This window comes from Lactuca sativa, chromosome 6, assembly GCF_002870075.4.
Source record: "Lactuca sativa cultivar Salinas chromosome 6, Lsat_Salinas_v11, whole genome shotgun sequence".
NCBI lineage: Eukaryota > Viridiplantae > Streptophyta > Magnoliopsida > Asterales > Asteraceae > Lactuca > Lactuca sativa.
This window is the reverse complement of record NC_056628.2, coordinates 12,668,148-12,740,236: the sequence shown is the minus strand read 5'-3', so window position 1 is coordinate 12,740,236 and position 72,089 is coordinate 12,668,148. Positions and strand designations below refer to the sequence as shown.

The 72,089-nt window shown below is 36.2% G+C and overlaps 5 protein-coding genes across 6 annotated transcripts in view; 4 read left to right on the top strand and 1 right to left on the bottom strand.

The window, feature by feature from the left end:
* The first annotated feature begins 2,255 nt into the window (after positions 1-2,255).
* Positions 2,256-6,044, top strand: LOC111880884 (short-chain dehydrogenase TIC 32 B, chloroplastic). The gene is made up of 8 exons (XM_023877295.3): positions 2,256-2,613; positions 2,779-3,010; positions 3,098-3,177; positions 3,276-3,432; positions 3,917-3,998; positions 4,320-4,407; positions 4,531-4,577; positions 5,186-6,044. Exons 1-8 carry the CDS (start codon positions 2,490-2,492, stop codon positions 5,384-5,386), a joined length of 1,011 nt encoding a protein of 336 aa, XP_023733063.1. The 5' UTR covers positions 2,256-2,489; the 3' UTR covers positions 5,387-6,044.
* A 9,693-nt stretch (positions 6,045-15,737) lies between these two features.
* On the bottom strand, positions 15,738-18,049 carry LOC111880874 (uncharacterized). Its single transcript, XM_023877285.3, has 3 exons — positions 17,604-18,049; positions 16,679-16,827; positions 15,738-16,017 (listed from the first exon to the last, which is right to left on the bottom strand). Exons 1-3 carry the CDS (start codon positions 17,787-17,789, stop codon positions 15,879-15,881), a joined length of 474 nt encoding a protein of 157 aa, XP_023733053.1. The 5' UTR covers positions 17,790-18,049; the 3' UTR covers positions 15,738-15,878.
* A 22,878-nt stretch (positions 18,050-40,927) lies between these two features.
* On the top strand, positions 40,928-43,671 carry LOC111880876 (uncharacterized). Its single transcript, XM_023877286.1, has 6 exons — positions 40,928-41,210; positions 41,883-41,973; positions 42,068-42,140; positions 42,319-42,472; positions 42,559-42,609; positions 42,680-43,671. Exons 1-6 carry the CDS (start codon positions 40,943-40,945, stop codon positions 43,510-43,512), a joined length of 1,470 nt encoding a protein of 489 aa, XP_023733054.1. The 5' UTR covers positions 40,928-40,942; the 3' UTR covers positions 43,513-43,671.
* A 1,616-nt stretch (positions 43,672-45,287) lies between these two features.
* LOC111880868 (plant UBX domain-containing protein 10) lies at positions 45,288-47,658 on the top strand. Its single transcript, XM_023877277.3, has 4 exons — positions 45,288-46,255; positions 46,500-46,670; positions 46,751-46,954; positions 47,210-47,658. The coding sequence occupies exons 1-4, from the start codon at positions 45,464-45,466 to the stop codon at positions 47,438-47,440; spliced, it is 1,398 nt and encodes a 465-aa protein (XP_023733045.1). The 5' UTR covers positions 45,288-45,463; the 3' UTR covers positions 47,441-47,658.
* A 21,691-nt stretch (positions 47,659-69,349) lies between these two features.
* LOC111880869 (serine/threonine-protein kinase WNK8) overlaps positions 69,350-72,089 on the top strand; it is a 3,037-nt gene continuing 297 nt past the window's right edge. The window contains exons 1-7 of one of the 2 annotated variants that reach the window (XM_023877278.3): positions 69,350-69,996; positions 70,266-70,303; positions 70,459-70,686; positions 70,778-70,998; positions 71,071-71,228; positions 71,314-71,680; positions 71,767-72,089. The exon at positions 71,767-72,089 is cut by the window's right edge and continues 297 nt beyond it. In XM_023877278.3, the coding sequence (XP_023733046.1) occupies positions 69,871-69,996; positions 70,266-70,303; positions 70,459-70,686; positions 70,778-70,998; positions 71,071-71,228; positions 71,314-71,680; positions 71,767-72,089 (1,461 nt within the window). In that variant the 5' untranslated portion in view covers positions 69,350-69,870. The remainder of the gene's footprint in view (positions 69,997-70,265; positions 70,304-70,458; positions 70,687-70,777; positions 70,999-71,070; positions 71,229-71,313; positions 71,681-71,766) is intronic. The other variant, XM_023877279.3, reaches the window with a different exon arrangement.

The following is a 72,089-nucleotide window of genomic DNA, read 5'->3' as shown; positions in this document are numbered from 1 at the left end:
ACGAAAAAATAACACATGGATAGTCCGAACAAAAAAAATAACAAATGGATAGTCGAGACGAGAAAATAACACATAGATATTCCGAACGAATAAATAACATATAGATAGTCCGAACGAAAAAAAATAACTTAAAGATAGTCAGAACGAATAAAATAACATATGTATAGTCTGAATGAAAAAAGGTAACATAACGTTAGTCGGGACGTAATATAGGGCGTCTATAATAATAATGATCTATTTTAATAAATAAATATCTTTTTGCCGCATGTCACATTTATTCATTTTGTCATATATCATTTTGTGATTATTTTAAATTATTTTTTATTTCACATGTCATTATATTGTCTTTTTTGTTCTTCATTTTACAATGCTTAGAATTCCATATTTAAATTAACTTTTAAATAAACTCATTTAATACATGAGTTCATACCATTTGCATTTGATATGTTTGGTTTCTTTGCATCGGATGCGGTGAAACTTCTTAGTAAAGTACAACGGATCATGCATAACAATGTTATATCCCCTATATCCAGTGGCGAGTCTAGAATAGAAAACCACATAGTTCATTAATTTTTTTATGTAAATTCAAAAAAATTTATTAGTAAGGTAGGTCCTAAATATTTTTTAAGGTAAGTCCTTAAAAAATTTCTATAGAAATTTTAGATAAATTAAAAAAAAAAAAAGTGGGTCTAGGACCCACATTCCTTACACATAGCCTCCCTACTACCTATATTTATGGATGTAGTATTCAAAACATTTAGTTTACTATACAAAAGAACTTAGCGACGCAACTTGTTACTCGTTTGCCTTCTAATTCGTTGCTTGATAATAACTAAAATATTTTATTTAAAAAATTACATTTTATTTCTTAAAATTTTAATATAAAATACACTAATCTTATACCTAGTAAAAGAAAAGAAAATATTTTAATATGATTGATATTAAGGTAATTAAAAGGTAATTAGAGATTTTGGGGAGACATGGAATTAGTAATGGGGTACACCTTATTAAATTAATAGTGAATTTGTTAATTGAATGCATCGAGCAATTCGCCGGTTGGATTGGAAGGAAGGACGAATCTTTGACTTCCCTCGAAGTCAAAATCTACCTTCATATAATCAAAAATCAATTAATTGTTTATGTAATAACAATTAGAAAACAAAAGTAATAATGGAAAAAATAAATAGAGATACAATTAGCCAGAAAAATTGGAAGATATATATAAAATATACATCTCAAAGCTATCACAAAATTAAACAATGTCGTAATTTTATATCGTGGACAACACAATTGAACGTTTTTCTTACTATAAGTTATACTCGTAACTTTAAGAAAGAAAAAATTACAGATGATTAACAAATTATTTTATTTATTTATTTTAATCGTTCAATTTATTTTTGAGTATCTGTTAGATAATTAACGTTACAAAATATTCTCAATTTGGCACTTTTAAGTTTTAACTGACTATAGCATTTTATCTGGCTTATGTGGTGCTTTTTAAATGATTTATATTAAAACTTGATTAGAATAACCGAGCTATAGCCCTTATCTGAATTGTTACCCTCTACTTTTTAATCAAATCTAACCTAATTGAGTTAACAAACTAAAATGGCAAGTCATATGTGATATTATTTTAATCCAAATTCTTAAAAAAATATCACTTACACAGGTTAAGACTATATCTAGATAAAGAGACTAAAATGAAACCTAAAATTAGACAAATTAAAGTAAGTTGAATAACTAATAATAAACAGATAGAATAATTCGTTGATTATTTATAACAACTTTTCTTAAAAAATTAACCTGTATTATTTATGATACTTAGTTAAAATAAGTAAAAAGATACGATTTTAGAAAGTGTATTACATATTGACAAAAATTAATTCAACATGTAGAATGGACAAATGTGGTTACTTTCAACATTTTCTTTTTAAAATTTTGTAATTAAAATAAAGTATTCATATATGGATGATTTTTATATATAATAATCCGTTTTCTTGCAAGAGCTTATCGATCTTCTTTTTTAATTCTCATCATTTCCGTTAAAAATGTTAACATATTATGAAATTAGCAAGCACTCAACTATTATGACATCACCTTTTGTACAACGTAAAAACAAGTAAACATATCATGACAAAACCTTGGGCATTATATTGATTTCTATATTACTTTTTTAATCGGAAATTTTGAATTAAAGTCTATATTAAATAATATTAATCACAAGACAAATATGCAATTCTCTCTCTCTCTCTCTCTCTCTCTCTCTCTCTCTCTCTCTCTCTCTCTCTCTCTCTCAACAGCAGGACCATCTCATCTTCTTCTTCCGATTCCGATACCTTCTGCGATATTCACCGGCCCCCACCACCCCTATCTTCTCCTCTCTACCAAGCATCAAACCGCAAAATTTCAAATCATCTGTCTGTGGTGTGGTGTCTAGTCTATGCTATACAGCTGCAGCGCACTCTCAGTTCACAGTCGACAAATTAAAAATGATTGAGATGATTAAGTATCTGATCGGCTGCGCCGGAGCAAGCGGTTACGGTTCCAAATCCACCGCCGAGCAAGTCACCGATAACTGCCATCGTTTATGCTCTTACACCGCCATCATCACAGGTAATAATCATGACCTACAAATCTATAATCGTATTGATATTCATGCACATGCATAGTCATCATTGTCGTATTATCAGTGGAGAGATGCAAAATCATTTTCGTTTTTTTAATCTGATCTAATTTTTTGGTTTTGTTTATTTGAATTTGTCAATCTGATATAATCAGGTGCGACGTCCGGGATCGGAGCTGAGACGGCTCGCGTCCTGGCTAAGCGCGGTGCTCGTCTGATCATGCCTGCTCGGAATCTAAAGGCCGCCGAGGAGAATAAGGCTCGTATCTTGTCGGAGTTTCCTGATTCGGAGATTATCATTATGACTCTTGATCTTAGCTCGCTTCATTCCGTCAGGAGTTTTGTTTCTGATTTTGAAGCTCTTAATCTTCCGCTTAATCTCCTCATGTAATATGATCGACCATTAATTCCTTCAGTTTCAGTTATTAATTCCTCACACTGAGTCATGAATGAATATATTCTTAATTATCACAGTAACAACGCCGGAAAATTTTCTCAGAATCACTGTATATCGGAAGACGGGATGGAGATGACTTTTGCAACGAATTATCTAGGTTAGTTTTCTGCAAAATAACAATAATCAATTATCAGTATGCACAGTGAAAGTGTGATTATTTTATGTGTACATATTGATTGTTTTAATCTGAATTAGGTCATTTTTTGTTAACGGAACTGTTGATGAAGAATATGATAGAGACGGCAAACATAACCGGCGTACAAGGTCGTATCGTGAACGTATCTTCCGGCATCCATACCTGGTTTTCCGGCGACTTGATTCGTTCTCTTGGTCGAATCACTCGAGATAAAAGGTACTGATTCGGAAGTTATTTAAAAATCACACAAATCGACTCGAGCTCGGGGAAAATCGAGAAGAAAACGATTAACTCTAAACGGGATATTTATCTAATTAATGCCCAGATTTTGTCTACTTTTGTTTGATTGCAGACGATTCTCAAATATTCTTGGCAAATTCCACGCTTTAATTGCTGCGTTCCACATAAATTGTTGAGATTTCTTGGAGAAAAAAACAAAAAAGCATCTAGAAACAAAACGATCGATCTCACAAAGAAACAAAAAATACCTAATTGTGTTGACAATGATTCTCAAACTCAAAATCAATTGCTTTAATGTTATTAATTAGTTGGAAAGTATAATTCATATTCACGATCGTATAGATTCGAATGCAATTACCTTGTAATTGAATATTCAATTAATCAACCTGTTATGCATATGAGATTATATATAATATTGGTTTTGACTTGTTCTCTGCATATTTGTCTCTTGTGTATGCAGTCAGTACGATGCAACACGTGCATATGCAATCTCGAAGCTCGCTAACGTTTTGCATACCAAGGAACTTGCTCGGAGACTCAAGGTATCATTACATGATCATGATGATTATATATATATATATATATATATATATATATATATATATATATATTTCCAATTGAAGAATATAAAATTATTTTATTGATTAAAAGACGAAACTTGTTCTTTTCTATTTCTACTTCTTCTTCTTCCTGCTGGACATAAACATCACATCACGTGTGTTCCTATGTTTATATATGTTATCTTGTTCAAACCATCTCTCATCTTTTTCATATCTTTTCCATGTAAATCACATTAAAAATTTCTTGTTAAGATCTTTTATGAAGATTGTAAAATCTCATTTTTTATTTTACTTTTTAATTAGCAAATGGAGGCGAACGTGACTGTAAACTGTGTGCATCCTGGGATCGTGAGAACGGAGCTAACAAGAGATCACAAAGGCTTTGTAACAGGTAACTTATAAGATTAAAATAGCAAATAAAACAACAAAATAATTAATTCTGAAGTGGTGTAAAGTTTGATAAATCTTCTATTTTTGTTACTTTATAAATATATATGAATTCTTAAACATGCAGATCTCGTATTTTTTCTGGCTTCAAAGCTGTTAAAAACCATTCCTCAGGTAATATATATATCTCTGTCTCTTGCACATCCATCTAAAATTAATATAACTGCAACACGATCTATAATTATATACATGTGTGTACTGTATATATGTATAAAAAACTGTTTCACTTCGGTTTAAATACGTTTATTTTATAAAAAGAAAAATTAATGCAACCAGTTTCAGTTCGGTTTAATTAATTACATTTTTTTTTCTAAAAAGGAAAATCAACCTAACCAATTTTAGTTAAGTTTAAGTATGTTTTTTTTTTAAAAAAAAAAAAGAAAAAGAAAAATCAATCTTCTATAAGGAATAGAACATATTTTATGTAATCATTGGTAATTAGCATGACGATAGATTTATGAAAACCCCAACAAAATGTTAACTTTTATTTAGTACACACTTACAAACTATACAAACATAAGGTATTTTGCGTATTTTGATAAAAATGGTAATCCGTACGTATTGTCATTAATAGAAAACCTATTAATTACGCATTATTAAAAAGTTAGTTTATGATAACTGATTTCAGTCTAGTTAATTTGGATTAATTTATGGTTGATTTTACTTAATTAGTTTATAATGACTGATATGATATAGCATACATGAATAATTTTCTGAAATAGGCGGCGGCGACCACATGCTATGTTGCAACTGACCCAAGACTCAGAAATGTGAGTGGGAAATACTTTGTAGACTGCAACGAAGCATCAGCATCAAAACTAGCATGCGATCCAGAGGAAGGTGCTCGGCTATGGTCTTTCTCTATGATCATGGTCTCAAAGGAACCCAGATCAGATTTTTCCACTTTCCATGGATTATATTAATTAATTAATTAATTAAACACATATATACTACATATATATATATATATATATATATATATATATATATATATATATATATATATATATATATATATATATACTACATGTTATATATAATAGCATCAAGATTAAAACAAGATCTAGATACTCAATGGATTATATATACTATATTATATCTATCAAATTAAAAAAATATACAGATACTCTAGGAACATGTTATGGTTACAACATATACCCTAAAGAAATTATAACAAAGAGAAGAGCTGGCAGTTTTATAAATATATTACTAGTCATGTGAAACAGTTGATTGTGAAGGCATATATATATATATATATATATATATATATATATATATATATATATATATATATATATATATATATATATATATACACACACAGTTTTTAATTTGGAAAAATAATAGACGTGGTATTTTTCCAAGTTAAATACTATGTTATTTTTTTCAATATATAATGGTTGTTGAATATTAAACGAAAAATATGTGTAAACATAGGAAGTGTAGATGAAAAGATGGTGGTTTCTTTTTTATAATTTCCTGTAATGTAATTGATGTAATGTTTCACGTTTTGTGTTGATATTTGATGGTAATAGTTTCGGCCTTTTTTGAAATCTGGAATGAAGGTTCTTTTGTTGATTCTTTGTTTAACATGTTACATTATATGAGAAGAAAATCAATTAAGGGGACAACATTCAGTGCATTCAATTGGCCAGTAGAAAATATAAAATCTATGATTGAAATTGATTAGTTTTAAAATTTTGTTTGTATTATTTTTTTTAATGGTATTTTTACAATCTTTTTTTTTTCAGTTTTTTAGATTTAAAAAAAGAAAAATCAAAGTTAAAATTTTACATGATTATGAGTTTAAAATTTTTATTTTAAACAAAAAGTTAATTTGATTAGTTTTTTTTTATATAGTTTTTTGCTTTGTGTTTTATGTCATTTTATATTTTTCAACTATTTTTTACAAACATTAATTTTCCACAAATAAAACTTACATACAACTTTATGTTTTCAACTTCCAACTAGTTTACCAAATATACCCTAAAGTTTTCATTTTTAAACAAAAAAAATCCTAATTTACAAATGTATTTCTTTATATAATTAGTACCTTCAAATTGTTTCGTATACCCCCTTTGTGTAAAGTAATATATGTATCCCTATAATTTGACAATTTTTGTAAGTGAATGAGGTATGTATAATAGCACCTTTAAAAGCTATTCGAGTAATTTTTGATAACTTTTAGCTTTAAGGTTTTATCATTATTATAAGTTTATCCATTAAACATGACACTTGAAGGATTCCATTAAACTAAAATGTGTCAGTTTGACAACTAAACAAGCCATGAAATACAATCTTGAATTCTATTTATATTAGAATCCACAACCCAAACATGCCTTAATATTAAATTATAAGTTCAAATCCTACATGTCTTTTGGCTGGAAGACTTAATGTTAAACTAGTTAATGTGTAAAGGAACTATTTGCATGGATTTTATGACAAATTAATTCTCAAACAATTGGTTTCTATTACACAAGCATTGTCTTTAAGTAAGTTCTATATATTTGTATAAAAACTCTTGATAACTCAGTTTATATTGCTTTCGTTGTTCTTAATTTACATGTTTTTGGATTAAGTTTCCGTTTCTTGTAATATCAAGAAAATGTCATGGTTTTTAGGCTATAGAAATGTACCCTTAATTATGTAAATTTGCTAATAAATAATATATTTGTTTTGAGGTAACTAGAAAGAGAGAATGTAAGGGAAGACCCAACACATTTGAAAATGTAATTCCATGGTTCAAGCATTATTAGTTCATTGTTTTTGTGATGATTCTAAACCACATAAATGGTGTCAAATTAGAAAATGAAAAGGAAAAAAGATTGGCATTCGGCTCGTGATTCCATATTAGTGGATTGGGCCATGGCAATGAAAAGGATCTTACAAAAAAGGCCCCCAACAATAACTTGAATCATCACCTCAACTCCTCAACCTTCATAAATGATTTATTTTGTCCTTTTCAAATATTTATTATTGACATATCATTGTTATGATCGTTTTTTTTTTGTTTAGTTGCAATCAGGTTGTGTCAACAGTAACTAAAATAACCAACACACGTTCCATCAATCGTCCTAATTCCTATCGATCCGGTTTTGTGTTTGAATCTTCACTTAACCGAAATTTTAAAACTACAAAAAAAAAAAAAAAAAAAAAAAAATATGTATATGTAAAGATCAAAACATAATAACGAATCAAAGGAACACTGGATTTATAGTTGAAAAACTCGAAATTAGGAAAAAACCACTTCGAATGAACACTAGATTAATAATTAATCTTAATATTGAAAAAGGTTACAAAGCTATGTTGGTGTAGAACAGGAATGAAAAGGATATCTAGAAAAATACAATCTAATATATATATATATATATATATATATATATATATATATATATATATATATATATATATATATATATATATATATATATATATATATATATATATATATATATATATATATATATATAAACAAGGAACAATTTGTGAGCGTCGGAAATCATAATGATCAACGGCCAAAGAAATAGATGTACACTGGTATATTGGACGCACATATATCAGATTATACCAAAAAATTCACCTCCTTACATAAAAACTCATTTCTTTTTTCCGTTTAAAATTTTTTAGGCTACATTTTTCGTCCTCTTTCCATAGAGATCAATGTTGATATATAAAAAACGAACTTTTTTTTCGAAAAAAAAAAACTCACTTCATTTTGTTAGTTTTTGATATTTTTCTTAATGTAATTTCATATTTTCTATATAATGTAATAAAAACATATTTTTTTTGCTTTTGTAGTTCATGATCTTTCAACTTCCAGTATGAAAATTATTCATTCAAGTACTAGTAACTCTCATAATAATTTTGATTTTGAACATTCCAACATTGAGTCTTTTAGACTTGGTCGTTATGATAAGTTGATACAAAAAAGATATAATATAATGATGAGTAGTCTTAGATATTCTATATGTACTATATTTGGTTTCATAGATTCCTTCAAGAATGAAAATATAAATGAAAGCTTGTCAGATGTTAAAAAAGGGAGAACTGCTTCTAAGAATAATAGATGCCCTGCGATTTCAAAGTTCAAGAATCTTTGATGTTCTTTAAGGTTATATATTTATGTGTTTGTTGAAGATCACAACTATGAAGCTACAAATGGAAGCAAAATCCTTTTTTGATTACCCTCAGAAATAGTAAATGTTTAGAGTGATTTTGGAGAGAGATATTGATTTATTGATTTATAATATGATTAATAATAGTAATAAATGATTTATTACTATATTATGTGATTAATATATTAATTAGAAATAACATTATTTAATTAATAATTAATCAAAAATTAATTATTAATTATTAGAAATTAATTAGAAATAATGCTCCACGTCGTGGAGAACTCCTCACCACGTCATGGTGAACTCGTTTTTCCCAAAATCAACTTCAGCTTCAAAAAGTTATAACTTCTTAATTTCAACTCTGTTTTTAGTGATCTTTATATGCATGCGAAGGTATTGATAAGTCTCACACTTTTATCTACTTACTTTTGACTTAATGAATATCGAACCAAATCAATAAGTTCAAATATTTCTTTCCCATTCTACCATTTGGCTCCATAACACAATTCAAGAGCTTAACTCACTTTACCAATAATATATACGACCAATAAGGTCTAAACTTTAACCCCATGAAGCCCAAAACATTTACATGATCATACTGCGACCCGTTATCCTGAAATTAGAAATTTCCCAAAACTGGATGTTACATTATCAATGCACAACTACCATCCCCAAGCTAAGTACTCTTTTACCTATTAAAAACATGGATTAGAAATTTATACACATAATATTTTCTTGGAAATACAGAAAGAGTTATACAATTCTACATTTTTGCATTCAATATTTTGTAGTTATTGAAGATGTAAGTGAAGTTTATGTTTTGAGAGATAAGAAGAATATAAAAAAGTTGATTGATAAAAAAAGGAATGAGGATGAAGATTTTAATGATTTTTATTGAATGATATGAAATAGAGTTTCTTATTCAGATGTTCATTTGGTTATTAATGGTAATTTTTTAGGTTTTATTTAGTACAAAGGATGATACCATCTGTTGTAGTGCATGCTTTTGTCCAGGACGAAGTGTTATGTCGTCGTATATTTTTCATATTAAATATGGAAGAGTTTGATGAAATTCCATTAAATATGTCGTCATATATTTTTCATATTAAAATGATTGTTTGATTCAAGATGCATATGATACTATTTGTTTGTCATTTAACAAGATAATAAATAATGATGATGAGTTGAATAAATTTATAAAGCAGCTTCAGGAGAGTAATAATGATATTCTTTTATGTACTTCGTCAAGGGCATATTTGAATAGATCAGTTCACATTGAGAACACACTTAGAGCACCGATACATGATGTTATCAACATTCACAACCTAGTAGGGATTAGAAACAAAGGATGGGCCAGTGATAAAAGAATCAAGAGCATTAGAAAGAAAGCAAATGAGGCATTCAAATATGGTTCCAAGGTATGCAATTCACTGTGAATTTTTACAAACACTTTTAAATTCATAATGTGAATCAATATTACAACATAAAAATGTAATGTGAATCAATATTTTCAATGTGACTCTTTAAGAATTCAAAATACGAAGCACCGTTATAGAAATATGATCTTTGAGATACAGATTCACACTGTGAATTTGCATTTCATAACACAATAAATGTAAATTATACCATAATATGAATTCACAATGTAAATCGATATTTATAGTAATATGATCTATAATGTTGATTTACTCTTTAATAATTCACCATGTGAAGCACCATTATAAATATGATCTCTTAAATACATATTCACAATGTGAATTTTAAATTATACCACATTGTAAAGTTCTAATATTATCTCTTAAATACATATCCACAATGTAAATTTTAAATTATACCACATTGTAAAGTTCTAACGTGTTGTTTTATTCTCTATATCTTCATTTCTTTTCTACTTCTACTTGTTGGTTTAACATCTTTCACATTTTTCGACAATTTCATTATTTTTTATTATCTTTATTTTCCTTCTTCTTTTCTTGTTTTTATATTTTTGAATAACAAATTAAGTTAAATATGAATTGGATCATATGAAAATAGTCTGGTAAACAAAATATATAAAGGAATAAACATAAGTGATAAAAAAGTAGTTTCAAACTATTTTTTTCAAAATAATAATAATAATAAATAGGGTAAATTACACCATTCGTCCCTCGTACACGTCAGAAAGCGTGTTTAGTCTCTATTTTCAAAAAATAATTTGGACCGTCCCTTATTATTTTAGAGCCTACACACTTCATCCCTCATTAATTTAAATTTGTACATTGTATCCCTTTCCAACTATAAAATGACTATATTGCTCTTAATATTTTATTATTACATTAATCATAAATTATTTTATATTAAATAAAAAAGAAAAAGAAATTAAATACCCTAACCCAACCTCCCCGTTCCCTTTCCCCCTTTCCTTCCACATTTTTTCTACTTCCTTCGTTTCCAGGTTACTAAACCCCACCATCACTTCATCGGATTCATCTTTTGCGGAGGAACATCGCCTGAACGATTCCATCTCTTCCTGCGAGCATCAAGACACCCCCAAATGTAGAACCTTCGATCGCTTTCTATTTCTTCTCAAGTCTCAATCAAGAATTTTCAAACTCTTTCTTTCTTCTTTGTTCGAATCGGAGGCAGAGGTGGCCAGTATCTCCGGCGACATGGTTACAGAGGGAAGAAGGGTTGAAGACCATTTTAAATTTGTTCAAATCGGCACCAAGTACAAATCTTTCAGATATGATAAAATCTAAACGATAGTTTCTTTCTTTATTTTCTGTTTGTTTTATCAATTCCCAGACTTCAAACTCATAAAGATGCAAGGAGTGGTTTTCCATTTCTTTCTCTCATCATTGATTTCAATTTCGGAATTCATGGTGTGGAGCTCAGCACCAATTTTGATATGTATGCGTTTACTGGAGCTCTAGGGCTAGAACTCATGTGAAGCTACCATACCACCATATTAAACAAAGCTCTAGGTTCGAATCTAAGAGGGTTTCAAATAAAATTTAAGATATATTAATGGATTGTGGTCTAGAGGTGATTGGTGGTGTCGGAATAGGTATACGGTGGTATTGTCGGAATAGGTACAAGGTGGTGGTGACGGAATAAGAGAAGGGAAACAGAGGGTGAAAAGAAGGAGAGTATGTGAGGTGGTGGGACCCACTGAGATGGTGGGATGGTAGGTGGTGGTGCGGAGGTGCTGGCGGTGATAAGCGGTGGTGTTGGAGGTGCTGGCGTTAGGTGGTGATTCCGGAGGTGTTGGCGGTTATATGTGGTGGTTTATGGAAAATCTTGAGATGGGGAAATGAAAATAGATGGGTAGGGATATATATATATATATATATATATATATATATATATATATATATATATATATATATATATATATATATATATATATATATATATATATATATATATATATATATATAATTTAAAACTGATAAATAAACTAAATTAAATGAAAAATTAAATTATTAAGGGTAAAAAAGTCAATTCATGTCAATAGGGACTAAGCGTGTAAAGAAACACAAATAGAGGGACGGTCCAAGTTAATTTTTGAATATAAGGACTAAACACGCTTTTTGACATGTTTACGAAGGACGAACGGTATAATTTATCCTAATAAATAAATAAATAAATAAAAACTAATGTTTAGAATGAACATTTTCGATCTGGAAAACCAATTAGTATTCGTTTATAGAAATTATACATGTAACATTCGTACCATATTAACTAGGTGTGAGACTCATGTATTACATGAGTTTATTTAAAATAAAAACTAAATATAAAATTCTAAACATTTAAGAAGTTTGAATCTATAAGAAAAATGAAAAAAAAAATATTGAATTATAAAAATTCAAGTGTTTTTTTTTCTTTTCTAAATTTATAGAAATAATCTAGATAAATAATTAACAGAAATTAATAAAACTTTAACTTCGTAATTTTGAAATTAGAAGGAAAGTTTATAAATGAAATTGATATGCATTTATTATTACATTTAATATTATGTGGAATTTAATAAAATGGAAAAACAATAAAATGACATGTGAAATAAAAATTAATTTAAAATTACAACAAAATTACATGTGGCAAAATGAATGAGAATGTGACATATGGCAAAAGTATCTTTATTTATTTATTTACTAGGTGTGAAACCTGTGTATTACACGGGTTGATTTAAAAAAAAAATTAAACATTAAAGTGTAAACGAAAAATATTTTTTAATATATAACTTTAAATTAAGGAAGATACATATTTATTGCAATTTAATATATCATATATATCATATTTAATACTTTACATATATAAGTATATGACTTTAATTTTAAAAATTGGAACAAACCAAAAATTGACAAGTGGATAATATTTATTTCAAAAATACCACAAAATGACAAGTGTCAAAATTAATGAGAAATTGACATATGGCAAAAAAACCTTCATTTATTAAGGAGGATTTAATTATTATAATTATAATAGAAGTAGATTCACAACAAGCTATTGTTTATAGAAAACGATTTGAATTTTTTTAGATTAATTTTATTGAAATTATTCCTTCCATATTTGTTGTTATTTGATGATCCACGACTAATTTTATTCTTGCAATATGATTTAGATTCATATTTTTTTGGAAACGGCAAATAATTTATTAAAGAAAGGAACTCTCTCCTAGCAAGAAACTAGAAGAGAGACCAATGAAAAGACATACAAGTAAGAGCAGAATTATACATCATAAAATGGAGACATTCCCCAATCCTCCCACCTACACATACCATTTCTACTTCTATGTTTTACCCAAACGAATGTCATGGCCTTAATACACTCCACACCATTTTGGACTGAAGTACTCTCACAATGGAATAGCCTTTTGTTCATGAATCTCCATAAGTTCCAAATCATGCCATAACATATTACAACGAACCGTTTCCTTTCCTTCTTATTCCTCCCCCACTTGCTTGCAAAATCTATCAGTTCACAGATTGTTTGTATGGACTCATGATCGCCAGCAACTCCACACCATCTCCAGATGCAGCTTCTAATGTTGACCGCAAACGGACAATTGATCAGCACATGGTCTGCGCATTCAGAGTTCCCAATACATGAACTGCATATTTGCGAGTTGACCAAAATACCCCTGCATTCCAAGGCCATAGCAGTTGGTATACGTTGTTGTGCAGCTCTCCATACCAGACAAAGCACCTTAATGGAAACAATTTTGTTCCAAATAATCTTCGGAACAACTAGGTTGCCGGTTTTCAGCTTATCAACAAGTTGACGGATGACGGCCACAGAGAACTTGCCATCTGATGAAAGTTTGCATCTCCATTTATCCAGTCCCGAGTTTAATTGAATATTAGCGACTTCATTGCTTAGACGGAGAACTTCAGAATCCAACCCCCGAGCCGCAGGCTTGGATCTCCACTTCCAGTTTTGATTCCGATCACCAATCCTATCCGCAACAGTGCACCTTTTCTTTGATTCCAAATCGAATAGGTCAGGATATCTCGTTTTTAGGTTGCTAGAGCCAATCCTATGGTCATACCAAAACAGGGTATTATGCCCTGACATGATTTTAATGTTGAATAGATCATGTATTGCAATCCCAAGCCCCCCCAGGAACTTTCTAATGCTGGCAATATTATTCCAAACACCACCATATCTTTGTACGGATAGATACTCAATCGGTTTGTTCACTAAGTTGTGAATGCCGGTGATTACTTTAGCCCACAGCGAGTTAGGTTCATTGTTCAACCTCCACCACCATTTTACAAGCAAACCAATATTTAAGGCTTGAATGGATCCCACTCCAAGTCCTCCTTCTTCTTTGGCTGCGAGGACTTTGTCCCAGGAAACCCAATGAATTTTCCTTTTATCTTCGCCCCCTCCCCATAGGAAGGAACGTCTTATCTTTTCCAGTTCCTTTATAACACCTATAGGAGCACGAAATAAGGACAAGAAATAGATAGGCAGATTTCCTAGAACCGATTTAATTAGTGTGAGCCTTCCTCCAAACGATAATGATTTAGCCTTCCACAATGAGAGCTTAGACTGAAATTTCTTGATTTAGACTGAAATTTCTTGATTCATATTAACATATGAATTATTCCTTCAATTTGAATAATACAGATTCACATGAAATTAAGGTTTACAGAAATTTTGTCGAAATTCATAAAATAGTGAAGTTTCATCAACGATTAATACATTTATGGATAGAAATCTGTGTTCAATCGTTATTAATTTATTTAAATCTGTGAGAAAAAAAATGTCGGAATATCATTAAATGAGACGAAAGATGGTGAAAAGTTACATTCAATGTCTTACCTTCGGGATTCATGATTTTGATGAATTTCCAGCGATGATGACGATTGACTCAGGTGAATCGAGTCATCGTCGGTGCATGGACTGTCTTCTTTCGAGAAAAATGGCAGTGAATTCATTGATTCACTGTGTGTTCGTAAAATGTAATTTTGGGGCAAGAAGGATTGTTTTTGAAATCTTCTCCGTTACAACCGTTAACATTGTAAACGGAAACGAGAATTCTGCTTTTACTTAAATGTCCCTCAAACTTCCGTATTTTGTAATAACCAACTGCACACTATTGTTTTTTAGACTTTTGCAACTCAAATCTAAAGTTATTTTTTTTATCCAACCATTTTAATAGGCTCATTTGTTCCTTGATCCATATAAATAACTCGTTTGTGACTCACTAGTACTATTTTGGGGATACTATGGTCCAAATACTTCGTTCCTTGATCCTTTTTTCTTTTTTTCTTTTTTGTGACTCGCTAATACAAACTATGGTACTATTTTGGACATATGAAACTCACATCCGTGGTAAATAGAGAAGATAACACAAGGAAAGTCACTTGGAGAGTAATTAAATCATTCATGTGAATAGTAGACACTACTCTATTAGTTGTCTATAATACTGATTGATTTTTATCAGAATTTATTTAGCATTTTGCATTAATGTTGTAATTTGAGAAATATGGCACTTTCCACAACATTTTGAGAAAATATTTGTTCTTAAAATTGAGTAAACAATATTTCCAAACAACCCTACAAGAGATGTTACACTCAGCATTACACATCAACCACCAAAAGACACAAGAAAAGTACTTTTTTTTTCTAGTTTTTGGATCATCCACAAGACACAAAGAGAAAAAAAAAATATAACAAAAAAGTTAATATACCTTTTTTTTATCCAGTTCCAAACCTTTTTAATTGTCATGATATGTCAAAATTAAAGATGCACATATATATCCACGGATAGAACTGAACTAGTATCCTTTTTTTAAAAAGATAACATGATTCACTCTTCAGCATTGATTCCAAAAATCCTGACTTTATGCATATGTGGGAATTTGGCAATCACCAACACAAAAACTGCTATTGTGTTCAAGAACAGCATTGGGTTCTGATAATCGGTTGTGTGTGATGCTATCAAGTATCTGCACAATAAAAAAAAATGATCACATTTATTCACACAACAAATGATCTTAAAATAATTCAAGTGATTGTTTTTCTTGTTGAATTTATAGGCTTAATGGGTTAAGTTCTCAATTTGGACAGCTATACATGGTTGTTTCTTATTTACTTAATTCCTGATGGATATTGTGAAATTTGTTTTATGTAAAATGGTCTTATTTAGAAGGGTTATTCAGTCTAGAAAAGAAACAGATCATATGCACACATGACACAACACACTGGACAGTTTTCTTTTTGACTTGATGGACTTAATGGGACAGATATACAGAGGTGTTTCTTTTTTACTTAATACATACGGAAGGTCTTAATAGGTTGAGTCACATCCATTCAGAACTCCTTTTTACCTATTTACCCTTCACCCTCACTTCTTTTGATTTGATCCTAAACAGAAGGGTGAAATGGTCATCTACGCTCAATGAAGATTCATTCTGTCTTAAACAAGAAACAGTGTTTGTCCATTCAGCACTTAATACATAAAACACCTAATGTGGAAAAATTCAATAGAGCAGAGTCTGCACTCTAACAAAATTCAACATTCAATAATACCAAAACATAATCATGGTGATATGACTTATGAGCTTTAAGGCCCTGATTACAGGCTTAAAAGAAACTGAGAGAACTTACAGCACTACAGGCACAACAGTAAGAAACTTCCTGTTGCGGGTGAGCTGCTTGCCACTGTCAATTTGCTCCCACCATGTCAACCTGTTGTAGATACCTTGGTCATCAGCAAAAGGTGTTCCTTTCTTCCAGTGAAAGAAGTGATATGTAACCTAATAGAAAAACAAAGATTAGCACTTAAGTTTATCTAGATACAAACAAAATTCCATGCATATGCAAGCAACATATGATGGAGATTGGAGCATGATGACTAGGTTGGTTGGTCTTAAGAAAATGTAGCTTTTTTGGTGACAAATACACCTATTGAGAACAAAGGAACAACAAATACATATGCCTTTGATATATCATATATATAATGGCATATAAGCATGAGTGCAGGGTCTCATCAATAAGCTCCAGTATACCTCCCACAGTAGCACCCAATTCCTCCCAAAAGATAACTTATGGTGATTCTCATACAAGTAAGAGTGACAACTCATAACAATAGTTCAAGCTCAAACCAGTTTCATCTGTATCAGCTCTGAACAGCTTATCATAGAACTCAAACCCTAAGTAGATGTTGCAGATCTTTCAATACCAAAGGATTTACTTGCAACACGTAGAAAGCACGAATCAACTCTAGTTATCTTCTTCTATCTCCACTTTTTGCGATTACAAGTATAGATCTAAATTCGTCATAGCATGAACTTTAGTTATAACTAATAAAACAATCATCAACACAGATCAAGCAAACTGCACAGAATGTTCATACTTCAAAACCCTAAAATCAGATAGAGTAACATCATAATTCCATCAATACAAACAAAATTAAAGCAAATTGACTCTACCGCGATCATAACAAGGTGATCAAGCATGTCGGCATGTTGAACTAAAATGAAAATCGGAAACATATGAAATGAAATCAGAACAAATGAAATAAGAAGTATACCAGAGCGTGACAGAGATTAACAGTGGTCCAGGCCATGCCAGGAGAACAGCCGGAGACGGAGAGAACGACGAGCCAAGCAAAGAATAGGATGAGTATGTAGGTGGTCCAAACGCCGGGGTACATGAACCACTCGGTATTTCTGTTGAGATCCGTCGGCGGCACCGCTTGGACATACAAGTTGGCCATTTTTGGGACTTCCTGTAGGAGAATTGTGTGGTGTATCCCTGTAAAGTTTGGGTGTGTGTGTGTGTGATTGATTGTAAAGTAGTTGTATGTAGGTCAGAAGGTGGTGCGTGGTGGTTGTAGATGGTCGGTGTGTGGACTGGAAGAGATGATTGTTGCTTGGTGATGGTAATTGGTAACGGCGATGGTGGTGGTAATTATTAGCACGCAAAGTTAGACATTATTTAAACGCATAACCAACCATATATAAATTCGATATTATCCTGTAATATATATACATATCATTCCATGTTTTGTTAAGAAAAGAAAATTTTAATCATTTCGTTAATACGAAATAATATTTTTTTTTTTTTTTAAAAAAACTAAACTACTATAAAATATTATAATAAATATAAACACTATGATAAAATAATATTTATTACTTTGTATCAACTTTGATAATTTATACGGTTATTGATAAAATTAGTTATCAAAGTGTCCATTTTGTTGATCATTGAATATCAAATTGGGGTAACTTAAAACATAAAGTCCCAAATATGTCACCATCTACCGATTGGAGTACGTTTCTAGGTTGTTTGTCGTGCACCGGCTATTATAAATATTGTATTATGTATTTAGCGTGTATATTTAGCCCGTTGTAACCCAATGTATTTGTATATATTCTAATTAATAAAATCATAATCATTCATGGGAAAATAACATCAAACATTGTATCAGAGCGTGATTCCAGAGAACCTCACTTACATACCCTTAAACGGATCCTTCGATACGTCAAGGTAACTTTGGATCATGGTCTTTAGTTACATTGTTCCACCACATCGAGCATCATTGCTTATTTAGACACTGACCGAGGTGGATGACAAGCCACACGACAGTTTATGAGTGGTTACTGTGTTTTTCTTTCTAGATGACAATTTGTTGTCATGGTCGTCAAAGCGTCAATCTACCGTATCTAGATCAAGTACTGAAGCTGAATACCGCGGTGTTGCAAATGTTGTTGCAGATACATGTTGGCTTCGCAGCTCTTACATGAACTTCATTCTCCTCTCAGCAAAGCAACTATTGTGCATTGTGACAATGTAAGTGTGGTATACTTAGCCATCAATACGGTGCAACATCAACGTACAAAGCATATTGAGATTGACATTCACTTCATATGTGATAAGGTTGCAATCGGTCATATAAGACTTCTCCACTTTCCCTCTTCTCTTCAGTACACAGATATCTTCACGAAAGGGCTACCAACTTCTTTAATCTCTGATTTTAGATCCAGTTTGAGCGTTTGCTGTAGACTTCCCGCTCAAACTATGGGTGTGTATTAGTGTATATAGTGCATTATGTATTTAGCATGTATGCTTAGCCCATTGTAGCCCATTGTATTTGTATATATTATGATTAATGAAATCATAATCATTCATGGGAAATAGTATCAAACAGTTGTGAGTCTATAATAGAAATCTATGTGGTTCACTAACCAAGTTTGGGCCTTAGGCCATGGCTAGTTGGAAGATGATGCTATTATATTCAATTTGTTGACTACAATTATACAATTGGAAATACGAAGTCAATTTATGTGGATTGGTTTAATGAGCTTCTATTTGATCGGATTAGTGATGAAGTAGTACCATAAAGGCTAATGAGATGGCTATATTGTCTGAAGAAGTCGACGAGGCAGAGTATTCAATTTCAGCAAAAGATATTTCCTGCGAGCATGTTCTTCAAGATGAGGTAAATCCAATCTTTTAGCAACACAATGAATGGTAAATTTTTAATTAAACTTCGTCCTGGTGGTGAAGCCAAGGAAGATGTACTTAGTTGAATCTAATGTAGTTATTGATCATGGAAATTCTAAAAAACATGTTTTTCCTTTCCATGATACTAACCAACATTGGAAGTTAATGAAACCATTTTTAGGAATGAGATTTGAATCTTCGAGTCAATTGAAATAATGCTTACAAAACTATGCATTAATTAATGGTTATAGACATGCGTGGCAAAAAAATGAACATTGGAGATTGTTAGTTAGATACAACAATGGCGAAGATGATATGTTCATTGTTCATTTAGGTTGTGGGATTCTAAATGAAAAAGAATATGTATTAAATTCAAATAAAATCTCTTGTCACTAACCACTATACCTCTAGAAGTTTCATAGTAAGTAACAATTATTTAATATAAAAAGATTGAGAAATATTATCAAAGGGGATTTCTAGCAAACCAACACTTCTTATGAAGGCAACTTGAACTTTACCATCACCAATAAATTCAATATAAAGTCAATTTATCTTAACGTTTTTAATGCTATATCAACAAGACGAATGTTCCAACATTAAGTTAACATGAAAACAAGATGAATGAAAAAAAGAATCAACTCATTTGGATCAAATATGTTGTTAGAGTATCAAACTCAACAAATAAAAATGGTACAATAGACTCCAAAAACACTATTATATTACACTAAAAAGTATGAGAAATCTCCAAAAAAATCTCAATGTGCTGGGATTTTTTTTAATAAAGTCTTAATGTTTTTTTAACATAAAAGTTCTAAATATTTAACCTTTTGAATAAAAGATTTCAAAAAACCGATTAATTTGTTCACTTTAGACATTTTGACCTTTTGAGCAGGTCATGGGACCATATCTTTAATTTTTGCAAAATAATAGGACTTTTCTGCATATTTCGTCAAAATTTGTATATAATGTATAAACATATTTTTTATGTATTTATATGTATTTTTACGTATTTATGTATTTTTTTAAGCTTTTATATGTATATGTTTACAGATTTTTATATATTTTAAATGTATAACCGTATTTTTTACGTATTTATATGAAAATTTTAAAGTATTTTACATCTTTTATGTGTTATTTTTTATGTATTTATGTATTTTTAAAGTTTTTTATATAGATGTTTATGTATTTTTATGTATCTTACATATTTTATGTGTTTTTTCTATGTATTACGTATTTATATGTATCTTTACGTATTTATGTATTTTTTAAAGTTTTTTATATAGATGTTTATATATTTTATGTATTTTAAATGTATAACCATATTACTTTTATGTATTTATTTGTTTCTTTACTTCAATTCGTATTCACTATTTCATCCAATTCTCAGCTTCTGCGAGTATGTCTATATGGTTTTCTAACATAACCACATATTTTAAGCTGTTCTCATTCATTTATCTTGAAATTAAACATTGAATTAAAAAACAAAATAATAATATATGCACACATGAAAACTTATAAGTGAAAAAGTTTTTCGATTTTTAATTCAAAAACTTATAAATTATTATTTTCTTTTTTAATTTGATAATTTCAAGATAGGTGAACGGAAAAATATTAAATTATGTGGGTATATAGGAAAATCATCTAAACATACTCGAAGAAGCTGTGAGAATTGGATGAAATGGTGAATACGACTTGAAGTAAAAAATACAATAAATACGTAAAAATAATACGGTTACACATTTAAAATGCATAAAAAATACATAAATATCTATATAAAAACCTTTAAAAAATACATAAATATGTAACAATACATATAAATACGTAATACATATAAATACGTAATACATAAAAAACACATAAAAATATGTAAAATACTTAAAAAATACATATAAATATGTAAAAAAATTATGTTTATACATTTAAAATATATAAAAACGCATAAACATTTATATAAAAAAATAAACTTAAAAAATACATAACTCTTGTTTGTTACCAGGGACAACAACATGTATTAAAGTGTCGTCAATTGCACCAACTGCTCATTTGAAAACTCGTCGTAGCCTCTTATTTTGTCCCAAAATGTTTGGAGTTGGATTAAAAGAATTTGGCACTATAACTCTTGTTTGTTATAAGGGACAACAGCATGTACTACAGTGCCATCAAGTGCACCAACTGCTCCTTTGAAAACTCGTTGTAGCCTCTTATTTTGTCCCAAAATGTTTGGAGTTGGATTAAAAGAAGTTGGCACTATAATTTCGTGTGCGGAAAGCAACATTTTGGTCACACCCCGAACCGTGATAACAAATGGCGGAAACGTCCGGGGGCGGATGACGTCATGCATAGTATCACAACAATTGCATCATAGTAATCAAAGTAAACACAACCATTACATTATAATATGAATATTTACATCTGTTTGGAAACATAGTTTGCATACAACAGTATATGACAAAAGTAAAAGACGTGACTCCAAGGTGCTCTGTTTTCTCCAAAAGCTAGAAAGGGTACATATCTATTGTTGTCCTGAGAATACAAGCGGTTTTGAAAATGTATCAGCATAAAGCTGGTGAGTTCATAAGCAATGTTTTTGTATTGAAAACTAGTCACTGAATTTGTACAAATGATTTATTTTCATTATATGTAAAACATCGTTTGTATCGAAACTCTGGTTACCACCAGTATATAAGATGAGTTCCGTTTGAAAACCCTGGCTACTACTAGTAAGTAAAGTATGTTCCGTTTGAAAACCCTGATTTCTGTTAGTATGATAGGTACTGTGGTTTGACCGAGAAAATCCTTTATTTTCCCTGTTGTGTGAGTGGTTGCTTTAATGTTTCTGTAACGGTAAGGCATAAATATAATCCATATTTATGTAATTAAAGCTATTGTTTGTGAACATTGTATTATTACGTAAAAGTGTCGTAGCTATTGGCGAGTTTTATGACCATACTTCAACTTGATACGACGTGAATTCGGACGCCGATATCCTTTATTACATTTGTCACCCGTAGACATGTCGGTCGGACTGTAGCTAGCAGCCAGGTGTGGGATAGTCAGTCTCGTATGGATCTATACACAAAAGCCACGCTTTCCCTCCAGGAAATTCTGGTTCATAAGGGTAGTCATCCACTCAGTTAATGTTGTAAGCGCCCAAGGACGTGTCTCCCATATATGTCAACGAATTTACGAGTAATAATATAAAAAATGTAATGTTCTTTGGTACTTGAATTCGAGGTTTGCTTTGTAGAGTAAAAATAATTATATTTAAATAATTATTAACTATTTTACTCTTGTGATGTGTCATAAACTAAAACTGTCATAGTTTATTTGTAGATCCATGTAAGTTGTTTGTATTCGTAGAACCAGTAATGAAGTTCCCAAACTATACCTATTATAGTTTGACTGAAAAGTTATGTTCGTGATATGCTCCGAAAACTATGCAATTTTGATTAGAAAGCGACTCTCATGCTTTGCATGTTACAAAAGGGATAAAGTATCTAATTGGTTTATAAAAATCCATTAACTTGTGTAAATTGCATAAGTTTTACTTGTTGAAAACATTTATATTTTTAGTTCTCAAAAGTTCTTGTGTTTGGCTTGTATCCCCCCCCCCCCTGAAAACGTGTAAAAACATTAAGAAAAGTGTAGGGGTATGAACTCACAGTTTGTTGGTTGCAAAGGATTGAACTGGGAGATCCTTAAGTCGACACACGTGACACTTAACGGAATCCTAAGATCAAATAAATACATATATGTATCTAAATTAAAGATTTTCGTTAAATAAAGCGTCAAGCAAACACTTGGTTTCGGTTAAGGAATGTTACCGAGACTTGGTTGAATTGAGGAAACAGGCTTTTCCCCACGAAAGAGTTGTTTACGGTCGTATATGGGGTTTACGGCCGTGAACAAGGTTTGTGGTCGAAAACTGGGTTTGCGGCTTTTGAAGATCTGAAGGATTACGCCCGTAAACTCAAGAACAAAGGTGCTTGTTTTCGACGAAAAAGTGTTCCAGAGGCTCCCAAACGACCCCAAATGACGATTTCCGGTGTTTTCGGGTGAAAAGGAGGGCTTTTTGGTGTTTACGATCAAGAGAGTTAGAGAGAGAAAGTGGGTGTTTCCGGTCAAGAAGGTTCAAATGAGTGTGGGGGTATGGTATTTATAGGCCAGGGGGTATGGTCGGTGGTGGGGGTCCACCTGGCACCGACCGTAAATAGGGTTTACGGCCGTACACGAGTTTACGGCTGTAAACCCGTCCTGGCCATGAACTCGGTGTTTTCGAGTGAGGTTTCGTGTTTTCGCGTGATTTCCGGTTTACTCAGACTTGTATAAAGTACATATTATTTATTTAAAAACATAAAGTCTTTCCCAAACCAATAAATTTGACGGAGTTTAATAAAACTCAAATTTTATAAACGGAAATCGGGTAAAGATAACGGAAAAAGTTTCGGGTTGTCACAATTTTCTCCAACACTTCATGAATTTTTTTATGAATTGTTTGTTTTGAGTGTTGAAATCTTCAATTGATAATCACGTAATGTTGGTTATGGCCGATCATCATAAAAAACATAGCCATCTTTTCCTCAACGAATACATGTTTGCTATGCTTTAACGAGTAATTTACTATAAAATGAGCACATAGCCAGTCAAAAGATTCATGGGACATGAGTAGTACTTCAACACATTGTATAGGATTACATTCCAATAACTCTAATGTGTATTCATGTTGTAACGACCATAAAAATTTCGACCAATTTAAACTTTTCAAAAACAACCCAGTTTCATTAAGTTATTACAAAAAGGTTTTCAATACAATTGTTTCAGAGTCTTCCCAGAACCACATCACAAAACATAATAATGAGGAGCGGTACGATCACACCTTTGCCTTGCCACGGTCTCCTGAAGAACCTGAAAAAAAAAACATTAAACCACAACTGTAAGTCTGAAAGCTTAGTGAGATACCCCCAAAATACCAACCACATATACCATACACGCACAACATGCCATATCATAATAGAACACAGAACAACCATGCACTTCGGGTCTACTGTGTGACTGGTCCGCCCGTACTGGGCCTCCAGTCCACCTGATCCACCCTCCGAGTCTATCCACATACATCGAGTCTACAGTGTGATTAGTCCGCCCGCACCGGGCCTTCAATCCACCTGGTCCAATCTCTGAGTCTACAGTATGACTGGTCCGCCCGCACTGGGCCTTCAGTCGGCCTGGTCCACTCTTCGAGCCTCGGCACGTCTGGTCCGCCCTCGTGGGGCCTACAGCCTATCCGGACCACTCGCTGGGCCTTCGGGATAACCGGTCCGCCCTGGGTATGTTGCCCTACAGCACAAAGCAGGACCCGCCTCAACCCAACTCCAGTCCAACAACCATGTGCACATAAAAATTCAATCATATAACAAATCACATCCAATCATACCGATCTAACATATCACATAGCATAACATCATCCTAACCAGGATACCGACCTAACCGGTCACTAGCATAGCATCATCCTATATACCAGGATACCGACCTTAACCAGGTCTCTAACATATACCATCCTAACCAGGATGCAAACATAGCAAAGCAATAACATAACAACGATACCCGGATCACAATCCGATAAAGGGTCGGCCTTGGTGCCATAGACCCTGTCGATATAGTGAGGATAACTCACCTCGTAACTGCCGACTGAAAAGATAAGCCCAAGCTGCCCCGACCACTGACACGATCTCCACCCCTAGCCAACACCAAAACACCGAACTCAAAACAAATGCCAACAATTACCAAAATATCCCTGGAAGACAACTGGTCAACCCTTGGTCAAAGTCAAAGTCATCCTCCTGACTGACTCTACTCGTCGAGTCAACCCGATGACTCGCCGAGTCCCCATACTCAGAACTTCCCCAATCCGCGACTCAACTCACCGAGTCACCCCGAGACTCGCTGAGTCCCACAACTTTGAGTACTTTCTCACTCAACTCACCGAGTCATCCCTTGACTCACCAATTCACGGCTCAACCAGAAGAAGGTTAGGACCTCACGACCAGACTCACCGAGTCCAAGGCTATCTTCAACCAACTCGTCGAGTTTCTTCCCACCTTCAAGCAACTCACCGAGTACACCCTTGTGACTCGCCGAGTACCCCTAGATCTTAATCCATACAAAAGCTTTCCAGGCCATGCAGATGATCCAAACCATAGATCTACCCTTCTACAACCCATCCATCACGTAAAGTGGCAAACTTTACGTGAATCCATAGAGATCTAAGCACATAACACTCTAGGGTTTGGGTTTGGGACAAAAGGGCTTCATCAACCATTCAAGAACAGGGAATTTAATGCTCTCTATACCTCCTCCATTCCAGATCTGAGGTAGCAACCTCAGATCTAACCTCCAACTCACAAAACCACAAGCTATTATTTCCAAATGCTCCAAAAATGATGAATCTAGAAGAATAACAACCCAAGAAACGAAGTAATACCTCAAAAGAAAGCTCCAACAGAAGGGAAATTTGAATCCTTGCAAAGCCCCTTGCTCCAAACCTCTTAGCCTTCAAAAATCTCTTCCACAACACTCTTTCAAGGCCCCCAAAGCTCACTAATTCACTCACAATCGAATATTAGGGTTTCTGGACTTCAAGGAAGAGTAAAGAGGTTGGGGAGAGGGTATAATGTCCTTTAAATAGGGCTCATCCTCCGAAATTAGGGTTTTCTCCACTCAGCACCAACTCGCCGAGTCCAGCCGCCGACTCACCGAGTTGGCCACTTAACACGCGACCAGAGTCGCGACCCTACTCGCCGCCGAGTTGCCCTTTTACATTTACACTTTGAACCCTGAACTTGCACTCTTGAACTCGGGATGTTACACATGTCCCGTCATTTCTGAATCATTGTCCAACACTCGTTTCACATCCCTCTACCGAAAATAGCGGACATACAAGTACATTAGAATTATGAGAAGTATCTTTTTGTTGTGATCCATTAGGAACCTATTAATCAACACAAGTATAAAATTAAATTTAACATTAACTAAAATTCAAGTAGCAAATAACATAAAATTCAAATACCAAATAACATAAAATTCAAGTACCTAACATAAATATAATTCAAGTACAAAATAAAATTCATAACCAAATTACAATAGCAAAAACATAACCACATAGTTCCAACACAAATATGTAAACCTAACGACAATCTATCCATCATTTAAAACTCCTAAACTTATAGCAATCAACTTGATCCTTCTTCTTAATATTTGTGGATCATTGGGTAAATTTACCCACATCTCTATTATATTCATTGCCCTCCAAAATCGTGATACACAACAGAGCGTATAGGGTCTATTGGGCCTAACTCAAACAACTCTAACTTCTCTAAATATTGAGGAATTGTAGGCCCTTTAGTCAAATGTCGTAGAGTTTTTTGCATATCTAGTGCTAAATAGTCAACAGTAATAGGAGCTTTAGGTGTAGAAGGTGGTTCAGGTGAGGCACTAGGCGCTCGAGCTTTAGGACTTAAGGTTTATCCCTTTTGTTGGGATTACCAGAAGGTGAAGCAACATAAGGTGAAACAAAAGAAGGTGGTGGCTGAGTAAAAGGCTCGCTAGTATGATGGAAAAAGTAATCATCATCATCTATGTTAACAGAAAGGGTATCCATAAGCTGTAGTGATGGGACATGAAGAAGATGATCCATGTCCCGATGGTGTTTGGGATGTGGCATAGCTGAGATTACCAGAGGCACTGTCTCCATCAAAGAGATTTGCACAAAGCTCTAGAAACAACAATGAGACAATTTTCAAGGAAGCGGCCTTCAGATGTACTTAAACCAAATCAATGTAACAAAAGTAGTATAAGAATATTTGCCAACTATATACATAAATATTAACAATATATATATATATATATATATACACACACACACACACCTTTTTAAGCCCTCCCACTCATCGCCCGTTAAGTTAAAAGTGTTTGTTTGAGGATTGTAAAGGTTGCCAATTTTGTTTTCAAGTATAATTTAACTATCCAGTGTATTTGGCTTTAAGATTGTCATAAACGTTTTTCAATAGTCTTTGAGTCAAATCCACACCATAGTTTCCTTGATAATTGTTCCTAACTTGTTCCATGAATATTTGTGCAAGCTCATACCTTTTCTACCCACAGTGTTTGCTTATTCAGTACAAGTTTGCAATAAGAATTTTATTTGTTCATTGGTCCATGTATGTTGATATCCTATTACTAATAACAAAAAATAACATATGGAATTCATACCTCAACAAACATAAACTTATAACAACAACTTTCAACATAACAAGAACTTTTATTGATTAAACTAACAAATTTAAGCAAAGATTATTCACTTTTTAGCATAACAAGAACCTCAATTGATGAATTCCAATAATATTTATCACATTTCAACAACAATCTATGACATTTCAACAAAAAATTATGACATTTATGCAACAATTCATGACATTTCAGCCAAAATTTATGACATTTCAACATAATATATGACATTTCAACATAAATTTATGACATTTCAGCAAAAACTTATCATTATTCAAGATAAAAAACAATATCAGCAAAGATTTGACAACATCATCAATCAAGATTCAGCAACAACAAATATATCAACAAGGATTCATAAAAAAAAAAAAACGAAAAATAAGATGAAGCATGAAAGAATCGTTGCTTTAGCAACAATAAACGAAAAAAAGTTACCTGATGAAGGCTGACTGAGGCGATGGCAACAACGACGATGACGGGGAGGAGGTTGCGTCGGGGAATGAAGTTGCGATTGAAGATGCAGTCGTCAAAGGGAAGAAAGGTATGACGCTTTTTTCCTTTAGAGAAGAACTATCGATTTTTTTTAGGTTTAGGCGTGAAGAGGCTTGAAGAGATAATGCAAATGCTTCCCGAAACAGAACACACATAGAGGTTTTTAGTCCTGAAGACTTTTGAAAAACAAACTGCCATGGGATGAAAAGTGTTGCGTGTGTTGAAACATCCCAAAATTACGGTTCGAAAATTTCGTTTTAAATCATTAATAAAAACCATAATTATCAATCATTTCATTCATAAACCAAAATCATTATATCAAATCAGAGTATCATCTCAAAACATGTTCTTTTTATTAGAGTAAACATCCCAGGCTAAAACTTCTTGGTGTGTGCTATGCAATCATCCCGAGCTCTTCCCTCCGCTACCGGAAATACCTGAAACCAAAATTGAAAACTGTAAGCACGGAGCTTAGTGAGTTCCCTAATCTACCACATACCATACATAATCACATACTGCAAACATTGGGCCTAGCCCGCTACATCGGGCCTCGCCCGACATCGGACAAATCTGACATTAGGCCCCGCTTGACATCGAGCCCCACTCGGTATACATATTTGTTTCTACTAGGCCCTGCCTGTCTCCGGGGCCCGCCCGCTACACACATACAACAATAACATATAAGCATGCTAATACATAACAACCAATCGTTATACTATAACTGCTAGTCTCAAGGCCCCGCCTATCTTGGGCCCCGCCCCTACTCTGCTACTAACGAGATATGGAACCCCGTCCACACTCAGCTATTGATGAGATACGGGCCCCTCCCACACCCACCTCCTTACCAGGCATATACAAGTATCACAAAGACAACAAGTATGACTAATCATACACTACTGCCTCGGGTACCACCCGACATCGGACCGAAATCCAAAACATACAAACTGCATCAGGCTTACCCCGACATCGGATCTAAATCCGATATACACTAACATATATAAACGAGCTGACGCTAATGCCTTAGACCCATTCCTACTGGAGAAAACTCACCTCACAAAGTTGACTCTATATTCCTGCGAATAACCCCTCGCTGCTAGCTGGCAGATCCCCGAACTGGTGATCTCTCGACTCCCCGAGCTATCAATACCAAAATATTAGTTAGTCCAAATCAATAATCCTCCTTAGGGTAAAATGACCATTTTACCCCTAGTCCAACTTGGTCCACATCTAAGGCTCAAAATCATAATATAAAAGGGCCCAACACTAAATAGGCTTCCAAAACCCACTAGTGGCCCACTAATGGCCCAATTTGCTAAATTGGGCCCAATCCCTCTAATGGGACTTACCTTAAGTCTAAACATCTTCTTGGCCCACATTATCTGACTTATGATGGCCCATTAAGGCCCAAAGAACCAAAATCCCTTGCATGGCCCAAAACGAGTCCCAAAACTCGCAAGACCCAAATATGATAAGTACGTTGGGCGTACTCCTATGTACGCTAAGCGTACTAGCCAAATGATGTGTACACTGGGTGTACCTGTATGTACGCTCAACGTACTCCCCTGATAAGCCATTTTCCCATTAAGTGCTTAATACTCAGATCCAGAAGCTACAATCACAGATCCAAGTCCTTTTCAACATCTTAATCCATAAAGTCACTGACTTGGTGACTTTGCATGCCCCAAACAAGTCCAAACTCCAAAATGGTATTCTACTTCCATGAAAGTGGTCTCAACTCTTGTATGGACCCATTAAGACCACGGAGATGACAACTTTCTGACCTAGGGAGTCATTTGGCACCAAGGGTGGCAACCCTTAGCCTATAAATCGAATTTGGACTATAAAGCTGTTGGATTAGGTGTCTAAGCCCGTAACTATAATTGGTATGTACTTGAATTGATAGCAGCACAGTCCTTTTCGGTTGCCCTCAAACCTAGCAACCAGACAAGGAAATTATGAAAGGAGAGATATTAATTTATTATAAGATTAATAAATTAATATAAATGAATTTATTAATATGTTAAAAGATTAATATATTAATAGGAAATCATTTTGTTTAATTAATTTTTAGCCAGAAATTAATTAGAATTAATTTTGGGGTTAAAAGAATTGATTATAAGGTGCAGGGACTAGTTTGCAATTATCTAATAGTTGAGTGGAAGGCTCTAGAACCCCCTTGGATGAGGGTGGACGAAATCTTTAGGGGAAACCCTAATAATTTCGTCCATAGGGGCTTGGATAAGGCCCTTGGGTTTGCTTAGGCCCTAAGCAAAGGATAACTAGGGTTTCCCCTAAACCCTAGATCCCTCAGCTATATAAGGAGCCTCCTGGTTCATGTTTTGGTCACTTTTTTCTTTTGAAGAAACCCTAAGGGCCGAAATTTTGCATACTCCCTCTCCCCTCTCTCCTCTACTTTCCTTCTTGCTAGTTTGGGTGTGATTCCATTAGAGGCATTACACTTGTGGTGCTAAGCTTCCAAGAAGATCAAGATCAAGATCAAGGGAATTATCAATTGTTTACTATAACAATTGAAAGGTATGTAATTACTAAACCCTAGTTTGTAAATTTCGATTATAGCCTCTCTCCTCTAGGGTTCTTGTTTTGCAATTCAAAGTTGTATGTTCAATAGATAAAACATAGATCCAAAGTAGGTTGCATGTGAACTTAGGAATTGTTTTCTAGTTTATTTGTTTTAGTTGAAACCCATCAGTGGTATCAGAGCCATTGTTTGTTTTAAATTGAATTGTTATAATTGTTGAATTGCAAATTAGGGTTTATAGATATTAAACCCTAAAGGCATTTTTTTCGATTTTTAGGGTTGTGGATCAAAGGGTTTTTGAAAACCCTAGCCTCCAAAGAACCTAATCGAAATTAGGGTTAGGGTTTTGAAAACCCTAGCCTCCTCCCTTGAAAATTTCGAAATATGCTATAAATATTAGGGTTTCTTTGTTTTGGATAATAGTTGCCTTATTGGATAATTGAGAAAAATAAGGAAATTATCCTATCCCCATATTTTCGAAATCTAGAAGAGATATGGATTAGGATTAAATTAATTGTTTAATTTAATTAGATAATCCTTACAAGATTTAATAAATTAATTAAAAGTTAATTAATAGATAAATATTAAATCTAATTAATTGGTTTATTTAAATTTAAAATTTAATAGTTTAAATTTCGAAAAAATTTATATAAACCCTTGGAGTTTTAAAATGTTTTTAAAACACACCTTATATATATATATATATATATATATATATATATATATATATATATATATCATAATTAAAAGTTAAATATTATATATGTATAAGAATATGGTCAGTCAAATCGCTAGTATGCCTCATTCACGAAGCTAGTTTATAAGGGGGTATAAGGAAACTGCCTATAAAATGGTAGTTGAATGGGTGTCCACTCTCACCCATCGCTTCCTTGATTAGTGGAGGGTCGTTAGCAGAACGGATTTGATAGGACAACTACTTCCCATTAAAAGTATAACGCTATTAAAGAAAGTACTAGAACACTATTTTTCAAAAATCCCAACTCTAGTTACTTTAGGAAAAATGTGAAAAGTATGCTAATCCATGAAATTGCACATTATGCTTTATTGGTCGTTAGTGGAGCGTGTGTGGTTAACCGGCACACTAAAAGGCACTAATAAAGAGTAGTAATGGGTATCTTATAATTATCATTTTGATGGAGCGTGTGTGGTTTACCGGCACATCAATAGTTAATGATAAAGACAATAAGGTTACCAAGCACATTTGCATGGTTATTCACATCTAGTTTGTGATCCTCGGTATCCCAGTCACAAATAGTAGAGCATAATCCGAGATTAAAGCATGCCATTAAATAGTTTTAATGTATCTCAAAAGAATTAGGAATTTCACTTCGTTTATTTTGTCTAATGGTGGAATTGGTGAATCGTCATTCACCTACCTTTATGAGATTTGAACTTGGATCTCGGCGTCCCATTTCTAAGTTGTAAATCGTCATAGTTGGGTCCTAACCTTGATATGATATATTTGGGTTATTATATTGAGGTGTCTTGGAATCTAACTAAAATTATCTTTCTTTTCAGATGTCTACTCCTGGAAACACTTCTGCTTCATCATCCTCCAGCCACAACTTCTCTCTACTAAACATATGCTCCAAATTCGTTATGGATGGCTCCAACTATATCGATTGGATGCGTAACATCAAGATGGCGCTTAGATTCGAGGACAAAGAGTATGTCCTTGAAAAGGAGCTCAAAGAACTTGATGAGTCAAAAGCCACTCCCGAAGAGTATGCTGCCTACAAGAAACACTATGATGATGCTACTAAAGTGGCATGCATCATGGTTGCAACCATGTCCCCAGAATTGCAGAGGTACTATGAGGACTACTGGCCTTTTGAGATGAACAAGGACCTTATGGAAAAGTACCATAAGCGAGCTCGTCAAGAAAAGTTTGAGGTAGTCAAGTCACTCATGGCTTGCAAGATGAAAGAGGGGGAATCGGTTGTATCTCATATGCAAAGAATGTAATGCTACATAGAGCGTTTGGTCAAGCTCAACATTCACTTCGATGAGAAATTGGCCATTGACATGGTCTTGAACTCGTTGCCTGATTGTTATGGTCAGTTTATCTTAACTTACCATTTGAACAACACTGAGCAGACTTTGGCCCAATTGCACAACTTGTTGCAGACAGCTGAGGCAGGGATGAAGGGTAAAAGTATACCCTCCACACCTGCAAGTGCCCCTGTCTTGGACATTGGACAGGGAAAGGGGAAGAAGAGGAAAGGTCCTCCCAAGCAAAACTGGAAGAGCAAGGCTCAAGCTGTGTCATCTAGTAATGGCCCGAAGGCTAAGTCCAATGGTTCCACTCCCCATGTTTCTGATCCAAAAGAGGCCATTTGCTTTTACTGCAATCAAAAGGGGCATTGGAAGAGATCTTGCCCACAATATCTACAAGATATCAAGGATGGCAAAGTGAAGCCATCCTCGGCAGGTATTTACACTATTTCTGCTAATAACTCATTATCTTCTCGTTCATGGGTCCTTGATACAGGATGTGGATTTCATATCTATTCTGATTTGCAGGGGCTAAGGGAAAGTGAGGAGATAGAGCATGGGAGAATAAACTTGATCATGGGGAACAGAAAGTCTTCACCAGTTACCAAGATCGGAGTTTATCAACTTTTGCTCAGTAATGATGTTAGATTAGATTTAATAAATTGTTGCTATTCGTCTGAGATGACGAGAAACATTATTTCATTTCATGCATTGTTCAGACAAGGTTTTAAATATTCTTTTAATGATTTGAATGGTTCAATTTCTGTTTATAAGAATGGTGTTTTTGTGTTTGAAGCTTTACCTTGTGATGGTGTGTATGAAACAGTGACTTGTGTTGATAGCTTAGGAAATAGTGTACTTAATATTGACTTGTCTAATAGTGTAGACAAGGCATGCTTGTGGCATTGTCGTCTTGGACACATTAACAAGAAACGCATAGCCCAACTCCAAAAGGATGGAGTGTTGGAATCATTTGACCTAAAATCAGATGATATGTGTGAATCTTGTCTTTTGGGAAAGATGAAAAAATCACCATTCACAGGGTCTTGTGAAAGAGGTGAAGGTATGTTGGATCTCATACACACAGATGTGTGTGGGCCCGTCAGATCAACCACAAGGGATGCTAATCGATTCTATGTGACTTTCACTGACGATTATAGCAGATATGGTTACATCTACTTGATCAAACATAAGTCAGAAACCTTTGAAAAGTTCAAAGAGTTTAAGCATGAAGTCAAAAATCAATTGGGTAGAAAGATCAAGATACTTAGATCCGATAGAGGCGGGGAGTATCTTAGTACCGAGTTCAACGACTATCTGAAAGAATGTGGGATAGTCTCACAATTGACTCCTCCTAGGACACCGCAGTTAAATGGTGTAGCTGAGAGGCGTAATCGAACCTTGTTAGACATGGTTCGTTTTATGATAAGTCGTGCCTCGCTTCCTATTTAATTATGGGGGTATGCCTTAGAGACAGCCGCCCACATCCTCAATCTTGTCCCTACAAAAGAAGGTTGCCAAAACACCTCACGAAATGTGGACAGGGAAAGTTCCCTCGTTAGCACATATTAAAGTCTGGGGTTATGAAGCTTTCGTAAGACGAGAGACTCACGACAAGCTAGCAGCTAGAAGTGAGAAATGTGTTTTCATTGGTTACCCAAAGCAGTCGTTTGGATATTTGTTCTACATACCTAGTGAAAACGTGGTGTTTGTAGCTCGAAGAGGAGTCTTTCTGGAAAGAGAGCTCATATTCAAAGAGGACAGTGGGAGTACCATTGACCTTGAAGAGATTCAAGAGTCAACCAATGAAGGAACCTTATATGACACTAGCACTCAACCAGAGGAAACAGTTCCTGTTGAACCGGTTGATAAATCATTACCTCTTCGAAGATCCACTAGGGTGAGTGTGCCACCTGAGTTGTATGGTTTTCATATTACTTCAGATGGTGACACATTCATAAGTGACAGAACACTAGTAAACTTAGATGAACCAGTCACTTATAAGGAAGCAATGGCAGGCCCAGAGGCTTCCAAGTGGAAAGAGGCAATGGACAGTGAGATTAAGTCCATGTATGACAACCAAGTTTGGAATTTGGTTGATAGTGCACCAGGTCGGAAGACAGTTGGGTGCAAATGGATCTTCAAGAAGAAGACAGACATGGATGGGAATGTGCATACGTTCAAGGCTCGACTGGTTGCAAAAGGTTTCACTCAAACCCCAGGGGTCGACTATGATGAGACTTTTTCGCCGGTGGCTAAGATTAAATCTATTAGGATATTGCTCGCCATAGCTGCCTTTCATGACTATGAAATCTGGCAGATGGATGTCAAGACTGCCTTCCTTAACGGGAAGTTGGCTGAGGATGTTTACATGAGTCAGCCAGAGGGTTTTGTTGATGCAAAGTTTCCCAATAGAGTATGCAAGCTTGAGAAATCCATTTATGGATTGAAACAAGCATCTCGCAGCTGGAATCTTTGCTTCCATGAGAAAGTCAAAGAGTTTGGTTTCTCTAGAAGTGAAGATGAGTTTTGTGTGTATATCAAGGCTAGTGGGAGTATAGTAACTTTTCTGGTGTTATATGTAGATGACATATTACTCATTGGTAACGACGTTCCAACCTTGAATGAAGTTAAGTCTTGGCTTGGAAAGTGTTTTGCCATGAAAGACCTAGGAGAAGCTGCCTATATTCTTGGGATTAGAATATTGAGAGATAGAAAGAAGAGACTAATTGGACTTAGTCAGAGCACATACTTGGATAAGGTACTAAAGAGGTTTAGTATGGAAAATTCCAAGAAGTGAGAGCTACCTATCCAGAGCAATACCAAATTGAGTAAGACTCAATGCCCAAGTACAGATGAGGAAATAGATGACATGAGCCGTGTACCTTATGCGTCCGCTGTCGGATCGATCATGTACGCTATGACATGTACTCGCCCTGATGTGGCATTTGCTTTGAGCATGGTCAGTCGCTATCAAGGAAACCCAAGTAGAGCTCATTGGATAGCCGTGAAGAATATACTCAAGTATTTGCGAAGAACGAAGGACTGGGTCCTTGTACTTGGTGGCAATGATACTTTGAGAGTAGATGGTTACAGTGATGCCAACTTTCAGACGGATAGAGATAACTTCCGTTCTCAGTCAGGCTGGGTATTCTTATTAAATGGAGGAGCAGTTACTTGGAAGAGTTCCAAGCAAGATACGGTGGCTGATTCTACTTGTGAATCAGAGTACATAGCAGCAAGTGAAGCGTCGAAAGAAGCAGCTTGGTTGAGGAACTTCATCGGGGATCTCGGAGTTGTTCCAACCATCCAGGAGCCTATGGAACTGTTCTGCGATAATGAAGGAGCGGTTGCCTTGACAAAGGAACCGAGAGATCATGGTAAAACCATACATATCGACAGAAAGTACCATTTCATCGGACATAGAGTAGAAGAAGGCCATCTTATAGTGAAGAGGGTGTCATCTGAAGATAACCCAGCAGATCCCCTCACAAAGGGTCTGAGTAGGGCTAAGCATATTCAGTATGCTCGGAGCATAGGACTGAAAGATGATATTAGTTTTAGTAGTTAGATTAGTTTTCTGAAACTTGTAACAAAGTAAATGTAATTGACTTTTGGTGATTAAATAATAAAGTATTATTTATAAGTTTGGGTTCTACCTTTTGTCAATTGTTTATTATTGTGTTTCATTTTTGCATGTTTTACTTCCCGGATAATAAGATTATTCGAACTCCACAGTCGCTCGTACTTTTGGAAGTAAGTAGTGAATCAAGACTGTCATGAACTGGATTGTAGATTGTCTAAGGATAGACATGGCAATGTATTTGCTGCAACGTTCATGAGTACTCAGAAATTGAGATTTGAGTATTGGATAAACCCTCGCTCAGAGTATTACTTCATGGAATTCATCACGAGTAATACTGAGACGATAATATCTTATAATCGTGAAACAGAGATATATGAGTTGTGATTTGCAAGTCGGCTATGCATTGGTGATACGAAAACGCATCAGTAACTTGGTGTTATAAAACGTATTATCATGTATGGTTTGATGAGTAAAAGATACAAGTATATGAGTCAATGTTTATTCTTTCCTTTTGCCCTAACGGGAAAAGCGATATTTGTGGGCCCCTCGATGATTTGGTGTTGACTTGTGTGCTGGGCCCAGCCAGGACTAAATTGATGTGTTCAATTAGAAGTCCTACATCATCACAAATCAGGAATCGGGAAACATAGATTCTGGAAAAAGAGGTTGATTGCATTCCATGTCTTTTTTCTAGGGATATCTAGCAGAACGAAGGATTATATGATCACTTATCTTAGGACACATAACTGACTGGGTCAGAGTTCGGCAACAGCTTTTTGGAAGCTACAATTTGCTGGTCAAATTTAGAAGGCATACTAGCAATTATAGTTACAGACTTATCCAAGTGGGAGACTGTTGGATTAGGTGTCTAAGCCCATAACTATAATTGGTATGTACTTGAATTGATAGCAGCACAGTCCTTTTGGGTTGCCCTCAAACCTAGCAACCAAACAAGGAAATTATGAAATGAGAGATATTAATTTATAAGATTAATAAATTAATATAAATGAATTTATTAATATGTTAAAATATTAATATATTAATAGGAAATCATTTTGTTTAATTAATTGTTAGCCAGAAATTAATTAGAATTAATTTTGGGGTTAAAAGAATTGATTATAAGGTGCAAGGACTAGTTTGCAATTATCTAATAGTCGAGTGGAAGGCTCTAGAACCCCCTTGGATGAGGGTGGACGAAATCTTTAGGGGAAACCCTAATAATTTCGTCTATAGGGGCTTGGATAAGGCCCTTGGGTTTCCTTAGGCTCTAAGCAAAGGATAACTAGGGTTTCTCCTAAACCTTAGATCCCTCAGCTATATAAGGAGCCTCCTGGTTCATGTTTTGGTCACTTTTTTCTTTTGAAGAAACCCTAAGGGCTAAAATTTTGCATACTCCCTCTCCCCTCTCTCCTCTACTTTCCTTCTTGCTAGTTTGGGTGTGATTCCATTAGAGGCATTACACTTATGGTGCTAAGCTTCCAAGAAGATCAAGATCAAGATCAAGGGAATTATCAATTGTTTACTATAACAATTGAAAGGTATGTAATTACTAAACCCTAGTTTGTAAATTTCGATTATAGCCTCTCTCCTATAGGGTTCTTGTTTTGCAATTCAAAGTTGTATGTTCAATAGATAAAACATAGATCCAAAGTAGGTTGCATGTGAACTTAGGAATTGTTTTCTAGTTTATTTGTTTTAGTTAAAACCCATCAAAAGCTTCATCATTTGGACCAAGATGACTTCAAAACCAAACTACACTAGATCTGTGCACTCTTATGTAAAGTTATGAACTTTATACCTCCAAATAGTCCCAACTCATGATGTTATCCCATATATATGAGCTCAAACTTCTTAAGTCCTTCCTTGCCAACTTCTTCTTTCCTCTTCCAAGCTTAAAACCACCAAGATGGGCTTTTCAAGATCAAAATTACACAAGAATGAAGGGATGAGGTGTTCTAAGGGTTTCTCTGAGGTTGGGGAGGCTGATAAGGGGCTAGGGTTTGAGCCATAATGTTCCTTATATAGTGGTTAGCCCCAAAAATTAGGGTTTAAGGTCTCTGAGAGTACGTTGGTCGTACTCCTCATACGCTGGGTGTACTCCTCCCACACCCGCGATCATTTTACTCTACTACGTTGGGAGTACTCCCAACTTACGTTGGGCGTACCCAGTCGGACACGTGCATGCTTCCCTTGCATGCATGGGACTTGCTTGCCAAACATTTCCGTTAGGGGCCATTTATGCCAATAACTTCAAAGTGCTATAACTTCTTCGTTCTAAGTCCCTTTCCGACGAACTTTATATCCACGAAAAGGTGGCGAGAAGCCTTACGCTCCTAGCTACACACCTAAGCCTTAAACATTCCGAATAAATCCCGAGACCCATAAAAGACCGAATCGCTTATACCTTGGGCCTCCGAGACTGCTGCAAAAGTACTCTTCAAAACGAGGTGTTACATGTGTGCTGCGCCGCGCAACAATAAGTAGTGATAATAGGTTTTCTACAAAAAAACAAACAACCTCTAAGTAAATAGTTAAAGAAACAATAAATATTCCAAAATATACTTTGATACCAGTAAGAACTTCTTATGTTGGAAATAAAATTTACTTAAAAATAACAAAAGACAACATCTTCGTTCCTTCAAAAGTGTCTTCAGAAAAACTTTTATTTCGTTCATCATTTTATCGATAAGATCGACTTTTATTTCGTTTATCATATCATCAATAAGATCGACAGTAAATGAAAAAACACATGTGTGTCATGTGTCTTTTTTCGGTATAATGACTTAGGAGGGTGATAACGTTTTCTGTTTGTCCATTTTAGGTCCCTAAGGTATTTTTTGTGCGTATTACACCATTAAGGTTATTATAACCGTTTACAAATAGTCCTTTTAACAGGAAGAAGTCGGTAAAAGGATTATTTATAAACGGTTATAACAACCTTAATGGTGTAATATACACAAAAAATACGTTGGGGACCTAATATGGACAAACGAGAAACGTTATTACCCTCCTAAGTCATTATCCCATGAAACTATAAACCCCTATAGTAAATTTTTACTTTTTAAATAAGAAACTTGTAGGTCTCGGGGTTGGTAGTTTGGATGTTTTTAACCTCGGTCTTCTTTATAAATGGAAGTGACGGTTTCTTAATGACAATGGAGCTCTTCGGGTTAAAATTGTCAAATTTTGTCATGGGGAATGTGGTGGTTTTTCGGACGATTCGATAATAGGAATTGGAGGGGATGTTTGGCAAAAGATTGTAGGATCCATTAATCACCTCCATGAGAATGGTTGTATTCCTTCTAATTACATGTATAGAGTGGTGGGGGATGAGACTCAAACGAGGTTCTAGAAGGATGTTTGGTGCTTGGATATTCCTCTTAGGAAGCGGTTCGGGAGGCTCTTTGCTTTGGCCTTTAATCAAGATGCTCGAGTAAGTGAATAATAGGATCCGGGGGGATGTAATTTTCATTGGCGTGGGGGATTAGAGGAGGGGCTGAATCGACCCAATTTGATTATCTTGTAGAAGGATGTTTGGTGCTTGAATATTCCTCTTAGGGAGCGATTCAGGAGGCTCTTTGCTTTAGCCTTTAATCAAGATGCTCGAGTAAGTGAATAATGGGATCCGGAGGGATGTAATTTTCTTTGGCCCCTCCTCTAATCCCCCGACGCCAATGAAAATTACATCCCCCCGGATCCCATTATTCACTTACTCGAGCATCTTGATTAAAGGCCAAAGCAAAGAGCCTCCCGAACCGCTCCCTAAGAGGAATATCCAAGCACCAAACATCCTTCTAGAACCTCGTTTGAGTCTCATCCCCACCACTCTATACATGTAATTAGAAGGAATACAACCATTCTCATGGATGTGATTAATGGATCCTACAATCTTTCGCCAAACACCCCCTCCAATTCCTATTCTCGAATCTTCTGAAAAACCCCCACCTTCCCCATGACAAAATTTGACAATTTTAACCCGAAGAGCTCCCTTGTCATTAAGAAACCGCCACTTCCATTTATAAAGAAAGCCGAGGTTAAAAACATCCAAACTATTAACCCCAAGACCTACACGTTTCTTATTTAAAAAGTAAAAATTTACTATAGGGGTTTATAGTTTCATGGGATAATGACTTAGGAGGGTAATAACGTTTCCCGTTTGTCCATATTAGGTCCCCAACGTATTTTTTGTGTATATTACACCATTAAGGTTGTTATAACTGTTTATAAATAATTCTTTTACCGACTTCTTCCTGTTAAAAGGACTATTTGTAAACGGTTATAATAACCTTAATGATGTAATACGCACAAAAAATACGTTAGAGACCTAAAATGAAGAAATAGAAAACGTTATTACCCTTCTAAGTCATTATCTCGTCTTTTTTCATACAACTTCGAATATCACTTTAGCCGTGTACCATTTGGTATTACGCAAAAAAAAAGAAAAAAAAAAGTTTAAAGTGTGGTTGCATATGAGTTATAAGATTTTTGCCATCCTCCTTGTAAATTACATATGTGCCCTCGTAAGAATTTCTGCCCCAGGCGGCATCACAAAAATCTTTCGAGAGTTTACCATTCCCCCCAATTTCCCGTCTCTAATTTTCTTTCCGCTAAAGGTAATCGCAAGCTCCATCGCCGCCTCCATTACTGCATCGCCTCTCTCGCGTCTACTATCACGTCGACTTCCTCCCCTTCTTGCCGCCCTACGCCCTCGCCACCCCTGTTGGCTACCGGCAGGAGACCTTTGATAGCCACAGCTACATCGTCGCACCCCACCTCAGGTTCCATTTTTTTTTTCTTTTTTTCTGACTTCGATAGTTCGATAGCCACAGCTACTTGTTTGCTTACTGATTTGCTACTTGTTTGTTGTTCATATATGATATCTGTAAAAAAGGGAATGTGTTTGCTGTTCATATTATCATATATGATATCTGATGTGTACAGTGCTCTGTGTCTTGAATTAGATGCTTAAATTTGTGTTCTTGAGACTCATATGTATGATTTTTTTTGATCTGAGTTGGGATGGGTAGCCTTGCAGGCAAGCTGTTTGATCAAATGCCTGAGTGGGATGTGTAAGCCTTTTTTGGTCATTTCACATATTAGTTTTTTTTTTCCCAAACACTATAAAATGCTTATCAGCTTATAGTTTTGACACCGGATAACCTAATCCAAACATTTTTTTAAAAAAACTCCGATTTGGCATCGCTATAAGCTACAAGTTAAAAATGCTATCATTTTAACTAAGCTTATCCAAACACCCTCTAATCGATTCAATTATTAATCTGTGTTTTGTATTTTGTGTTTGCTCTGTGTTATCTTAAACTGATTTTATATTTTGGTGGTAACCTAATTTATCTCACTGACAAGTTTTTATGTGGGTTTGTGAATGAATTTTTCAAACTTGGACGCATAACTTTTGTGGTTAAATTCTCTATTAAATTCTTGTATGTCAGCAAGTGCCTTAATGGCGGATTCAATCATTACTTCAGAGACACCAACCAGTTCATCCCAACTGAATCCTCCATCCCGTATTATCTGTCGTGTGTATGTTCTTCAAACCCTTCTCTAATTCAATTTTTACACAGTATATCCAATTTCATGAATTTTAGGCGATTGATTTTTTTGTGATCAATTGCAGATGCCAAAAACAGTTTTCCCAATATACATGCCCTCGATGTAATACTCGTTATTGTTCCCTTCCATGTTACAAGGTAATCCTGTCTTTGTTCTTCACATCTTACACAAATTGCTATCCACTTTGAGAATTATGTTTCATTAAGTTCATTTTTTTTGGTTATGGTATTGGACTCCTACTATATATGGTTTTCTGAATTTATTTAGCATTAAAATTACGTTTGTAAAGTTTTTTTTTTAATAATCTTTTTTCAGTCACACAGTATCCGATGCACAGAGTCATTCATGAGAGACAATGTAATGGAGGAGATGAAGCAAATGGAACCTGCTGATGAGACTAAACAGAAAATGCTGGACATATTAAGACGTTTTCATTCAGAGGAAGAAGATGATAGCATGGAAGATGATGGTTATATGTTAATTCTATATTCAAACTATTACTGTTAATATGTTACTTCTGTATTTAAATTATTCAAAACTTAATTTTTTTTGAAGGGTTGACTGATGCATCTTTATCAGAGGAGACAATCGAAAAGATCATGTCTGGTATGTTTGAAAGTCAATTTCACTTCCACTATCATCCCTATATTTTCTTTTGACCTTTTTACCCCTACAGGAGTTGAAATCACTTTCGATGACTTGTCCACCGAAGAAAAGAAACATTTTCAACGAGCGGTGGCTTCAGGACAGCTCAGCAAAATGATCGAACCGTGGGACCCATGGTGGCTAAAACCATCTGCTAAAACCATATCTCTAAGCCCTCAAGGAACCCAACTGGTTCAACCCGTAACACCAAACGAACCAGACCCGGCGGTTCCCTCAGTGCCGCCAGGTCCCACCACCGCACTGCCGCCGGTCAACACCCTTATCGGGTCAACTCAACCGTCCCCGCTTCTACCCGTTCACCTTGTGGACATCTTATACAGCTACTGTTTCACTCTTCGTGTCTACAACGGGGAGTGGGAATCGGATGCGGTGGGGTCCACTGTAACGGTTATGAGTGTATCGAATGTGTTAGGTCAAGGCGGTCAACCAGAGACGGTTTCTGAAGCTGTGGCTCACTGTTTGGAACAAGCTTGTGGGCCCGCTTTCGGACACATGGGTGGGGCCCAGTTCGGACTTGCGGTTCTTGATGATGTGGCGAGTGTTTTGGACCTTGGAAGTGATGGTTTGGTATGTGCGCTTTGTGATTTGCATCGAATGATTAGAAATGGAATGAAAGAAATGAAGGGGTGTGATATGGAAATGAAGAGGAAGTTGAAGGGTGGTGAGAGGAAAGTTTATTTTTTGATGTGTTGGGTGCATGAACAAGGGGGAGAGGTTTGGTCTAGTTTGGTAGGGTTGGTGATGGCTGAGAAGAATGTGGCTATGGAGTATGTGGGTAATGGGAAGAAGGGTGATTGGAGAAAGGAAGAGAGGAAGGGGAAGGTTGTGATTGAAGAGGTCTAGTAATGCTGTTCATGTATTTTCGAGTATAATTTTGGTAGTTGGTTTTGTAGATAATCATAGTGGATTCAAGAAATTTTGGTAGTTGGTTTTGTAAGCAATATATACACAACATATTTACACACACCATGCATTTGGATTAGTATAATGACTTTAAAACTATCCACCAACACATAAAATAAATATGCTTAGATACATGCAAATCAAACATAAATGTCATAAATTTTAAGCAATATTTGTATCTTGAGTCGTTATACATTGTGTAATGGCATCATTTGCACCTTTTTATTTTATTTTATTATTATGAATAGATTTCAGGTACTTGAAGCTCTTGTTTTGGTATAAAATTGCTCACTTGTGCATACTAATATTCATTCATTACGCTCCTTATTGAAATTGTACCATATATATTGTCTTAATTGTGCTGATATATACCATATTCTCTTGCAATGATGCCTTCAAGAGTTTTAGGTATCCACCCTAGCGTTCTGTCATAGACTTTTCCACCAGAACAATGTTTTCGGAAAAAAAACATACACTGTGGTACCCCTCTCGAGTCTTATGAGAAATCTCGTCTATAAGCAAAGCAAAAATGTAAGAACTATAATTTGTCTGAAAAAATCTAATTACATATAGTTTTGACTTAACTTTCTAGAAACCTTTCCTCTAGCTAGTCTCATATAGAATGACTAAGTAGTTTAATACCTCTATAATTGTCGCAATTTGTTACATCTTTTTTTTTTTTTTTTTTTTAATATGTATCATAGTACTAGATTTCACTCCTCCTTTGGCATGTTTGTCTACTTTTTAAAATATTGTTAGAAAAGGTTCGTCAACCACTACCTCCTTCCTCCACTAACCATATTATCTTTCCACATCTTTCTTAAGGGTGTTTGGACTGCTTTTTGAACTCTAAAAGTACTTTTAAATAAAGTGTTTATTGATTTATAATGATGGTAAAATGAGTTTTTTAAGGTTATAAGTCAATAAATTAAAAAGTGTTTGGTTTAAAAAATGTTTTTTAAAGTTATTTTGGTTAAAAAGCAAAAAACAATTTTAAAAAGCCAAATTTTACATGCTTTTTTAATAATTGTTTTTTAAAACTAATGAAAAAGCTATTATGAAAAGTATTTTTTAGTTTGCCAAACATTTTTATTTTTTTTTACTTATTAGCTTTTCAAAAAGCCAATAAATCAATAAACTATTTTTGAAAAACAATCCCAAACACCTTAATGTAATTTTCACTTCTTCACTCTCAATATTACAATATTAATGTGGGAGCACTTATTGGTCATCCGGAGTTGCCCTACAATACCCCTCTACATCCCTATCCCTAAACAACTAAGTTGCTATATTAAATAAAGAATAGAAGTAACTACCTACCTAAGTATTTATTAGTTAATATAAAGTAAACATTCTTTTGTGTCATTTTTATATCTCTCTTCACACACGATAGATTTTTTTTTCCTTTTTGCTTTGGCCATTATTTTCTTCCCTTCAGGTTTGGCATCCTTGTATCTTTCCATTGTGATTGCTTTTTCATTGTCATCATTAATTGCTAAAAACTTCTTAAAGAAGGTTTGTTTTACCATCACAAGTTTCTACATATCTCTAAAATTCTCTAAAACAACTTTTAAATCATATTATTCCATTATTTATGCCACAAAAAATCGTTTTCTTGAAGAATTCGAGAAAAGAAAAAGAAAAATAGCAAACCGGTTTTCCAAATTTATTCGACCGGACGGCTTTTGCAAACCAATCTAGATTCTAGAAGGCACCTTCGTCATTTGGGTCCAGTAATTCTCTAGTCCAAAAGCCATACCTCCCTCACTCAGGGATTTATCGTTTTCCATCCTTTACTTTCTTGTTCAAACCCTAATCTCATCCCATTCTTCGTTGATCTGTCATAAAAAACTCATATACAGATTGATTACATACGTGTATATACACAGAGATGAGTGCTTCTGCCGATAAATTGGCTCATTTTCAAGCAATTACAGGTCTCCAAGACGCCGATTTATGCACGGAGATCCTCTCTGCTCATGGCTGGGACCTTGAACTAGCTATCTCAAGTATCACTTCAACATCAGAGGAAGACCACATCAATCTTCCCACTACTTCCGCCATCGACAACGACAACATCGCCACCGACAGATTTGAACAATCAGGATTTATTGCAACTGAGGGTGCAGGTCCACCAGGTTTAGCATGGAAGCTCATCACACTTCCGATTTCCATTGTTTCTGGGAGCCTAGGGTTAGTTTCAGGTGCTGTAGGGTTAGGCTTATGGGCGGTGGGCGGTGTTCTTTCTTATTCTTTAAGCATGATTGGATTGACTAATTCCGGGACTAACGGCGGATCTTCCTCGACTCCTTTAGTTTCACTCTCAACCGCGGCATCAGAGGCGATGGATTTCGTGTCGAAGTTCGAGAGTGAGTATGGAAACAGACATCCGAATTTTGTTTCTGAGGGTTTTATGGATGCGTTACAGCGGTCGCGGCATGAATTCAAACTTTTGTTTGTGTACTTGCACTCTCCAGATCATCCTGATACACCATCCTTCTGTGAGGGCACTCTCTGTTCCGAGGTTATGACAGAGTTCGTAAATGAGAATTTTGTTGCTTGGGGTGGGAGTATTAGGGCAAGCGAAGGGTTCAAGATGAGTAACAGCTTGAAGGCTTCTAGGTTTCCTTTCTGTGCTGTTGTCATGGCAGCTACTAATCAGAGAATTGCTTTGCTCCAACAGGTATCTTACCTAATGTCAGGACTCTTGTGTCTACAAATAAATTATTTCACATTATGAAGTTTGAAGACTGTTAAACCTGAAATTTGTGGATCTATTGGTCCCTAATCAACCCAAGAAACATTAATTGTAGGCATTCACATTAGTGAAGGGCCCCTAAATGAGAAGTACCTTGTAACAAGTTCAATCACTAGTGTCAGTAGTAAAGTATCACCATTAACTTTGTGGATATATATATATAATGTAGGTTGAAGGGCCTAAATCACCAGAAGAGCTGCTAACAATGTTGCAAAGGGTTCTTGAAGAAAGTGCCCCTGTTCTTGTAACAGCAAGACTTGAAGCTGAGGAAAGAAGAAACAACATCCGATTAAGGGAGGAACAAGATGCTGCATATCAAGCTGCACTTGAAGCTGATCAAGTAAGCTCTTATTTACCCTTTTCTTTAAGATTAGTTTTCAAATTTTCATCTGATTGACTAACTTTATTTTACAAAATCAGGCTAGGGAACGCCAGAGGAGGGAAGAGCAAGAACGAGTAGAACGAGAAGCTGCTGAAGCTGAGAAGAAGCAAAAAGAAGAAGAGGAGGCCCGTGAAAGAGCAGCACGTGAAGCTGCTGAAAGAGAAGCTGCATTGATTAAGCTGCGTGAGGAAAAATCTTTGTTGTTGGGCCCTGAACCTGAAAAGGGGCCAGATGTTACTCAGGTATTTCATTTTTTAAATATTTTGAGAGAAAATTTGCATTTTAATTTTCATAAAAGAAGGTTTGAATCTATGCCTGAATAATATATAACTTCTGGTAATAGTTTTTACATAACCACTGAACAAAAACAGTCTGTACTACACAGCCAAAATCTCAATTGTATTATCTTGTTGATTTTATAAACCATATTAATTAATATTATATAAAAACAAGACAAACATGATATGAATATGACATATGAAAATGAAATGATGCAGGTATTAGTGAGATTACCAAATGGAGAAAGAAAGGGGAGGCGATTTCATTGTAGTGCAACAATACAATCTCTATACGACTTTATTGATTCTTCAGGGTCCTTAGAAATTGGAAGTTACAGCCTAGTCACCAATTTCCCACGTGTCCTTTATGGTCCAGACAAACTCTCTTTCACCCTTAAAGAAGTTGGATTGCATCCTCAAGCCAGTCTTTTTGTGGAACAGAAATCATGAATCATGATCAATCAGGTAGTAGTCGTCTATAACCATCCAGAACTTTATGTGGTATAATACTAATAGGGATCATTTTTTCTTCTTCCTTTTCTTGTTAATCAAGTCTTAAATCTGTCTAATCAATGCACACATTTCGAATAAAACCAAACTTCTTTTCATTACGCACTTTGTAACAACTCATTTGTTTGTATGAATCACTCTGTCCTTTGCTTCTTGCATTATATATGTTGATGGTTTAATGTCAAAATTAATAATTGTTCAAAACGTAATGGGAAAGTGGTATTTATTGATATGTATCATTCTCATGTTATATTAGAATTGTATAATTGTTTTTGATACTTTGATAAGTTTTGGCTCTAAATTTTTTACTCATGTTTTAACTTTTTTATGGTTGTGAAAGGACGGACATGTAGTTGATAAGATATGTTTTTTACTTTGTTGCATGTTTGTATTCTTCATTATTAGAAACTTGGGCGTATGATCTTTTGAAAATTGAAGTTTACGTTTGTATTTTTTTATGAATATGTTTTGTAGTTAATCTTTGATATAATAAAATAGAGCTTGTATAGAACAATCAAACACTATCTACAATTTCCCCCAACAAATTATGCAAATTTCCTATTATCACAACAACAAAACCATCAATTAACCACAAGCCGAAAAAACTTACCTATGTTGGAAAATTTCTCAAAATTTTTCACTAGGCCTAAAAGTTTGAGGGACTGATGCATGTATTGTGCTGTTAGGGTATGTAAAGTAGGGTTTATATAAGCTCATATTTGGGTTTCTTCATGGACAACATAAACCAAACAATCAACTAAAGAACAAGCTTTCGAGGTTTTAAATACCATGCTAACATGTGTGCCCCTTAGTACGGGTTAGAACGTTTTAGCCTTAAGACGTTAAAGAAACTCATTTAATAATTTTTAAACAATAGATTAATCTTAATCGGAGGGATCTTATTGGAATATTGAGGGATTTCTGGAAGTTATTTATTAAATGGATTAATGTTGATTTTGGGTCTTGTTAGTCATCCTTGTATTATTCGGTGATGAGGTAGGTGATTTGATAAGTTTGGATGATATACATTGCATTGTTAGTCATCTTTAATCCTTGTACTACATGGTGATGAGGTGGGTGATTTGATAAGTTTGGATGATATGCATTGCATTTGCATTGTTAGTCATCCTTCTTCGGTGATGAGGTAAGTGATTTGATAAGTTTGGACAATGTGTTGCATTGCATTTGTAATGGACTTTTTATATAATATAGATATTGATATAGATGAACGTAGTAGCCTTAAGATGTTAAAAAAATTCATTTAATAATTTTTATTTTTATAAAATAGATTAATCTTAATCGGAGGGACTTTATTGGAATATTGAGGGATTTCTGTTAGTTATTTTATTAAATAGATTAATGTTGATTTAGGGCCTTGGTAGTCATCCTTCATCCTTGTACAGCTCGGTGATAAGGTAGGTGATTGATAAGTTTGGATGATATGCATTGCGTTTGCATTGGACTTTTATATAATATAGAATTATAGATATAGATATAGATGTTTTTATCTCAGGTGTAATATTTGATGATTTGTAATGTTTTCAAGCAGAGTTTTAACCTATTTAGCTCAAAAAACTTTCCAATGTTGTATTTTGACGTGTATCACATGTGGTGAACAATATGATGTTAAGCATAGAGGCTTCTGGAGTGCAAAAGATTATTTGATGACTTTAGATTTTGATTTTCGATTATATTGTATTTTTACTTGAGATTTTTCTACGCTTATTGTTTTTCAAGTTTAGTGTTGTGTTTAAAATGGCTAAATTTTTTGGGATGTCATAAAATCAAGTTAAATATTATTGCGATTTTTCTATGGTTGGTATCATCTTTGAGAAGTAAAATATTGAACGAAAAAGGGATGGAGTTAAAGACAAAATTAACACGGGAAAGAAAGATGAAGGAGGTGATGTGGAGTCTCAAGTGGTAGCACGCAATGTAATTACATACAAAACTAACGATCGGACCTTATAGGTTAAAAAAATCGGATTTTTAGGCTTTTTTTTTTAATTTTTTTAATTTTTTTAATTTTTATGCAAATTGTTAAGTGTTTTTAATTTTTTGCATTGTTGGTCTTTGATATATGTAAATACACTTTTGTATATTTTTAAAGATAAAATTATACAAATGGTCATTATGGTTGACATAAAAATGCCACAACAAGTCTTTTTGATGAATTTTTAATATTATTGGTCATTTTTTAGGTTTTAAACGCACATGATGATTTTTTTTGATCAACCATATGAATCCATCGTATGTGTTTTAAATCTGAAAATGATTAACCATATCAAAAATTTCTCATTTGTTTTGCAAGAAATTCATCATAAGGACCAAAAATAGTCCCACCAACCCTAACTTTGTATTCAAATTGAATAAATATAGGATTACATAAATGGTTCATATGTCTGATAAAATATATCCGATTTAGTCTTTATTTAGTCTTTATGATGAATTTCTTGCAAAAATAGTCTCAAAAGGACTTGACGTGGTATTTTCTGCCTATCATAAGGACCATTTCTGTAGTTTTGTTATCTTTTTAATTTATTTTAGAATTCAATTAACAATTTTTTTTATCTAATTTTATTAAAAAAAGAAAATAAGGTTGACCCGTCATCTACACCCATATATATCAAATCATAAGATAAAACATGTTTCTCATCTTGTGATGCAACACCAAAAACTATCTATTTTGGTATAATCATATTTCCATGATATAATTTGAACAAAAAGCTCATGTATATAGAACATAGTCTTTAATTTTTTTTCATTATTATAATCGCTTGTAAATTCTATACCTATTATATAAATGGCTCATGTGCCTGACAAAACATATCATATTTGGTCCGTATGATGAATTTCTTGCAAAAATAGTCTTTAAATTTGAAATTTCTTACATAAACGGTCCTTATGATTCGCTCCGTTAAGTCCAAACCTTTGCTCTTGAAAATTGACTAATATTGAAACGTTCCAAATTTCAAATCAAAAATTTCATTTTTAATATAAAGGAAACCATTACAATTTCATTCCAAAGATAGGTAAATACCAAAGTATAAGTTGACAATTCAAAACCAATATTAGAGTAAAAAAATATAAGTCATAAATAAAGTGCGGAAATCCTAATTTATAAATCCATTATTAAGAAAACAGTTTATTCCGAATTACATTTATTAAATATCAGAGTATCATAGAAAACGTGAAATCCTCAATGTTGCCGATGAGTGTGTACAATCCCGCATTCGCCTTCCTATAGCCACCGATGATATCTGAGACAATAAACAACTAGGTAAGCATAAAGATTAGTGAGTTTTCCCTAAAATACCCCATACAATAAACATACAAGTATGAATCGGGTCCACTCATCCATCGGGCTGGAATACCCAGGGTTTGTTGGCCTACCACCTTAACCCAACCGCTCTTCCAGATCCCTGCGTTCCTACGGCTTAAAGTCGGCCCGCACCGGGTATCTTGGCCTACAACAGACAGCAGGACCGCCTCAACTTACTACTACTATATGTCGACATATAAACAAACATAGATCAAGTAGGCACATAATACATACAAACAACAATCATACAACTCACTACTGCCTACTAGTCCTCTCACAACACACAATCCTGTTACCAGCTAACCTCCATGAAATGAGTAACCATAAGTACCTAGAGGTGAGATAGCCACCTGGACAGATGATCCTACTCTAGAGCCACAACCAAACAAGGAACAGACAATAAAGCCTAGAACAAGAGTTCTCATGTTATCCTACATGACTACATACAATCCTTAGGGCACTCCACTAGATGATAACTAACAAATACAAATAGACATACAGTTCTACAGATCACTACCGCATAACAACATTCTATATACCAGGATACAGATCTAACAGACCACTATGGCACAGTAACATACTAGATATCAGGATGCAAATCTAACAGATCACTACAACATAGCAACATACTAAATATCAACATACTGTAAATAGAGGCGTAAATCACCTCATTTTCTCACAACTTTCTCAAACCTTTTCTCCCAAACACCCTAACCCTTCTAAAATTTTCCCTGGCACTTCCTAAGTGTTAGAGGCGAGTACCGGAGTGCCAGAAGGCTCTGAGAAGAAGAGATTTCGGCTCAGAAGTTATGCCCCTACAAAGCCTGACTCCTGGCTAAACCCCCTTGTAAGTGATTTATGCTTATCATACTGATAGGTGCATTTTATGCACCTATTTTGCATGTTTATTTCCGTCCTTTTATAACATTCTACTTTATAATTCTTGCATTTAGTTGATTATTAGGGCAATTGTATATTTCATCAAGAATGTCTGGTACTTCACCATTTTTGATTTATTTTGCAAACATTATGGAGCATGGATACATGGAGCTTGGATGTTTGGAGCTTTGGAGCATGAGGAGAAGATGAACCGGTCATTCCATGGCAGAAAATATGAAGATGGAACCCGAGTCATTGTGCATTATTATCATAGCAAAGGACTATGTTTGAAACGCGATTCTTTTCACACCGACATGGGCCGTGTTGAGCAACATGACTCGTGGTGAAGCTAGATTGAAGATGGAGCCAAAAGTGAAGACTTTTTGGAATTTTAGCAAAAAGCATGGGCCATGCCAAAAACACATGGTTAATACAAATGGCCATGCCAAAAACACATGGGCAAAAGGCATGGCCATGCCAAAAAAGCATGGCCTCATGGCATGCACGTGAACATTAATTAAAACAGGAAGAGACGTCATTTTGAAGGACATAACAGTATTTGGGAGCAGTTTGGACGATTCTAGGAGAATTCTTGGAGCTTTTAAGAAGACCAAATCATTGCAAACATTTTTTATTTCATTTTAGTAAGCATTAAACATTTCAATTCCATCATTTTTCTTGTTTGATTTGTTCTTAGCCATGTGTGGCTAAGAAACCCTAGTTTCTAGTTCTTGTTCAAAACATGTTGATTGCTTGACTTGAAGCATATGATTTGATGTTTGATTTGTGATTCTATTTTAGTGATTATGTTTTTGTTTAAACTAGAACCCTTAAATTTGATTTGTGTTTGATTGGCCACTTTCATGAATTGAATTTTTGTGCAATTAATTAACTTTTAGGACACCTAATCGTTCTATTAAGTTAATAATAGGTAACAAGCAATAAGTTTTCTTATTGTAAAACATATATCACATGTTTTCACACTTCCGAGTGTATGAGAAGAAACGAATATTGTTGGGAAGCTTGTACAAAACTTAATGCAGTTTTCCAATACAATCTAAGAGCGTGTTTAGGTTGAATTAGTAAAACTAGGTCTAGTCAAAGAGCGTGTTTTGGTTAGATAATTTGGCAAGCGAGAGGTATTAGAGCGTGTTAATATCTTTCAGTACCAACTTAGAATAGCAATCACAAATTACATCAAGTCATAATCAGGTTAAATGACAACATTGAGAACTAGAACTGGAAGCACTTTTACAACTTGTTTACAAATCTATTTCATTTTCTGCATGTTTTAAAGTTGATTGTTATTTTTTATTTGACTTTTGCAAACAAAACTCCCATTTGTGACCAAAGTACCTTGTACAAAAAAGGTATAGACTTTTGTCCCGTGTCTCTGTGGTTCGACCCTGCTTGCCTTGTACTACTTTTTGTGCATTAAAGCAGTGTATTTGGAGTCTATTGTACCCTATTATTTGTTGGGTTTGACACTCCTAACACATACTTTAACTATAACTTATGTTTAAGTTCATTATCGTTATTATGAACCTATAAAAAATATTTATTAGTGATTCAAAATCGTTATACCGAATGATCTACTTACGGGGATGATGTCTAGGCTGTGATTTAGTGAGGTGTTTAAAGTGGGCTTTCCAAACAGTATACCATGTATACCCAGTGTTCTAAAAGGCGTACCATGACGTGAGGCGTGGCTCCGCCGTATTTCGCTGTAGGGGGTTGGTTCACAGGTACAACCTTTGTAACTTCATGGTATACCCATGGATTGGCCAGTTCCTATTTGGAAGGCTGCAATTTCTTAACTGAAAAGTCTCATAACGTTGTGGCGCGTTATGGCGTGTTATGACGCGTGTTTTTTCGTTTGAGACACGATTTTTTGCTCTTTGTTATGTCTTTTCTAATCGGAGATACATGTATTGTGGTTTTCGTTAAATTTTTGTTACTAGTTATTGATCTAACACTTCTAAAAAGTAGTTATATTTAATATAAATTTATATTTATATGGTAATATAATTTTAAATTAATACAAAATCGCCGCCTTACATCACGCCTTGAAAAACGTCATGGCTCGTCATGGCTTGTTAAGCTTGAGGTTTGACCTTGCTGCCACGCCACACCATGCCTCATGCCATTTAGAACCTTGCGTATACCAAACGGACCCTACCTCCTATATGATCCTACCTAATTGTTCCTTACTCGATAGATCATGACGTAGACCTTGAGTTAATGATGAATCTACACTAATAATTAGTCGTAATAAATATTAGACTAAAATCTAGTAATAATGATACTAGGTTTCGTCGAAGGAAAATAAAATTGTTAGAAGCAAAGTGTTGCCCGAATTGCGAGTTGTCACTTTAATAGGTGAGTGCATAGTTACTTTCATCTTACACATAGATATGAAATATTTAATATAAATTACATGTTATGTGTGCATATTATCTGTGTTCTTGATATCTATGCTAGATGAACAAAATATACACGTTTTATTTTATTTAAATTGTATATGTATTTTATACCTATAATTATGATGGGTGGATGATATAGATGATGAAATAAATGATGAGATGCCTTGATGTTTAAGCTGATTTAGTCATTTAGCGGAGTATAGATGACGACCACAAACTATTCTAGACAGTTTAGTGGAACGCTAGCAGGCTCGCAACCTGTAGGTGTTTGTGAAACGATGTGTTCACCGGTGTACTCTATCCCCCTCATGGTTACCTTACTGACATATATTGATGAGGAATCCCTTAAACAGTAGTGTCTTCCTGATGATGAACCTTAGGCTAGGTCCCTTGAATTAGATGTTTTTAGGGACAAAAAATGAGGATAACGGGAACAAGTAATTGGGTTGAATGATTTGATGAAGTTAATAAAACTTAATTATTGTGGGTTAAAACCCTATGTGTTCACCAATCTCCCAAGCCTGACCCACTCAGTTTCTTGTATTACATGTAGTGGCAAAAGAGCACGGGAGTGTTGATCTGATGAGAGATCATGGATTGTAGACCATTAGAATAATAGATGTTGTAAGGCTAGTATTATTTCTATTTATGCTTATGTACTGTATTGATAATGACATCCCAACGTTTTTAATATAATGAAAACCCATTTCTTCATAAATGCTTTGATAATTACTTATCATATTTTTGGGAATAAATTCCGCAACATATTTCATCAAACTGATACTCTGATTTAAAATTAAAGCATAAACAAATCGGTCTTTTTAGCCGTGAATTTGGGGATGTCACATAAACAAGGTTCTAAAAGGCGTGAGGCGTGGCGTGGCAGCAAGGCCAAGCCTCAAGCTTAACGAGTTATGGCGTTTTTCAAGGCGTGATGTAAGGCGGCGATTTTGTATTAATTTATAATTATATTACCGCATAAATATAAATTTATGTCAAATATACCTAGTTTTTAGAAGTGTTATATCAACAACTAATAATAGAAAGTTAATAGAAAACACAATACTTGTATGTCCGATTAGAAAAGGTATAAAAAAGAGCAAAAAAATGTGTCTCAAACGAAAAAACACGCGCCATAACACGCCATAACGCGTCATGGCACACCATATCACGCCTTGCCACACGCCACGCCTAACAGCAACGTTATGAAGCTTTTCGTAACGGCGACGCCGCGCCTTACGCCGTGGCGCGCCTTTTAGAACACTGCACATAAAGCACGATTCAATACTACTTAAGACTTTAACCACGATTTAGTACTACCTAAAACATAATTTAAAATGACAATTTAATACTACCTAAACCACCTAAAACTTACTTAAGACATAAAACATGATTTACTCAGAGTTATATTATTTTGCAATGTCCTTTCTTACATTATTGAACACCCGACGATCATCCATGGACAAGTTTTTCCCCGGTTTTAACCAAAGCTTCAATGCACGATTTCATTCTTTTTTCCTTTCGCAATTCCAAGAAAGCATCAAGCTTATTGTCCAACCTTCAGATATCGTCCTTAATCTCCTCAACTTTAGTCGATGATATTTGAGGACCTTTGAGCTTTCTTTTTTGCTTTGTCTTGTCCCATAGGAGATAGGACGAGTTGGAAATTCATATGGCTTATCATTATTGAGGTCAATCCCTTCGATATGTTTATCAGAATATTGAATGTGGTTTGACTCCAAAGTTTTGCTTTGTTTGGACATCCCTGCGTTATCATCAATACTTTTTAGATCTAGCCATTTTCGACTGCCCTTCACAACTCCCCAAAACGACTCATTGACAAAATCTCTTCTGACTTTCGCCTTGTAAATCTGAAGAACTTTATCCTTGACATCCACCTCAGTTGTACCACTTTGGGGGTTGCAGACCGCGTTCAGGTAGATTTTGTTGAACTTTAATATGGCTCGGTTGGTGGTCCTCCATTTCGAGTAAAGTGAATCGGGATTACGGTACTTCCTTTTCATGCATTGACAAAAATGAATCCAAACTTTTTCTTTGAAGGTTGTTGAGTCTTGGTCGTTGTCGTGGATCGGGTCCTCCGACACATCTAGCCATGATTACGCTAGTGCCCTCTCTTCATCATACGTCCACCCTCTACATGAGCCCTCATTTTCATTTTTTTGTACTTATGGTTCGACATCGGGCTCTTGAAATGACTCTTGAACGAGATCTTCAACGGGGCCTTCATCGGAAGAATCGGTTGACTCGTCGAGTAGGTAGCGTGGTTGGGATTGAAAATTACTTTGCAGTTGAGGTTAAGAAAAGAATTGGGTTTCTTGAACCGTTTCAAATGGATCAAGATTGACATTAGGACGATGTGTTGGTTGATATTGGTTGTGGTAAAATGCCATTGTTTGAGAAGAGAACAGATTGAATGGAAACATTTGCGGAGTCATTATAGGAACTAGTAGCTAGCAGGAGAATGAATAGGTTGATCAAATGATGGTCGATAACATGGTGATGATTGAAGGGTTGAGAATTGAAGGTTTGATGATTGAGTGTTTGGAGACAGAAGATTTAGTGATGGAAGGTTTGAAGCTTTATTTTTGTTGGTTCTTGGGGTTTTCTTTGTTTGAGATGAAGATATTTTTCTTTGGTAAACTATGAAAGTTTGTGAAAGAGATAATGATACTTTGTGTGTGTAAATTGTTGAGAGTGTGGTTTGATTTATAGTAGTTGAATATTATATATATATATATATATATATATATATATATATATATATATATATATATATATATATATATATATATATATAAACTTTTTTTTTTATATAAATTGAGACAGTTGGTGGAAAAATAGTTGAAATTAAATTGAAGAAATTGAATTTGGTCAGGACCATTTGAGCAATCCGGTCAAACTCACAAGCACCAAGCAAATTCAAACTCACAAGAAGGCCCAGTGTCCCAGTTTGTTTTCAGTAGGACGGGTGATGGCACCCGCCCCTGCAACTTTGAGGATCACGGATGGCCGTTAGGGCCGGGTAGAGGCACCTGCGGCAGGGATCAGGGCTTTTCAGATGATGACCTTGGAGACGCGAGCAACGCCGTACGTTGCGGGTATGCAATTTCCCATTTTCAGTTCTTTTATTTGTGCATGATTTTATTGTTATGGTTCTGCATCATTATCGGTAAAAGTATTTTATTTCGAGTGGTTGATTGTGATCGAGTTATATGCCATCTGCATACCTTGGATATTGTATGGTAGTTAGGGGATGTGCTCTATTGAAGAAGGTTTCGAAGGATGCAGTAACTGTAGCATGCTTGGGAGAGATTAGGTACGTCTCGCTAAGTTCGGAGTGGTACAACGATTGTGATGGATTGGCTAAATCCCTAGCTAAGGCGGGCATGGGTTCCTCAGTAGATGGGTTATGGAATGGTAGCAAAGATCGGGATCTCTTTTGAGTATTGAGCAGCAAGGGGTAAGCAGGATTGAAGTGGGGGAGAATCCTCCGGCTGTGCCCAGAGAGGAGCACGCAGACCCATGATGAGTACGTGACCTCCGAGAAGGAAGAGAAGTAGTTCAGCGTTTCATGGATTGAGGATTTCAGGGTTGGGAGTTTGAGAAACTCCCCATCAGCTAGTGCGTGTGTCGGTAATGGTTAGTTATGGTTGAGAATTCAGGTTGTGGATCGCCTGTAGGACTCGGGGGAGTCGGAATGAGGATCTTGAGAGCTAATGGCACGTGGTTGCCTTCGTCCTAGCAATCAGCAATGGATGGTGATGTAAGACTACGGGTAAGCCGTAGCATTCCTTAGTAGTTTTGTTAGCGGAGTTGGGGCGAGGCCCTTATCTCCTAGTGATCAGATAGGGATCAGGAATGGGTAGTGAACGAGAATGATATGGAGTTTGCCTGTATATCCCTAGAGAGGTGAGACCTTGGGAGAGGCCGCTCCGGGATATAGTTGGGTGAGACCCGTGGGTGAGGCCCGTATGAGATTAGCAGTGTAGATGAGACCTAGGAGCACGGTTGCTCAGTAGTATGATTGGGTGAGACCCGTGGGCGAGGCCCGAGCGAGAGTGTTTAGGCTAGTGGGAATAGAAGGATAGATGCGGGTGGGACCCGTGGGTGAGGCCCGTGAATTTTAGCAGCACAGGTGGGACTTGGTAGGGACCTTAGTGTCAAGTTAGGGGATCGAGAATCCCAGGTTTGTAGTGCCTGAATGGTAGAGTAGATTGAGCAGTTATAGGTGATCGAAGTTCTTTGGAAGTCGCTGGGAGCGACTAGTGGTGGTGTTGGGACTAGCTACCGGTGGGAGCCGGTAATCCAGTTATTGATAGGTTGGTAGGGACCAGGGTGGTCTCAGTTCATCCGGAAGTCAGAAAAGGAACAACAAAATTGTCAGGCAGTGGCAGTGCGAGCATGCAGCGCATGTTGGAATTCAGTTAGTTGATCGTGGGGTGCTCTGCACCAAATCATAGTAGAAAGAAATCCCCAGTGGATACTGGCGATAGTGACCCGTACTGGTAAGCGGGGGTGATGGAGTTGGTGAATGATAGGGCCTTCACAGTGATAGAAGGAATAGTTGGTTATGGGGTTTTGCCTTGGGGAGGCAAGGAATTGTGCAAGGAAAGAAGGGGGTGAACCCCTATAGGTTCAGTGCAGTACTTGGTGAGTACCAGGCGGATTATCGGTTGAGTAAGTCGTGTTTCCAGAATGTTCAGGGTCAGGGTTGACCCGAGATGAATATCCGCAAGGTTTGATGCTAGTCAGAATGATCGGGCGGTAGGCCAGTGAAGGAAGGCAGCTAGTGTTGGAATAATTGGTTGGGTATTGCAGGCAGATCGCAGGCGGTGGGCCATAGCAAACTTCGAGGACGAAGTTTAGTTTAAGTGGGGGAGAGTTGTAACACCCAAAGTTTTGAAGGCCAAGAAAGGAAAGAAAACCTTAATGTTAAGGGGCGACTCGGCGAGTCCAAGGAGGAACTCGGCGAGTCCGAGCTGGATCCGGGTCGAGGAGTAAGTGACCGACTCGGCGAGTCGGCCAAGGTGACTCGGCGAGTCTGGTCTGTGTGTGGAAAACCCTAAATTCGGGACTTGGAGCCTATATAGACGTCTTAATCTTCTTCCTAGGGTTTTACTGCCTCTTAAGCCTTGGATATTAAACCCTAGCCGCCATATCCTCTATTTGAGCCATTTATTGCCTTCAAGCGTGCATTAAGCTTGGAGAAAGAAGAAGAATCTTGAGAGTGCAAGAAGGGGGCTATAGATCCGGGATTGGGAAGACATTTCTGAGCTATTGGAGGTATAAACTAGTTCCTGGACCCTTTTGCATCTAGATTTATGTGTGTTTGTTGGGGCTCTTAAGCCATAATGATATTACTTTGAGTTAGGAGTCGGATCTGGAGTTGCTACTTCAGATCCAAGTGTGTTATGGACTGGAGAAGCATAAAGTATCAGCCCTTGAGTCGATTTTGAAGCCCCTTGGCCTTAAACCCTAGTTTATGGTGCTTTTTGCCTAGATCTCCCTCTCTACACGTAAAGTTTGCAACTTTACGTGGGGGATAGGCTTGGGAAGGGTAGATCTACAGTTTGGAGTCCATGCATGACTCAAAAGTCCTCTGCATGTATGTAGATCTGAATGGACTCGGCGAGTCCTTCGAGTGGACTCGGCGAGTAGCTTGAAGATGAGGAGGAACTCAACGAGTGGGATGAACAGCTCGTCGAGTCGGATGAAGATGAGTATGGACTCGGCAAGTTGGATGAACAACTCGGCGAGTTGGATGAAGATTGTCGTGTGCTCGGCGAGTCTGTTCTTAGACTCGGCGAGTCAGGTCGCGTAGTCCCAAACCCTTCGAGTTAAGACTTGAGTCAGCGAGTCGAGCAAGGACTCAGTGAGTTGGTCAGGACAGGATTCGGGAATCTGTAGACTCGGCGAGTCAGGGGCTGACTCGGCGAGTCAAGTCGCGATTGGAAGGGCTTTGAGCATAAGAACTCGGCGAGTCAGTAAGTGGACTCGGCGAGTAGGGTTAACCTGGAAGGTTGACTTTGACTTTGACAAGAGTTGACTTAGTGACCTTTGAAGGTCAGTTAGACTAAGGGTTATGTTGATATTGGTAGCTCGGGGATCTAGAGGAGCAGCAGTCCGGAGTTAGTGGTCAGGTAGCGGTCAAAGGAATTAGCAGCAGCAGTTCAGCAGTATCAGGTGAGTTTCCCTTTGTATGAATGGGTCTACGACCATAATGTCGGCCCATGTAGTTATGAGTAGAAGACCCGGGGGTTATCCCTAGGAACAGTATGCTAGTATGATACTCGGGACGAGGTCCAATGATAGAGGGCGGGTGCCCAAGGAATGGTTTAAATGATAGTTTATACTTGTTGTTTGTGTGATACTTGTGTGTGCCTGGTAGGGAGGTGAGTGTGGGCGAGGTCCTGTATCTCACCAATAGCAGAGTGTGGATGGTGTTCCACATCTCAGTAGCAGCAGAGCAGGGGCGAGGCCCCAGTCAGGAAGGGAGTGAGCGTGGGCTAGGCCCGTATCCCACTACCAGTAGGAGCATGGACGGGGTTCCGTGACTCATCAGTAGCAGGTCAGGGGCGGGGCCCAGAGATAGGCGAGGCCTTAGGACAAGATCCGTTAGTATGTGTTTAGCTTATGTGAGATGTTTATGTGCTATTATATGTTAGTGGGCGAGGCCCTGTGACAGGCGAGGCCTACGTGAAACAGATCTGTATCCGAGCGGGGCTCGAAGCCAGGCGGGGCCTGGAGCGGCGGGGCCGTTGTAGCGGGCGAGGCCCGAGGTAGGGGGCGAGGCCCAGGATAGCGGGCGCGGCGCAGTATGTGCAGTATGTGGTTATGCATGGCATGTGGTAGGGTGGGGAACTCACTAAGCTTCGTGCTTACGGTTTTCAGTTTTGGTTTCAGGTACTTCCAGTAGCGGATGATGGAGCTCGGGATGATCGCATGGCACACACCATAGCTTAGACAACCTGGGAATGTTTACTCTGATAATGAATATGTATTTTGGAAACTAATACTTAGTTTATGTTTGAAAACGATGAATTTGCTTAACGTAATGTTTTATTAAATGAAATTTTTAGTCTTGAATTTTGGGACGTTACACCCAACATACTAAAGACACCCTCAGACATCCCCTGGGATTAATTACCACTTCGTACATAAGCTCCTACTCACAAAGACCCTGAGAATCCAAGATTCTATCCTTACGTCCCTTCCGAACTCCCCTGGCTACATTACCAGAAATCCTTCCGGTAATTGCATGGCATGTGGTAGGGTGGGGAACTCACTAAGCTTCGTGCTTACGGTTTTCAGTTTTGGTTTCAGGTACTTCCAGTAGCGGATGATGGAGCTCGGGATGATCGCATGGCACACACCATAGCTTAGACAGACTGGGAATGTTTACTCTGATAATGAATATGTATTTTGGAAACTAATACTTAGTTTATGTTTGAAAACAATGAATTTGCTTAACGTAATGTTTTATTAAATGAAATTTTTAGTCTTGAATTTTGGGACGTTACACCCAACATACTAAAGACACCCTCAGACATCCCCTGGGATTAATTACCACTTCGTACATAAGCTCCTACTCACAAAGACCCTGAGAATCCAAGATTCTATCCTTACGTCCCTTCCGAACTCCCCTGGCTACATTACCAGAAATCCTTCCGGTAATTGTGTCTTAGCGGGACCCTCCGGTCCCCTAGCTCTGGTAAACCTTCCGGCCTTACCATGACTTGCCTTCCGGTCTCAGTAGACATCCATCTCGGATGTACTACCATACCACTGGCACAATTACAATGCCCAAATACCATATAGACATACTCACAATCCTTCATTCTCGCTACTGCTTTCACTTCTGTGAACTTACACTCCCTCTCGGTGCTACATTCCTTTCCCTTTCCTTACCAAGGAAATCCACTTGGCCGCCTTGTCACTACAACAAGTGCCACGGTGCTCACCCAAAACTACACCATTCCCTTATAGCAAAACCGCTATCCCTTGTAGCGCACATGCTCTAGATCCGCTCACAAGGACTCTCAAGTCCATGCTCTACCTTTTACTTACCACTATCAATACCCGGGGCCAGACCTTCTGATGCCAACACATCGCGACATACTCAATCCATATCCTCATATAGATCAAACAACATATTTAGAATTTTCAGCATGACTGAACCGCCTTTCCAGGGCGGTAGCCACCCTGAAACATTCTCAGAACTCTCAATATGGCTGAACTGCCCTCCAGGGCCTTCAACCTAACTGATACGCCTTCCGGGCTTCGGTCTAACTGATACGCCTTCCGGCCTTCAGTCTATTCGGACCACTCAAACTATCATACATCATCATGAACTATCCTCCATGGGAAACTCTCCCATGTATACTGTTATAGCCCTCTAGGGGCTCCGAACTCTATCTCCACCCTACATACTCAATCCCGGTCCGATCCCAGGCCTTCCATAATCAATCACCCTTGGTCTGTATCCCGCCCCGCATGCCTGCCACTTACTCATACCAGCCTACGCTCGGCTGACAGAACCACTGTTGAATCCCAACAGCTAAACAACCTCTCATGCTTATCGATCTTCCGAAGAATTCTCCAATTCTCCCCCACTCAGAGCACTGACTATCAACCACCGGTCGCCATCACCAACCTTCCTCGACAACGCTACACAACACAAACCCTTACACATAAACTGATTCCCACTAGAACGAGCAACCCTCACAAAATTACATAACAACACTGATCATCTTGGCTCGAAAGAAACCCGACCTTCAGCAGCCACTCCTCAGACTGTAGATGCTACCCGACATTCAGACCAAAAGCCAGGTTTTCACTAATAAACCTCACGAATAATAACTAACGAAGTTCCTAACACCAAACCCATAAACATACCATAATCCTCAAGGAGCAACGAATACAATGCCAAAAATCACACAACGAGACTAGCAGATAAACGATACTCCACAATAACCACAAGATAACAAGACATCAAGAAGAGCCATACCCGCAGCTGCATCCGACACTGCCCTGACCTCCTCTGATGTAAGTTGAAAAGCACGATCTTGAGCCCTTGGGGGCTCCGCTCCACCTTGACCTCCACCTGCAATCCTCAAAGTGGCCGGTGCTGGAGCCTGCACCGGTCCTGCAGCAAGCTGTGGACAGTTGACCCTCAAGTGTCCAACCTGATGACAATGATAACAAATCCTCAAATTCCAAACCAGGGTTGTCTGCCGACAATCCCTCGCATAGTGCCCCTCCTTTCCGCACTCACGGCATGCACCACCGGACCTACCGACTCCGGTGTGACCCCTCCCACACTTCCCACAAGTGCGACTGCTCTGATCTCCCAATCTAGAATCAACGGTCTTGGACCGTTTCGGCGCCTGCTGCGACTGTACCGGGGCCTGCCTCTGCTCTCTCAACTGCAACTCAATCTCCAACTCGCGCTGCCTGGCGGCCTCCTGCAACTCTAACAAGGTCTCGCATCTCTGCATAGACACAAACTGCCTGATATCCCTCTTGAGCATACTCAGATATTGAGACATCTGAGCCTGCTCCGAAGCAAACTCGGGGCAAAACATCGCCCTCTCAGTGAACATCCTGGTGATCTCCGTCACTGACTCCGAATCCTGCTTCAGTTCCAGGAGCTCCTGAGCCAACCTCTCTCTCTCAACCCGCGACACATAACGAGTGCTAAACATTTCCCGGAACTGATCCCATGAAACTGCAGCCCTCTGCGCATACGAATACGACCCCGTGGTCAACCTCCACCAATCCCTTACCTCGAGCCTTAACAGGTTCAGAGCACACCTCACCCTCTGATCAGCAGGGCATGAACACGTGAAAAACACCCCTCCACGTTCGACAACCATCTCATAGCAACAATCGGGTCCTGAACTCCATCGAAGGTAAGGGGCTTCGTATTATCGAAGTCCCGATACTGAAAACCTCGACCGACTCCTCCCCCTGCAGCTGCTATAGCTGCTGTAGCCGCCGCGGCAACCATCTCTGTGAGAGCCGCATAGCGCTCATCAAAATACTCAACCATGGCGGTCTTAATCGACCCAAACAGTTCCGGCAACTCGGTCCGGAACAACGCAGCAACCTCATCATGCAGGATCTCACGAATCCTAGCATCCAACTTGTCTGTGCTCATCTGACCAATAACCTCGGGCGGTACTGACCCACCCTGACCGCCCTCTCCTGCTCCCGATCTCGATCCGGATCCACTCCCAGCATGCCTCGTAACCACCATATTGAAAACACCGCAAGATCTCAAATACTTCCCACTAACCCGGGAACCAACCCCCAACCCATCCCTAGATGTTATGGTTTCTTTGATACGCGTATGGGTCCTGTGCTTTCAGTAGTACGGGCCCATACTACCTTCCACACCTACCCATGTTTGTATCAAATATACTACAACACCCTAGTGAAGAACATACATAACAAGCACTCAACCCTCACTCCTAGAGGAACACTGGAAGCTTCTCACATAGGAAACCCTAGGCTAACAGACATCATAAATCAGGCAACATTATCATGAAATCCTGAAGATCCCTAGCCTAGTACTAGCATGCTGTTCTATCATAGCTCAACACAAATATCATGTATGGTATCTTGGGGTTACTTACTGGCTCCGGCTGATCGTACCCCCGCGTCCTCCTTTACTCATTTTGAAAACCATTTTAAATTCTCTTTTGAAAACTCTCCCTGATTTGAGACTGAATTCGCACGAATGTTCCTCCAATTCACTCAAACCAAGGCTCTGATACCAACTTGTAACGCTCTAAAAATTTCAAACAATTTAAACTTTTCAAAAACAACCCCATTTCATTAAGTTATTACAAAAAGGTTTTCAATACAATTATTATCAGAGTCTTCCCAGAACCTCATCATAAAACATAATCATGAGGAGCGGTACGATCACGCCTTTGCCTTGCCACGGTCTCCAGAAGAACTTGAAAAACATTAAACCACAACTGTAAGCCCGAAAGCTTAGTGAGATATCCCTAAAATACCAACCACATATACGCCTTTCTAGGCCATACTCTGCACGACCTTCCGGTCCATGTATATCAGGGGACTTCCGTCCCAATCCGAGTAGACCTTCCGGTCCTACTCGTATCGACCTTCCGGTCCACGTCATAATGCCTTCCGGCCCACGTCATAATGCCTTCCGGCCCATATCATACATAGCATACATATCACATACATAACGCAAACAAAACATGCAATGCCTTCCGGCCCACGTCATAATGCCTTCCAGTCCATATCATGCATAGCATACATATCACATATGTAGCGCAAACAAAACATGCAACTCATAGCATAATTCATCCTAACCAGGATACCGACCTAACCGGTCACTAGCATAACATCATCCTATATACCAGGATACCAACCTTAACCAGGTCTCAAACATAGCATCATCCTATATACCAGGATACCGACCTTAACCAGGTCTCTAACATAACATCATCCAAACTACCAGATGCAAACATATCAAAACAATAACATAACAACGATACCCGGATCACATTCCGATAAAGGGCCGGCCTTGGTGCCGTAGACCTTGTCGATATAGTGAGGATAACTCACCTCGCAACTGCCGACTGAACAGATAACCCAAGCTGCTCCGACCGCTGATACGATCTCCACCACTAGCCAACACCAAACACTGAATTCAAAACAAATGCCAATAGTTACCAAAATGCCCCTGGAAGTTAACTGGTCAACCCTTGGTCAAAGTCAAAGTCAAAGTCATCCCATGACTGACTCTACTCGCCGAGTCAACCCGATGACTCGCGGAGTCCCCATGCACAGAACTTTCCCAATTCGCGACTCAACTCGCTAAGTCACCCCGAGACTTGCCGAGTCCCACAACTCTGCGTCCTTTCACATTCAACTCACCGAGTCATCCCTTGACTCACTGATTCACGGCTCAACCAGAAGAAAGGTTAGAACCTCACGACCAGACTCGCCGAGTCCAAGGCTATCTTCAACAGACTCGCCGAGTTGTTCCTCCAACTCGTCGAGTACCTACCTATCTTCATCCAACTCGCCGAGTTGTTCTTACAACTAGTCGAGTTCCAGCCTATCTTCAAGTAACTCGCCGAGTACTCCTAGATCTGAAACCATACAAAGGCTTTCCAAGCCATGCAGGGGCTCCAAACCATAGATTTATTCTCCTACAAGCCACTCATCACGTAAAGTGGCAAACTTTACGTGAATCCAAATAGATCTAAGCCATATTCACTCTAGGCTAGGGTTTTGGGACAAGAGAACTTCACCAACAACTCTTGAGCATAGACTTTATGGCTTTATGGATCATTAACAACCTAGATCTGAGGCAGCAACCTCATATCTTACACCAAACTTGAGATGGACCTCATTTATGCCCCAAAAACCACAATTGATAGATCTAGATGCACAAAAGCTCAAATAGGAGATTATTACCTCAAATGAAGGCTCCAACTGATGAATGAACCAATTCTATGCAAAGCCCCTTGCTCCAATCTTCTTGCTCTTCAATTTCCTTCCAAGAGACCTCCTCCAAGGCTCTAATCCCTCACCAAGGAAAGCTCACACGAATTTAGGGTTTCTGGAACTCAAAGGGAAGGCAAAGAGGCTGGGGAAGAAGTGTTATGTTCTTTATATAGGACTCAACCCCCAAAATTAGAGTTTTCTCCACTCAGCACCAACTCGCCGAGCACCCATGCTACTCGCCGAGTTGCCCTTTCACACTTACACTTTTAGCCCTTCAACTCTACTTTTGATATTCCGGGATGTTACAGACCTCCCTAGCGAGAGTTAGGGAATGGTGTTCCTTGATTGCCGGCGAGCATAGCGAGCCCGGTAGCGATCCCCACTTCTCTTAGTCTTATGGATAACTAGAAGATGCCCCTTTTAAGCACCAATGAAGTGAATCATAGTAATTGAAGTGAAGGCTTGGTTTTGTATATATTTTTATATAGTTGCTTCAGTGTGATTGTATTTTGATATGGAGATGTAACCTAAGTTAAATAACATTCTAATATTTCTTTTATGGGACCAAATTTTGTAAGTTACAACTCCAATGTCTCCAAGTTGTAACAATATTTTAAAGTTTATACATTTCAAATGTATATTGTTGCAACAATAATTGTAGTTGTGCGGTGCCTGAGATATATCTCCAATGCAATTATTGTAACGGATGTGCTATTTATAGAAAATGTTCACAAGTCACAAGATATTCCACTATACCGATAAGAGTAGACTACACTTTGTCGGATATACCTTAAACCCCTCCACATGTTGGAGATCATCAATGCAAATGTTTTTTACATTATCACAAACAATATCCTTATACTTTGGAATACCGAACAACCATATAGAATTTATTATAAGGAACAAAACCACTTGGTCAAGATAGATTAAAACTTATCCCCCCTTGTTTCAACCTCAATTTTAGTTATATAAATTAAAAATAAATAAATTTTAGTTGTTACATTATGGTATATTATATAAAATAATAATATAATAATGTTTCGGGCTTAAAATAAAGTAAATTGTTACTTTTGAGCCGTTCTAAAAAACTAGGATTAGCCGGCGCCCAACCCCAGGAATCACGGACGTACTGTTCTTCCTTGGATGAGAGGTGGATATTTACATAATTTACCCTTTAAGTTTTACTAATTTCATAGATTACAACTACCTCCTAAAAGTTACAAGAACTAACTAAGCTTTTATTTGGTTTTGCTATTTACATTTCCTTCTCCAATTTTAATTTGTTCATTCTTCATGTATTTCTTTATCTATAAAACTAATAAATGTCAATAGTTAATCTTAACTTTTTTAGTTTTTTTTTTGATGATTAAGTTTTTGAATATTTTAAAATACATCTAACTTATGAGTTTGCTATTAGTTGCATGATTTCGATTTTAGCATTTACATCGGTTATTTTTTGAAGATTCATACAAAAAAACAAAATTTAAATATGAAGGATTATTTTGATTTCTAAAACTCGTGAATGTTTTTAAATGCATCTAATATTTCTTGTTAGTGTAAAATACAAGATTTATGTCTACTTTATTGATAAATTGATAAACATATGGGTGTCTATAATATTTTCTTTTGCATTATTAATTCATAACAGCCGGATTTCGTATAATTTTAGTTTTATAGACTAATAAAATTGGTAAGACACATTAAATTTGACATATACTAATATACTATGCACATGACCATAGTCAAAACTAATAGTGTCTATTTGTCTTCATATCTATACTTACATTTTCTATTAAGATATTATTTGGTTTGCTACCAAGTGTTCTTGAAGAGTTGGTCAAAAGATGGTTGCTATCAAAATGATGCTATCAAAATGATGAACTTGACTTGTGATTTTTAATTAGTCATTACTCAACGTAAGTACTCAAGACTTGAATATACTCTTAAAGTCCAAAAAAGTAACTGGCCACATATGTATTTTTTCTTAAAAAATCGAATGTTTGATTGATTTGGATTATAACTATATTCAGTATGTTGGAATTCGGGTCACGACATGTAATGGATGGATAAATGATTAAATTTTAGACGATAAGGTAAGAATAATGATTAAAAATTAATATCAATAAAATCAAATTGATATTTTAAAATTTGCTTCATTAGATCAATCTTGAAGAAAGGGAAGAAAAGTGAGATACACGTTTCCTAGGTTTTTTATTTAACTTTATTTATTTATTTAAAGATGATCTTATAACAAGTAGTTATTTTATATTGGAAAGATATTAAAAAAAGCCGGTGAATAAAAACGAAGATAAAAAAAGATAGAGATAACGATTAAGAGAATAATTTTTTTTACACCTTTTATTTTTTTTAGAAGGTGTTTTGATAATTGATATACTACACATAGGATATTTGATATGATATGATTTGATTTGTTGTTGAAATTGTAGATATTTTAGGATAAATATAAAAATCCGTAACTACCACTAGCTTTGATTATCTATAATTACAATAATCACTTCTAAAATATACAAATGTATACTCTAAGAAAAAGTTATGGTATTTGAAAATAAGAAGACAAAAAAGTTATAAAAACAACCGTTTTGAAACAATATACGAAAAGAAAAAATTTTGTAGTTATATATGAACATTGTTTAATAGTGTAGGGACGACATATGCAATTTACTTTTTCTTAAATTAGGCAAGATTATGTTGTTAAAAGACTACGGTTTCCTCGCTGGAAATTGGGGATTAGGGTTTTATAAATCTGTCAATGCTTGCCTTCCAACCTACGAAAATTGATTCCCTCGATTCCTACTCGCGAACAATCCTATATTCTGCTTCTTAATTATCGTAAGGAGGATTGATTTTTGGGTTCTGATTTCCTTTATTCTTGTCACAATCGCATTGCTTGCATCCAAAGTAGTTTCATCATATATGTGTATATGCATGGTTGGGGATCTGAAGATTTCGAGGCATGTCTAGTTTATTTGGAGAAGAAACGCGACTGGTTTCCAGAATTTCGATTCTTTCGAAGAATTCGCACACATTATTGCCGATGAGTTTTGCTGGAATCTACTTTAGAATCCGATCATCCATCGATTCTTTCTACGTTGCCTGCGAAGCGTTTTCTGAACACCGCCAACTATAGTCGTTTTCTCTCGTTTTCGCTCGTTCGTCGGCTGCCGTTTTCTTCTACGTTTTACGGATCCGTTACCTTGTAATTGTTGTTACTGATGGCTTCAGGAGTGAGTTTTTTGGTTCCTGAGAATGATTTGCTTTCGAAACTGAAACTGAATGCGAAGCCAGAGCTCGAGGATGCTGATGTTTTGGAAAGATGCCCTAACAATCGTTACATTCGGGTAAGATCAATTTTCAATGCATATTGTTCAATAAGAGCAAAATTATTCATGATGCTGGAGTACAAGTGTTTTCATCGTTATTTATTCATATGCTTTGTTGAAGCAAACGTACGATTGGGCTCATCTCAAAACATATCATGCTATTCACTAGAATTTAACCGTATATTCCTTAGTATATTATGTTATAAACGTTGAAGTTTTACTATAAGGTTTATTGGCCGTAGTGAGTAATTACCAGTTTCTTAGCTCTTTCTGTTTTCTTTCTTCAGTATAATGAAATGCTGGGGAGAGGAGCATTCAAGACTGTGTATGATTTCTTGACTTCTAACTCTTTTCCTTATCTATAACTTTGTATATTCTAATTGTAGATATAACTTTATTGTACTGATATGATCTTCTACTATTTTGTTCTTTAACATAACAATCCTTACTTATTTATGTTTCTTTTCTTGATACGAACAGCTACAAGGGATTTGATGAAATTGAAGGAATTGAAATCGCCTGGAACCAAGTGAGACTGGATGATGCTATGCAATCTCCAGAACATCTAGAAAGAGTTTATTCAGAGGTTCACTTACTGAGAACACTAAAACATGAAAACATAATCAAATCATATGTTTCTTGGGTGGATGATGAGAAGAAAACTATCAACATGATCACTGAATTATTCACTTCCGGGAGTTTAAGACAGTAAGTCATCTTCCTCGTGTTCTTTCTCTTGTACTTATATACCATTTAAATCAATGAACAAGAACTAAACTATGTTTACATTTTTAATCAGATATCGCAAGAAACATAAGAGTGTTGATTTGAAGGCTATCAAGAATTGGGCCAGACAGATTCTTAAAGGACTGGTGTATCTCCACAGTCATGAACCACCTATTATTCATAGAGATTTGAAATGTGACAACATTTTTGTCAATGGAAATCATGGAGAAGTCAAAATTGGTGATCTTGGATTAGCAACCCTAATGCTGCGCCCTACTGCCAAAAGTTTAATTGGTAATCGATCAATCCATACCTTTTCATAAATCTCAATCTAGCAAACACTTTAATTGGTTTGTTTCATTACAGGAACTCCTGAATTCATGGCTCCAGAACTCTATGAAGAAGAATACAACGAACTTGTCGACATTTATTCATTTGGAATGTGCATATTAGAGTTGATCACTTGTGAATATCCCTACAGTGAATGCAGAAATCAAGCACAAATCTACAAGAAAGTTTCTTCAGTAAGTGTTGGTTATTATCTTTTGTGTTTCATGTCACATAGAGACTTGTAATTATAATTTTTATATATGAAAATATGTATTTCAGGGTATAAAGCCTTTGGGTCTATCAAAAGTGAAAGATCCAGAAGTGAAGGAATTCATAGAGAAGTGTTTGGTTCCAGTTTCTGAGAGGCTACCTGCAAAAGAGCTTTTGAAAGATCCATTTCTTAACCCTGATAGCAACATGAAGGAGCGTGTATGCCAGCCTGTCAAGATAAAGTCAACAAACTTACCAAAAGTCAACCTGTCTCCAATGGAGATTGACAATAAGAGCAACAATAGCAGCAGCAGCAGCCCACGTCTTCATTCCCTTGAGTTGCAGTGTCTGAATGAGAGAAATGAAATTAGACTCAGAGGGGAGAAGAATGAAAATAACTCTATCTATTTAAACTTGAGAATAGATGATTTCACTAGTAAGAAATCAACAACATAAACAACCATTCTTTATTTATTGAAATATATAATTTTTTTTTTTAATATTTATGTTTGTTTTTAACAGGTACAGCGAGGAACATTCAGTTCATGGTTTATATAGATGTGGATACAGCACATTCAATAGCTCTTGAAATGGTGGAACAGCTGGATTTAATACATGAAGAAGTTGCTGTGATTGCTGAGCTGATTGATGAACTGATGATGAAATTTGAGCCAACATGGAAACCTTCAGTCCCAAAATCCAACTCAAGTGGAATCATAAGCTCTTCGGAAGGTTCTATAATCATGTCCAATGATGACATGTCGCATGAAGATTGTGAGGTGGAAGAAGATGCGTGTGAAGATTTGAAGCAAGAACTTTATGATATTAACGCTCAGTATGATCAG

Coding starts and splice junctions, on each gene's coding strand:
- LOC111880884 (XM_023877295.3), top strand. CDS start 2,490: ATGATTGAGATGATTAAGTATCTGATCGGCTGCGCCGGAGCAAGCGGT. Junction 3,011..3,097: donor CTTCCGCTTAATCTCCTCAT/GTAATATGATCG, acceptor TAATTATCACAG/TAACAACGCCGGAAAATTTT. Junction 3,433..3,916: donor CGAATCACTCGAGATAAAAG/GTACTGATTCGG, acceptor TTGTGTATGCAG/TCAGTACGATGCAACACGTG.
- LOC111880874 (XM_023877285.3), bottom strand. CDS start 17,789: ATGGCCAACTTGTATGTCCAAGCGGTGCCGCCGACGGATCTCAACAGA. Junction 16,828..17,603: donor TTAATCTCTGTCACGCTCTG/GTATACTTCTTA, acceptor TTTTTCTATTAG/GTTACATATCACTTCTTTCA. Junction 16,018..16,678: donor ACTGTTGTGCCTGTAGTGCT/GTAAGTTCTCTC, acceptor TTTATTGTGCAG/ATACTTGATAGCATCACACA.
- LOC111880876 (XM_023877286.1), top strand. CDS start 40,943: ATGTGCCCTCGTAAGAATTTCTGCCCCAGGCGGCATCACAAAAATCTT. Junction 42,473..42,558: donor TGATAGCATGGAAGATGATG/GTTATATGTTAA, acceptor TTTTTTTTGAAG/GGTTGACTGATGCATCTTTA. Junction 42,610..42,679: donor AATCGAAAAGATCATGTCTG/GTATGTTTGAAA, acceptor TTACCCCTACAG/GAGTTGAAATCACTTTCGAT.
- LOC111880868 (XM_023877277.3), top strand. CDS start 45,464: ATGAGTGCTTCTGCCGATAAATTGGCTCATTTTCAAGCAATTACAGGT. Junction 46,671..46,750: donor CTGCACTTGAAGCTGATCAA/GTAAGCTCTTAT, acceptor TTACAAAATCAG/GCTAGGGAACGCCAGAGGAG. Junction 46,955..47,209: donor AGGGGCCAGATGTTACTCAG/GTATTTCATTTT, acceptor GAAATGATGCAG/GTATTAGTGAGATTACCAAA.